The following is a 72,089-nucleotide window of genomic DNA, read 5'->3' on the forward strand; positions in this document are numbered from 1 at the left end:
TTGGTGGCCTGTACACAACTCCAACTAACGCTTTCTGCACATTGGTATTCCGTAGCTCCACCCATACCGATTCCACATCCAAGCTAATGTCCTTCCTTACAATTGCATTGAGTTCCTCTTTAACCAACAATGACAACCCGCCTCCTTCTCCATTCTGTCTATCCTTCCTAAATGTTGAATACGCCTGGATATTGAGTTCCCAGCCTTGGTCACCCTGGAGCCAAGTCTCCGTGATGCCAATCACATCGTATCCATTAACTGCTATCTGCACAGTTAATTCATCCACTTTTTCCGAATACTCCTCGCATTGAGGCACAGAGCCTTTCGGCTTGTCTTTTTAACACACTTTGCCCCTTTAGTCCCCATCTGCCTGGCTGAACCTTTCTCACATTGAACAACTTCTCCTTTAACTCCACTCACTTCCTCCAAATTAAAGGTTTTGATATCGAAATCCGCATGGGTTTTCGTGGAATATTCTTTGTTCCAGTCCTATTCGGGTCCGCTCACTCATCTCTTATTCGTGTACATTGATGAGTGCATCGGTGCCGTTTTCTGCTCTCGCCCTGAACTTGAACATTTCATTCACTTTGCATCCAATTTCCACTCCTCCATCACCTTTGCATGGTCCATCTCTGACTCTTCCCTTCCTTGCCTTATCCATGTCCATCTCTGGGGATAGGCTTTAGACCAGTATCCACTCTAAGCCCACTGACTCCCACAGCTACCTGGACTATACTTCCTCCCACCTCGCATGCTCTAAGGACTCCATTCCATTCTCCCAGTTTCTCCATCTCCATTGCATCTGCTCTGACGCCACCTTTCACACTTTTGCCTCTGACATGTCTTCCTTTTTCCTCAACAGAGAATGCCCCTCCGCTGTGGTTAGCTTGGCCCTCGAAAGTGTCCATTCTATATCCCGCACCGCTGCTCCCATCCCTTCCTCCTCACTCCTGAACCATAAAAGGTCAGAGGGTCTAGTAAGACGGAGGAAATGAGGGAAATCCTTATTAGTCGGGAAATTGTGTTGGGGAAATTGTGGGATTGAAGGCCGATAAATCCCCAGGGCCAGATGGCATGCATCCCAGAGTCTTTAAGCAGGTGGCCTCGGAAATAGCGGATGCATTTACAGTCATTTTCCAACATTCCATAGACTCTGGCTACCCTCCATTCCACAGGAACTGATCCAATGCAACCCCACTTTTTTAAAAAGGAGGGAGAGAGAAAACAGGGAATTATCGACCGGTCAGCCTGACATCAGTAGTGGGTAAAATGATAGAATCAATTATTAAGGATGTCATAGTTGCGCATTTGGAAAGAGATGACATGATAGGTCCAAGTCAGCATGGATTTGTGAAAGGGAAATCATGCTTAACAAATCTTCTGGAATTTTTTGAGGATGTTTCCAGTAGAGTGGACAAGGGAGAACAATTTGGTGTGCTGTATTAGGACTTTCAGAAGGCTTTCGACAAGGTCGCACACAAGAGATTAATGTGCAAAGTTAAAGCACATGGGATTGCGGGTAGTGTGCTGATGTGGATTGAGAACTGCTTGGCAGACAGGAAGCAAAGAGTAGGAGTAAATGGGTACTTTTCAGAATGGCAGGCAGTGACTAGTGGGGTACCGCAAGGTTCTGTGCTGGGGCCCCAGCTGTTTACATTGTACATTAATGATTTAGACGAGGGGATTAAATGTAGTATATCCAAATTTGCTCTAAGTTGGGTGGCAGTGTGAGCTGCAAGGAGGATGCTATGAGGCTGCAGAGTGACTTGGATTGGTTAGGTGAGTGGGCAAATGCATAGCAGATGAAGTATAATGTGGATAAATGTGAGGTTATCCACTTTAGTGGTAAAAACAGAGACAGACAATTATCTGAATGGTGCCAGATTAGGAAAAGGGGAGGTGCAACGAGACCTGGGTGTCATGGTCCATCAGTCATTGAAGGTTGGCATGCAGGTACAGCAGGTGGTTAAGAATGCAAATGGCATGTTGGCCTTCATAGCGAGGGGATTTGAGTACAGGGGCATGGAGGTGTTACTACAGTTGTCCAGGGCCTTGTTGAGGCCACACCTGGAATATTGTGTACAGTTTTGGTCTCTTAACTTGAGGAAGGACATTCTTGCTATTGAGGGAGTGCTGCCAAGGTTCACCAGACTGATTCCCGGGATGGCGGGACTGACAATCAAGAAAGACTGGATCAACTGGGCTTGTATTCACTGGAGTTCAGAAGAATGAGAAGGGATCCCATAGAAACGTTTAAAATTCTGACGGGTTTAGACAGGTTAGATGCAGGAAGAATGTTCGCAATGTTGGGGAAGTCCAGAACCAGGGGTCACAGTCTAAGGATAAGGGGTAAGCCATTTAGGACCAAGATGAGGAGAAATTGCTTCACCCAGAGAGTGGTGAACCTATGGAATTCTCTACCACAGAAAGTTGTTGATGCCAATTCATTAAATATATTCAAAAAGGAGTTTGATGTCGTCCTTACTGCTAGGGCGATCAAGGGGTATGGGGAGAAAGCGGGAATGGGGTACTGAAGTTGTATGTTCAGCCATCAACTCATTGAATGGCGGTGCAGGCTAGAAGGGCCGAATGGCCGCCTCCTGCACCTATTTTCGATGTTTCTATGTCCTCACCTCTCAACCTACCAGCCAGCACATTCAATGGATCATCCTCCAGCATGATCCCACCGCAAATCCTATCTTCTCCTCCCCTCACCTCAGCATTTGGAAGGGACCACTCCATCCATGGCACCTTGGTCCATTCTGCAGTCACCCCGAGCAAAACCCCCTCGTCCCACGGCAACTTTCTGTGCCAGCGCAGGAGATGCAACACCTGCCCTTTACCTTCTCCATTCCCACTATCCAGGGCCCCAAATACTCCTGGAAGGTGAAACAGCGATTTAGTAAAGTGAGTAGGCTGCTCACGATGTGGTGGTCTCTATTTTGGGGAGATCAAGCGTAGATTGGGTGACCACTTTGCTGAACACCTCCATTCAGTCCATAATTTGTGACGGAGGTTCTTATTACTTTAATTCTCCGCTCCACTCCCACTCTGACCTCTCCATCCTCGGTCTCCTAAACTGTTCCAACGAAGTTGAATGCAAGCTCGAGGAACAGCACCTCATCTTTACTTTAGGCACTTTACAATGTTCTGGATTCAACATCGAATTCAACAATTTCAGAGCATAGCCACTGTCAATCTTTGGCTCACTTTCTTCCCCCCAGAATCTGTTTCTTTTTTCTCCTTCATTATCTGGTCATTATCCCGCCATTCACACCCTAACTTAACTAATGATTTTCTAACTTCTCCCCTTATCATTTCAATTTGACCCATCATCCCCTTTCAGTGCTTGTTACGAATCTGTTCTTTGCGAACACACACCTGTTCTGATGAAGCATCATCGTCTGATGAAGGATCATCGACCCGAAACGTTAAATCTGCGTTCTCTCCACAGATGCTGCCTGACCCGCTGAGATTTCCAGTATTTTCTGTTTTTGTTCAACATTGCAGCATCCGAATTATTTTTCTTGTGGTGTGCGGCCTGTAATTGTCCGGTTTATCAAGTCCTCCCTTTTTAAACAATGGTCCAACCTTAGCAATTCGCCTACCCTCCGGCACAACTCCTTTAGTCAGGGATGATTGGAAAATGATGCTCACAGCCTCTGCAATTTCCTTCGTGGCGAGCAGCTCCATGGGTCACTGAATGTAGTGGGACAAGTATTATGTTGGTGTAAAATACAAAAGGTTGTAAATCAGCTGCCCGGGGCTCCTGATTTGAACTCTGGTCCTAAAACACTGAGCCCCTCCCCTGTTGTCTCCGTATTTCAAACGCATCGTATATTGACAAAACGTTAATCTACTTAGTCTCCCTTCATGGTTTCTGTTAACAGAAGGCCCCAAGAATGGCCTGACCTACCCTCCCAATGGAAAACCAGCGTCAACGCTAATTAAACAGTGAGCGCCTGTGAAAATGAAGGATTCCCTGCCACTGTGGCACGTACAAGACACCAAGGCCGCAGACAGAAGCTGACCGATCGGGAGTTACAGGCTTCATTCGCTTCAGGTCATCTGCAGTACCCCCACGGCTGTTTCAGTGATGGACACCTGAAGGCTGATCTTCTGCAGATCACTCTGGATGTTGATGGAATGCAGGAGGACATTCACTTCACAACATGCTGCTGTTTCGGCTCTCCAGTAATTGTACAGCAGGACCTCGGGGTGGTTGTACTGAGAAACCTGTTATACGTCCTTCGAGTATGGAGAGGGCGCTGGGCATTACCAGACAATTCATCCCGTGTGCTGAGAGAGCTTCTGTTGTTTAAATGTTTATCGTGACACCACGGAGTCAGTGAGTTTCCTGAAGAGCGAGGGAGATGAGATTGAAGACCGTTTCTTCTGGAAACGAAAGGCCTGGCTGGAAATCGTGAGTTTTCCCAGGAGCAGAGCATCCAATAATAATAATCTGAATCTTCATCTGAATGTTCATCAATGCTCTGTCGAGGCTGCACCCTTGAATATATCTGTGATCCTAATTGCGAGCTTATCGTCTAGGTTCTATCCAGTAGACTAGCTCTCCAATATCAAATGGTGTTAACTTACCAGTTGCCTGAGGAGGCTGGTAGTAAATTTTTGTCCTCATATATTAAGTCAAAATTACTAATCTCAACTGCAAATTTATAATCGAACTGGATTATGGTGAATCACTGTGCTATAATTGGGACGGCCTAGTGAACTTACGGATTCGTTGGTACTGGAAATACTCAACTAATCTGACCCAATCCATGTAGGACACTTTGGCAAACCAAATAACGATCGATCCCTCCCAGACACTGCCTGTAGTGGGGAACGGGGTTGAACGTGGATGAGGTTAAGGATCCGTCTGTCCTTGATCAATATTCAGGTCAAGTTAACAATCCCACTGTTGTTGTTTGGTGTCTGCTGCCCCTATATATTGCCATTTCAGGTGCCTGGATATATTGCACAGGTGCTATGTTGTAACATGTTTGCCCTTCAATGCAACTGATGGTGGCCTTGACTGAGAAAGCACAACGAACTATCTCTGCCCTTCAATAGTACCACTAGTAGTGGGACCCCCACCCTCAGTAATTTACCAGTATTGTTACTGGACCAGCCACACTAACTCTGGCTAGCAGTGCCGACGCTGGGTACTCTGACGAGTGGCTCACCTACTGACCGATCAAAGTCTCTCCAGGTACAACGCTCACACCAGGAGTGTGATGGAACACCCGCCTGGGTAGAATAAGCTGCGGCTTCAAAAACAATTGTTCAAAACTATCCAGCACAGGTGGGTTTGCTTGACACGCCCTGGGTTACCTATTCACCCCTCCGTGGCTGCAGTGTCCATGGTCTATACAGGGCACTGCAGCAACTCCCCAAGGTAACTTCATCAGCACCTCCCTCCTCTGCGACCTCCATCAGTGAAAGGACAAGTGCAGCAATGTTCCTGGGACACCATTCCCTCCATGTCACACACAGCCCTGAATAAAACACATATAACTGTTCCCTCATTGTCCCTGGGTCAATGTCTTGGAATTTCCTGCTGACCTGCAATACGGCAGCACCATCCCCACAAGGACGGCAGTGGTTCAAGGAGAAGGTCCATCACCCCCACCGTCTCAGGGTAACTAGGGATGGGCAATAAATTCAACTGTATCATCACTCAATGCTGACACCACAACAATCTATAGAGAAACGCAAAGTATTCTGTAACAGGCTCTGTCTGGGCCTTCCTACACGCAGCCTCTCCACAGATACCGATCGCCAAGAAAGACATAGTGCTCTAAATCAATTTTCAAGATCTCAGGTCCTGTAACAGAAGCTGACATCTGTCCCATTCCTCACACAGCGGCCATGATTGAACATAAGAACACAAGAACATAAGAATTAGGAACAGGAGTAGGCCATCTAGCCCCTCGAGCCTGCTCCGCCATTCAACTAGCAGACATCACATAGCTCTAACGCTTATCAAAGTTCACTCGGAGCTGTCACTAAAGCACAGAACCTCAAACTTGTTGTGTTTGTCTTTGCCAGGACTCTACAAGTTTACTATAATTAATAAATCGCCGTCCACCAGCTCAGCAGTGAGGACGAGGCCGAGTGAATTCACTGTTGAGGGTTCTGCACGCACCTGGCGTATCAGTCATCTGTATCCCTTTCTGTGACACCTCACTCCTGACATTGTCTATCCAGCCCTTCCTTGGTCTTCCTCAGCTTCTTGCTCCATGTCCCTCTGTGTGCAGGATTCTTCATTCTTTGTATCCCGGAAACTTCTCGTGATCCAGTACTCTGCTCCCGATAATAATGTGCAGATAACCTTGCTTCATAAGCTCTCGACTTATTTAAATATAGCTATCCTTCCATATCCCTTTAAACATTCCAACAGCAGCTGACTCAAGTCCAATCCTTCTTTGTTGTCATCTTCACAATTCCCAATCACTGACACTAACCCACCGAGGTGTACAAACTGTTCCACCTGTTCAACTGCATCCCCTATACTTGTAATCGCAACATCTTCCTGAGAATTCCCAAATTAAATGACTTTCATCTTTATTATGTTAATTGTTTATCGAAGTTTTCTGCTGTCCAAGCAAAGCTTGTGAGCCTTATGCACTGGTAGAGTACATAAGGGAGAACCAGTAGATGTGGTGCATTTGGACTTTCAAAAGGCTTTTGCGAAGGTCCCGCAAGAGATTAGTGTGCAAAATTAAGGCACATGGTATTGGGGGTAATGTATTGACGTGCATAGAGAAATGGTTGGCAGACAGCAAGAGTGAGTGGGAAAAACGGGTCATTTTCAGAATGGCAGGCAGTGACGAGTGGGGTGTCACAGGGTTCAGTGCTGGGACTGCAGCTATTTACAATATTCATTAATGATTTAGATGAAGGAATTTAAAGTAATATCTCCAAGTTTGCAGATGACACTAAGCTGGGAGGCAGTGCGTGCTGCAAGGAAGATGCTAAGAGGCTGCAAGGGGACTTGGACAGGTTAGGTGAATGGGCAACTGCATGGCAGATGCAATATAATGTGGATAAATGTGAGGTTATCCACTTCGGTGGCAAAAACAGGAAGGCAGCTGATTATCTGATGGTGACAGATTAGTAAATGGGGACGTGCAACGAGACCTGGGTGTCATGGTACATCAGTCATTGAAGTTAGGCATGCAGGTACAGCAAGCAGTAAAGAAAGCAAATGGCATGCTGGCCTTCATAGCGAGCGGGTTTTAGTATAGGAGCAGAGAGGACTTGCTGCAGTTGTACAGGGCCTTGGTGAGACCACACCCTGCGTATTGTGTGCAGTTTTGGTCTCCTAATCTGAGGAAGGACATGCCTTCTATTGAGGGAGTGCAGCGAAGGTTCACCAGACTGATTCCCGGGATGGCAGGACTGACATATGAGGAAAGACTGGCTCGACTCGGCTTATACTCACTGGAATTTAGTAGAATGAGAGGGGAATCTCAGAGAAACGTGTAAAATTCTGACGGGCCTGGACACGTAAGATGCAGTAAGAATGTTCCCAATGTTGGGGAAGTTCAGAACCGGGGACACAGTCCAAGGATAAGGGGTAAGCCATATACGACCGAGATGAGCAGAAACTATTTCACCCAGTGGATTGTGAAACTGTGGAATTCTCTGCCACGGAAAGTTGTTGAGTCCAGTTCGTAAGATTTATTCAAAAGGGAGCTAGATGTGGCCGTTACGGCTAAACAGATCAGCGTGTATGGAGAGAGGGCTGGGGTGGGGTACTGAGGTTGAATGATCAGCCATGATCATATTCAATAGTGGTGCAGGGTCAAAGGGCTGAATGGCCTGCTCTTGCAACTATTTTCGATGTTTCTATGAGCCAGTCAATGGTCAGCGAATTTGAGATTGTTTCAAGCCTGGCCACCTGAGGTGATCCTCCAATATTACCTTTCAGTGCAAGGATCATTACAGCTTCCAGGACTGGATTACATATATCAGGTGACAATGTACATCCTTATCTTAGCCCAACTGTTGGTCTAACCCATTCTATTAGTGTTCTTCCACTCCAGCGCAAACAGCGACATCTGCTGGACGCTTTCTATCAGTTTCACAAGTTTCCCAGGAATACCGAACATCGTCAAGATATTCCAAATGCCTTCTCGCCTGACACTGTCAAAGGCCAGCTATTTGATAGCTTTGTGAAGCGCCTTGCGAGATTTTCGGACAAAAGCGCTATATAACTACAAGTTGTTGTTGTAAAGTGGATGTTGTGTTACATACATTTCTCCGGACCCTGTCTTGCGTCTCAGGGGAAATCATTGAGAATCTCCAGGGCACCAAATGACTGTAAACCATATGAAAGATTATTGGCACTAGGCCCAGGGGCCCAGCCGTGCTGTGTGTGTGTTACAGTGAGCGTGATGGACAGGTTTACAGTCTTACATTTCAGAACGGACAGAGCACCAAACACATTCTGGCCACTGCTGGAATTACAGGGCCCAGGGCTTATTACCTGGCTCGTATTAAAGACATTTTCATTTACTGTTGACTGAGGATGAACCTCTCTGATTATCAGACCCTTTAACAGGAGGAGTTTGAACAGGGATCTGTCCACCACAGGGATCACATGGGAATCATCCCAGGAGATGGGTCTCTGGGGGTAGTTAGATAATATAACAATTCACCACATTCTGGTTATAAGTTGACTGCGGGATTAAAGGGACAGTGTGGAAATTGATTTGGCTCTCAGACAAACAGCAGAGAGTAGCGATGAACGGTTACTTATCGGACCGGAGGGTGGTATACAGTGCTGTCCCCCAGGGATCATTCTTGGAACCACTGCTCTTTTGATATATATCAATGATCTGGCCTTGGGGAGAATGGGCATTATTTCAAAGTGTGCAGATGGTGGCAATCTCAGAAATGCAGTAAACAGTGAGGAGGATAGTAATAGAAATCAGGAGTAGATAATCAGACTGGTGAAATGGGCAGCCACATGGCTGATCACTTTCAATGCAGAATAGTTTGCAGTGATGCATTTTAGAAAGTAAATGTGCAAAAGTGAAGGAAATGGGAGAAATTTAAAGGGACTGCATTAAGAGAGAAAGAGCTGTGGGTTCACGGACACAAATCTTTGAAGTTAAACATTCAAACTGCACCCTTCGCTTTATAACTAATGGAATAGAGAACGAAATCAAGGAAGTTATGGTAAACATTTATAAATCACAGTTGCATATGTACTTGAAAAGGAGCACCTTGCAGACTATGGGGAAATATCACGGGATTGGGATTAATTTGATCTCGTTCATAGAGAGGGCACAGACACAATGGTCCGAATGGCCTTCTGTGCTGTATCATTCGATGATCCCAGGAGATGGGGTCACTGAGAGGGGTTAGGAGTGGTGCTGAATCAATGTTCCCCAATGTGTATGGGATGGAAGCAGCCTCTCTCTGTACAGCAAGTTACCGAGTGTCTCATTGACACAAACAACACTATTATCATTTACAGTTATAGGTTTCTTTAGTTAATGAGACATGATGTCTGAATTATATTAGTGCTGCCTCCATAAGGGGGAAACTTGAGGAGCTGTGCCGTTAAATGCCGGCAATTGCCGATTTAAATTCAAACATCTGCACCGTTTTTAAAGGGGCACAAGCCATCGTAACTTAACAAAAATAAATTATTAGGTACTTAACAAATTAAATTAAAACTCTAAACGCACCCTTCATGGAAGGCGTCGCGCAGAGAGCCCTCCATTCGGCGCTTGTGGAACTGTCTCTCGACACAGAGTCACCTTTATTGGTTTATTAGAAACAGGCCCCATCTCCGTGTGAGCCGTGGGAATGCGGGTTGATGTTCGGGAGCCCGTGGGCCGCGGACTGAGCCTCAGGCTGATTGGGACATTCATTTACTGCGGGTTAAACAGCGCTGGGATAAAAAGGGGAAGTCGGCTTTACAGCCTCACTTACCTGGGAGGGTTCGCTTGTTATAATGGAGGGGCTGTGGGTTCTGGGCTTGTTATTTGTGACAATCTGTTCCTCTCAACCGCCCTCTCTCCTTCTCCCCGCCGATAAATGTTGGTTGTCTCCCAAATTCCGCCAAGACTGCGGCTTTCCGGGAATTGAAGGCAGTGAGTGTGTGGGGAGAGGCTGCTGCTTTGATGCCGGGAGCCGGGATGTGCCGCCGTGTTTCTATTCACTGGACAATCTGCCAGGTGGGTGTGTTCTCGGGCCGTCTATATTGTGGGCCAGTTTTTTCCAGGGCCATCCCCAATCCAGCTGCACTCGGGGATTCCCTGGACAGTATCCTCTCTCTCCCTGTCCTGAAATATCACGTGGTGTTTCAAACCTCTCCACTCCGGGGGTAGAACTGAGGGTGTGTCTGGAACACTCTCCCCTCGGGGGATGGTGGGTTTGGGAGTTGATACATCAGATACTGAGGGCAGCAGTTTGAACCTGGCCCAGTATCTGAACTTCTAACCCTTCTATTGCCGGATGTGACTTGGAAGTCGATGATTGTCCAGGATAGGAGGACAGTGTGAAGGAGCCCAGCTTCCTGCTGCCTCTGACCATTTGCTTTGATTTCTATCGATAAGATCCGGGTCCCTTAAACACAACCAGACCAGTGATGAGCTGGAGCTGGTCAACGGGTTTCCATTAGACGGAGAATGGGAGGGGATGGAAACAAGACGGTGGTCCTGACCTGGGTGGAGTTTCTCGCCCTCCCGGTAATTGTTCCCTTGCCACTCCCCGTGGAGCAACTAACCGCCTGTCATTGACCATCTTGCAGTGTGCACCAAGGATGGGCGGGTCCTGATCGCCATCTCCAAGGATTTGACGCTTCCTCCTGTAAACCTGACCACGGTCCATCTGAAGGATGGACACGGAGCAGAGTGCAGTCCGACCGTGGCCTCTGCAGACACTGTGCTCTTTCAGTTCGCAGTCAGTGAGTGTGGAACTACTCAGCGGGTAGGTATTGTGGGCTGGGAGCCCCACCAATGTCTGTCAGTCCGGTAAGGATATCTGAAGGGTAATGTGATAGACAATAAGGGAATGGCAGACTTTCTCAATGTCTTTGCAATCGGTCTTGAGACGAGGATGTAGTACCAGAGATACTAGAAATAATAAATCAATGAGGAGCTTGCTGGATTTAATACCAGTAGAATACTGAGACGGAACAAGTGTAGGTCTCTGGGACCTGATGGTCTCCATCCCTTGGTATTAAAAGATGTAGGTGACGATATTGCTGCAAGTTGTGTTATGAACTTGCAAAACTCTTAATCCTACAATTGTCTCCTTGGAGTAGCTCATTGAAAATATCAACTTCAGGTTGGAGAAAGTGGAATCTGGAAACCATAATCCGTGGTCTAATGCTGTCGTGGGGAAGTTGCTGGAATATATCGGGGCAGTGACTGAGCATCTGGGTGGATATGAACTGATGGTTTCCGGATCGGTCAGTGAAAGGCCAATCACGTCAATCTAACTGACTTGCATTGGTTTCAGGACGTCACTGGGTGATAAGGGTGTGTTTATGAATCTATATATCTGCAGAAGTTGCTTGAGGTTCCAAAGAATGGCCCAAATGACTTGAAGGCAACTTATTGAAAAGGTTATGGAATTGGATAGTGAGTAAACATCACAAATGATATTGGAAATGTACTTCAAGTGTTAAGATATGACTCGTGGTTTTCCCTTGGGATCTATACTGGGAGGTGGGGCTCGGCTTTACACTATCACTGACTTGGATAAAAGAATAGTGGGCTGTATGATCCATGTTTGAAGTGAGGTGGCAGTGAGTTGTGTAGATGGAGGCTGAGAAGTTGCTAATGGATGGGCCTAGATTAAGTGAGTGATCTCTCATCTGGCAGAGATTTAAACAATGTGGGGCAGTGAGGTCATCCATTTTGGGACTATAGATCGATCAGTAATTTATAAATGGTCAGCTTGGAATTGTGTGGGGATTTGGGGATAGCAATCACTACAAGCCGCTGGGCAGCTGTAAACCATGATTGAATAGACTAATGGAATGTTCAGTATCTCGGTGTCTGGAATACAAAGGGGTTGGATAATGGGAGCTATGAAGTTCTAGTTAGACTGCATCAGTTCAGGACAACACACCTCGGGAAGAAGATATTTGCCTTGGAGGAGATGCAGTGCAGATTGACCAGAATGATCGTGGATCTAAGTGTTAAATTGAGGTCAAGTTCCATAGACTTCGATTGTGTTTTCTCCAGGATAGATTAAGGGGTGATCTAGATGCTTTGATGGGGTAGGCCTGGAAAAGTTTATTTCTAGTGGACAGGCCACAACAAAGGGCATATCAATAAATAGAGCTCGGCCAGTCAGGGTGATGTCAGGAAGCAAGTCACAAGCTGGTGGGAATCTGCAACTGTCTCAGAAATAGCTGAGGTTGGATCCATTAAATTTCTGAACTGTGATTGAGATTTTCTCTGGCAAGGGTATTAAGGGTTACAGAACCAAGGCAATAGGATGGACTTAGTCAGCCATGGTCTAATTGCAAGGTGGAACATTATGGAGGGGCTGCATGGCGTGCTCCTGTCCCTCTGTACTGATGGTCTTCTGTCTCTTGTAGCTGGACGGGGTGAACGCCGTGTATGAAACGGATGTGTTGGGTCAGTTTGAGATCTTGGATGGAGCTTTGGGATCGGTGACCCGGGACAGCCCCTTCAGGTGAGAATGGGAGCACATTGAGCGGGGAGAGAAGGTGAGTAGCTGAATTCTCCAGCCGTGTCCGTTCTCTTGCAGGCTCCATGTCCAGTGCAGTTACAAGGGAAGCCAGGAGTCGGAACTGCAGGTGAAGCCCCGAGTTTACACCCTTTCTCCGCCACTGCCTGCCACTGAGGCCGGGATCCTGGTTCTGGAGCTGAGACTAGCGAGAGGTAGGGAGTGCTGCCGATGGCTCGTGTCCAACTTCAGGCTCTCTGCAAATAGTGCCCGTCCTTCATCTTTCTCTTTTCAGATGGTGGCTACCGGAACTGGTACGTGGCCAGTGACTACCCGATCCTGAGTGTGCTCCGGGACCCCGTGTTTGTGGAGGTTCGTGTCCTGCACCGGAACGATCCGTCCCTTGTGCTGGTGCTCAATGCCTGCTGGGCGACCCCCACCCCCGAGCCGTATTCGGGCTCCGATGGGACCTCCTGGTGGGCAGGTAAGGCAGTGAGTGAGGGAGCTTGGGGCAGGCTGGGGATTGGGGAGGGGGCGACATGGACTGGGTAGGCTCGAACGGGGCGATATTACAAATCTGAGGTCAGGGTTAATTGGTTTAAATGTTCTTTGGAATGTACTCGAGTTTCTTTATCTAGTCTAATCTCAGGACGTTAGTTTGATGTACTCTTAAAACGCCCTCTTTCTCTGTTCCAGGTGACCATTTGTGGGCGACAATTACAAAACCCTCCTCCTCCCGGTAGACGGTGCTTCCCATTTGCGGTTCCCAACTCACCATAACCGGTTTGTAGTCAGCACTTTCGCTTTCTGGGACCAAGTTTCGGGCCGGGCTCTGACCGGGGAGGTGAGCTTCCTTCCGTGTTTCTCTCGGTCACTTGGTCTTGGGGTGTCGCTAACAGTGAGGCAACCCCTGTTGACCCTTTGAATGTAGAAGCATTAATCCCCTGACTGGGAGCTGTGGGACTGACCAGACCGCACTCTCTTTCCAGGTTTACTTCCACTGCAGTGCTGAGGTTTGCTACCCATCCACCCGAGAGAACTGCACGGCTCCCTGCAGCCCCAGTAAGTACCTGGGATCTGACTGGAAACTGAACCCTGATGGAGGGTGGGTGAGGGACCTTTGGACACTGGGTACAGGAGGAGTGTCGCCAATCTGCTGGCTCTGAACTGTTCGCCAGTTAGTTTACAGCAAAATATGAATTTGGCTCAGCGGGTCTGATCACATCGTGCCTTGGTTCTGAATGTAATCCACCCCTGGGGTTCGGCAACATTTATTCTGCTTCCGCGGTGGGAACCGAACCGATATCTGGTGGCGGGAGAGACCTGGGCAATGTGTGGATGTCCAGTGTAATCGTTGGTCAAAATAGTGTTTAAATCTAATCCCCCCCCTTCCCCAGGAGACCAGTCTGGCCATTATACCGTCAGCGACTGCAAATGTTGCTCGGTTGAAAAGGGTCTTTATGTGAATAGGGAGTAAATCTTGGTCTGACAGAGAACTGTATTTAACTACAGTCTAATCTCATCTTTCTTTGGTGCCTGACGATTTTTGCATTCGGCCATCGGTTTGAACACCTGATTTGGGGCTTCAGGCAGCTCAGCAGTAAATCATCCACCTTGAACTCTTGTCTCTTTTCCCTTATTCCCCCAGAGAGGCGAAGAAGTGCCGATGCCCGGCCTGGGGCCTTGGTGACCGCTGAAGGACCCATCATTTTCCTGGAAGATGAGCAGAGACTCTCTGTGGCGATCCCCAGGAAGGTAAAGGAGCACCCTCCAACTGTGTGCAGTGAAGAGTAACTGGTGCCCATCTAACACTGGCTTCTCCCCACAGATGCTGCTGCTGATACCCCCTCCCGTGTCCTTCCTGGAGTAGCGGTTGGGGTAGCACTGCTCTCCATGGCCCTGTTGGTCGGGACTGTCGCCATGTGGAAAATAGACCATCGCCGCAGGCTGGGCTCAGAGTGCAGCTCTATGGAACTGTAGATGTGTCTGTTCGATAATAAACTCCTGTTATAGGTGAGCACTGGTGTCGTGTTAACTTTCAAATACTGGCTGGATTTTACACTCCCTTCCAGTGAGTTAATTTGTTACCTGCTTTGACAATTGCTGGTGCTGCTTTTGTTGATCCACCCGCCCCCCACCCCCCCCCCCCCACCACGCCACCAGCCAAGTTCACGGCAAGCCTAGTGTGGGTTTGTCATGTCGAGTGGGAAGGACTGGCGCGCTTGCATTGAACTCCGTCCCTTGGGATGGGTCCCGGGTCCGTCTCTCTGCCATTGCTGCTTCTATGAGACCATGGAGGCACGATGTGGGCTCTCTCCTTGGGGTGGAGGCAAGAGGCAGAACGTCGGGTGTATTGAAGCCCAGATGCTGTTGCCCTTTGACGGGAGCCGGGCAGAGCTGCAACTCTCCAGATTCCCAGTCTCTCTCTGGTCTGCGTAAAATAACTGGCACCCACAGGAATTATGTGGATTGAGAATAACAATCCAAGTTCCTCAAACTGGGACAGTTGGCAAACTCTTCTGGACCACAGATTGTCTCGGATGATGGGTCACCGGCCCAGGCAGTGTCGGGTGGGATATGGTGACGTATTGCATCTTCAGCGAGTGGTGAGCAGCTCCATTGGTCACAGAATGTGGGGGACAAGTATAATGTTGTAAAATACAAAAGGTTGTAAATCAGCTGGCAGGGCTTACTCACTTGAACTCTGAACCAAAACCTACAGTGGATCCACTGAGGAGGAACTGAAGGATATCCTTATTGGGTGGGAATTTGTGTTAGGGGAAATTGAAGGCCAATAAATCCCTGGGACCTGATTTGTCTGCATCCCAGAGTACCTAAGGATGTGACCCTGGAAATAGTGCATGCATTGATGATTTTCCAACAGTCTATCGACTCTGGATCAGTTCCTTGAAAACCACTTTTTTAAAAAAGGAGGGAGAAAAAATGGGTAATTAATTATAGACCGGTTAGCCTGACATCAGTAGTGGGCGAAGATGATATAGCAGCACATTTGGAAAGCCGTGCCCAGCTCCGACAAAGTCGGCATGGATTTTTGTTAAGGAAGTCACACTCGGCAAATCTTCTGGAATATTGAGGGTGTAACTAGTAGAGTGGACAAGGGAGAACCAGTGGATGTGTATTTGGACTTTCAAAAGGCTTTTGACGGTCCCATGAGATTGGTGTGCAAAATCAAAGCGCATGGTTTTGGGATAATGTAGTGACATGGATCGAGAACTGGTCAGCAGACAGGAAGTCTGGATAAACGGGTCCTTTTCAAATGGCACGCAGTGACTAGTGGAGGGCCTCAGTGCAGGGACCCCAGCTCTTTACAATATACATTAACGATTTACATGAAGGAATTGACTAATATCACCAAGTTTATAGTTGACACTAAACAGTGTGGCAGTGTGAGCTGTGAGGAGAACGGTAAGAGGCTGCAGGGTGACTTGGACCAGTTAGGTGAGTGGGCAAATACATGGCAGCTGAGTATAATGTGGATACATGTGAGGTTATCCACTTTTTGGGGCAGAAACACGAAGGCAGAATATTATCTGAATGGTGGCAGATTAGGAAAAACGGAGGGGCAACGAGAGCTGGGTGTCATGGTTCATCAATCACTGAAAGTGGGCAGGCAGGTACAGCAGGAAGTGAAGAAGGCAAATGGTATGTTGGCCTTCAGAGCTAGGGGATTTGAATAGAGGAGCACAGAGGCCTTACTGCAGCTGTACAGGGCCTTGGTGAGGCTTCACCTGGAATATTGTGTTCAGTTTTGGTCTTCTAATCTGAGGAAGGACATTCTTTCTCTGGACTGAGTCCAGAGATGGCTGGACTGTCATGAGACTGGACCAGCTGGACATTTATTCACTGGAGTTTAGAAGGATGAGAGGGGATCTCACAGCAACGTATAAGATTAGGACAGCACATGTTAAATGTGGGAAGAATGTTCCAGATTTGTGGAAGTCGAGACCCAGGGGACATAGTCTGAGGATAAGGGTTAGGCCACTTAGGACTGAGATAAGGAGAAACCTCTTCACTCAGACTTAATCTATGGAATTCCCAGCCGCAGTGAGTTGTTGCCAGTTCATTGGATGTATTCAAGGGGAGTTAGATATGGCTCTTATGGCTAAGTGGACCAAGCGGTATGGAGAGAAAGCAGGAAATGGGTACTGAGGGAATGATCAGCCATGGTATTGAATGGTGCTGCAGGTGCAAAGGGCTGCAGGGCCTACTCCTGCATCTATTTTGAGTTTCTAACCCTGAGCCCTTCTCCCGGTGTCTCTGTATTTCAAACTCGTCCTATTGACATTTTTATACTTAATCTCCCTTCATGGTTTCAGTAAACAAAAAACCCTGAGAATGGTTTGACCTGCCCTTCCAATGGTAATCCAGCACAAACACAAATTAAACAATGAGGGCCTGTGTAAATGAAGTATTCCTTGCCACTGTGGCAGGTACAATATACCAAGGCCACAGACCGAAGCTGGTCGATCGGGATTTACAGGCTTCATTTGTGTGAGGTCATGTTAAGTACCCCCCACCCCCCCCCCGGATGATTGTGATGGACACATGAAGGCTGGTCTTTGACAGATCATTCTGGTTGTTGATGGATTGGAGGATGGCATTTATTTCAAGCACCAGAGGGGAGGAAGAGTTGTACTAGGAAATGTGTTAGAGTATGGAGAGGGCGCTGGGTATTGGGAGACAATTCGCCCCTTGTACTGCAAGAGCTTCCATTGGTTAAATGTTTATAGTGACATCAGTTAGGTTCAGAGTTGATGAGCTGGAGTCCGAGCTTCAGACCCTGATACAGCAGGGAGTGGGAGAGTTATCTGGCCACTGTGTTCCAGGAGGCAGTCACGCCCCTTCGGTGAAATAACTCAAAATTGGTCCGTGGTCAGTGAGAGTTGGGTGATGGAGGAGCCTCCACGCTTGCTCTTGTCCGACACGTTAAATTTTCTTGCTCCGTGTGGACCAGGGCAGGGACTGCAGGGCGAATGGGCAAATTGACCATAGCACCGTGCTACAGGGGGCTGTTCAAGTGGTGGAAGTAAAATGGAATATTAGTGGTGGAGGGAAGTAAATTTAGGGGGATAGATACTGTTCTCTGCAAGCGAGAGTCCCGAAGGTTCTGTTGCCTGTCTGGTGCCAGGCTTAAGGACATCTCCTCTGGGCTAGAGAGGAATTGGAGTGGAGGGGAAGATCCCGTTTGTCGTGGTCCACGCAGGTAGCAATGATATAGCTGAAGCAAAAAGGAGGTTCTGCTGAGAGTATGAGCTGTTAGGCGCTATCTTAATACACAGAACCACAAACCTAATAATCTCTGGGTTACTACCTGAGCTATCAGCAAATGTGCAGAGGGCAAATGAGATCAGAGAGATGAACGCGTGGCTCAAAGATTGGTGTGGGAGGAATTGGTTTTGTATTCATGGGGCACTGATTCATGGGGTGAGAACGAGCTGTTCTGTTGGGACGGGCTTCACTTGAATCAGGCTGGGACCAGTGGTGAATTGATTAACTAGGGCTGTAGAAAAAGCTTCGAATTAAATAGGTGTAGGAGGTTTCAGGTGATGGGAACATGTTCAAAAGTCAGAGGCAGGAGAAGGCAATAAAGCAGGGTAACAATGGGGGTAATGATAACTGGAGTACAACAGGAAGGGGCAGAATGTATAAAATTGAGAGTGCATCAGAGTGGGGTCAAAGCCGGGAAAAAGTGAAAATTAAACGCTTTTTATCTGAATGCACGCAGCATTCTTAACATGACATGAGTTGACAGCACAAATAGATATAAATGGGTTATGATCTGATAGCCATTACAGAGTCGTGGTTACAAGGTGACCAAGGCTGGGAACTGAATATTCAGAACTATTTGACAATTCGGTCGCATCAACAAAAAGGAAAAGGAGGTGGGGTAGCAGCGTTAATAACGGATGAGATCAATGCAGTAGTGAGAAATGATAATGGATCAGAAGATAAGGATGGGGTGGAGATAAGAGATAAAAAGGGGAATAATTCCCTGGTGGGTGTTGTCTATAGGCCCCTAACGGTAGCTACACTGTTGGACAGAGAATAAATCAACAAATAATGTAAGATCGGTCGTACCCCTTCTCGCCCGACACTGTCAAAGGCCAGCTGGTTGATCACTTTGTGAAGCGCGTTGGGACATGTTAAGTTAAGCCACTATATAAATGTCAGCTGGCCTCTGACAGTGTCGGGCGAGAAGGGGTATGTTATGTTTTACAAGCCTCCATTTGCATTGTTGTAAAATGGATGTTGTGTTATACACATTTCTCCGGATCCTGTCTTGCTGCGCAGGGGAAATCATTTTGTAACTCCGGGCTAACAAATGACTGTAAACCAGATAAAAGGTTTTTGGGACTAGGCCCACGTGCCCAGCTGTGCTCTGTCTTTGTTACATTGACTGCGCTGGACAGGGTTACAGTCTGACATTTCACAATAGTCAGAGCACCATACACATGCTGGCCACTGCTGGAATTACAGGACCTCGGGCTTACAACCTGACTCGTATGCGAGACATTGTCATTTCTGTTATGTTCATAATAAAGTAATGCAACTGAGTACTGTAGACAATGAGTAAGTGTGACCGTAGTTCCTTTTATTCAGGCTCCAGATTGCTGGCATCGCTTAGGAGGCCTGCTTATTTACAGTGCTCCCAAGGGATGATGGTATCCCTTTGGACTCCAACAGATACGCCCTCTGGTGGTGGTTTTATACAGGTTGCATACATATCACTCCCTCCCAAAGTCAATAGTACACTTATTTACATGGTGAGACTTTCTGGGTCTTTTCGGTCCCTTGTCAATCATCTCGATACAAATGCGGGTGTGGGTGAGTTCGTTTGTTCTTCGCTGGGTAACTGGCTTTGCCGGGCTGCTAAGTTCAGTTTCTTGATCAACTGTGATGTCGGTTGCCACTTCTGTATCTTGGAGGGTCGATGTTGGTGGTATCATCGGGATGCTCGTGGCAATTTGGTTTGGTCCAAATGCATTCTGCAAGTTAGTCCATTGGCAATTTGACCTGAAACACCCTCCTCCCTTCTTTGGCCATGAGTGTGCCAGCAAGCCATTTGGGACCATGTCCATAATTTGAGTACAAATACAGGGTCATTGACTTCAATGTCGTGTGACAAGTTGGGCAATCATGCTACATGCTTTGTTGATGCCGGCTTCCCTCGACTTGATCAGGGTGGACAAGAGAGAGCCTTGTTTTGAGCACCCCTTTCATGAGTAGCTCGGCTAGGGGAACCTACGTCAGCGAGTGTGGTCTGGTGTGGTAACTGAGCAGGACTCGGGTCAGTCAGGTGTGCCGGGAGCCTTCCGACACATATTTCAACCTTTGCTTGATGGTTTGAACTGCCCGTTCTGCCTAACCATTGGATGTGGGCTTGAATGGGGAGTTTTGATGTGTTTGATGCCATTGCGGGTCATGAATTCTTTCAATTCAGCACTGGTGAAGGACGGCCCATTGTTGCTGACAAGGACATCGGGCAGGCCACGTGTGGCAAACATGACTCTTAGGCTTTTGATGGTGGCAGTGTGCGTGCTTACAGGCATTATTACACGTTCAATCCATTTTGAATAAGCAATTACAACTATCTAAAACATCTTGCCTAGAAACGGGCCCACAACCTCAATGTGGATTCTCGACCATGGTTTGGAGGGCCATGAGCACAAACTTAGCAGTGCCTCTCTGGGTGCATTGTTCAGTTGCGAGCAACTGTTGCATTGGCACATGCACGACTCTAAGTCTGAGTCGATGCCCGGCCACCACACATGGGATCTGGCTATAGTTTTCACCATTACTATACCTGGGTGGGTACTGTGTAGCTCGTGTATGAAAGTTTCCTTGCCTTTCTTAGGCCAAACTATGCAATTACCTCAGACAGTCCGCTTGTATGGACATTTCATCTTTGCGGCGCTGGAACAGCTGGATCTCTTCATGCATCTCCGCTGGGATGCTGGACCGGCTCCCATGCAGCACACAGTTTTTATTACAAGGGACAGTAAAGGATCCTGGCTGGTCCAGGTCCTGATCTGGCACGCTGTAACGGGTGACTTTTCGTTTTCGAATGCATCCATCACCAAGAGCAAGTCTGCAGGCTGTGCCATTTCCACCCTGGTGGTGGGCAATGGTAGCTGACTGAGAGCATCAGCACAGTTCTCTGTCCCGGTCTGTGGTGGATTACATAGTTGAATGCAGCCACCGTGAGCGCCCATCTTTGGATGCGGGCAGAGGCATTGGTATTCATCCCTTGGCTCTCTGAGAATAGCGATAGTAGGGGCTTATGGCCAGTTTCTAGCTCAAACTTGAGACCAAACAGATACTGGTGAATTTTTTCACCCCATAAACACATGCCAGAGTTTCTTTTTCAAACATGCAATAGGCTATTTCGGCCTTAGACAAACTCCTGGATGCATAGGCGACCGGTTGTAATGTTCTCGATTAGTTAGCTTGTTGTAACACGCACCTGACCCCATATGAAGACGCATCACAAGCTACCACTAAATGTTTACATGGGTTATACAAGAGAAGCAGTTTGTTGGACCATAACAGATTTCTGGCTTTCACAAAAGCAGCCTCTTTTGATTCCCCCATACCCAGTTGTCTCCCTTGCATAGCAGCGCATGTCGGGGTTCCACCAAGGTGTTTCACCCGGGTAGGAAATTACCAAAACATTTGAGTCCCAGAAACGGCCGCAGCTCCATAACATTCTGTGGCCTTGGCGCATTCTTGATGGCCTCCGCCTTGGCGTCAGTGGGTCTGATGCCATCTGCTAAGAATGTTCTTCCTAAGAACTCGACCTCTGGAGCCAGGAAACAAACTTCGAGTATTTCAAGCTGAGTATCACGTGATCTAGCCGACTTAGAACCTCTTCCAGGTACTTCAAGTGTTCGATGCTGTCCTGACCTGTGACCAGTAAGTCGTCTTGGAAAACCACAGTGCCTGGAACCGATGTTAGCAGCCTCTCCATGTCCCTTTGGAAAATTGCCGCGACCGATCAAATCCCAAATGGGCATCTATTGTAGATGAACAGACCTTTGTGCGTGTTGATGCAGGTGAGGCCTTTCGAAGATTCTGCCAGCTCCTGCATCATGGAGGCCGAGGTCAGGTCCAAATTGGTGAACATCTTTCCTCCAGCCTGGCTCGCAAATAGGTCGTCTGCCTTGGGTAGCGGGTACTGGTCCTATAGGGGAAAATGGTTAATCGTTAGAAACATATAAAATTCTGACGGGACTGGACAGGTTGGATGCAGGAAGAATGTTCCCGATGTTGGGGAAATCCAGAACCAGGGGACACAGTCAAAGGATAAGGGGAAAGCCACTTAGGATTGATATGAGAAACTTCTTCACGCAGAGAGTTATGAACCTGTAAATTTCTCTACCGCAGCGAGATGCCAACTCATTGGATATATTCAAGAGGGAGTTAGATATGGCCCTGATTGGCTAAAGGGATCAAGGGGTATGGAGAGAAAGCAGGAAAGAGGCATTGAGGTGAATGATCAGCCATGATCTTATTGAATGGTGGTGCAGGCTCGAAGGGCCGAATGGCCGACTCCTGCACCTTTTTTCTATCTTTCTATGTTACCTTATAGTCCCCACAAATTCTGACCGTGCCGTTGCCTTTGAGCACTGGAAAAATAGGACTGGCCCACTTGTTGAACTGCACCGGCGCGATGATGCCTTCTTGCTGCAGCTCAATTTCCACTTTCTCTTGCATCATATATGGCACTGCCCGTGCCTTGTGGTGGATGTGTCATGTACTGGGAACTAAGTCGATCTGCGGCTTTGCCCCTGAGAAACTTCCGATGCATGGCTCAAACAACGATGGGAACTTGCTCAGAACCTGGGCACATGAGGCATCGTCAACGGATGAGAGTGCTCGGATGTCGTCCCAGTTCCAGACGATTTCTCCGAGCCAGGTTCAGCCGAGCAGTGTGGGACCATCTCCTAGTACAATCCATAGTGGGAGTTCGTGCACTGCTCCCTCATCCGAGACTTTTACTGCTGTGCTGCCAATTACAGGGATTAGCTCTTTAGTGTAAGTTCTCAGCTTGGTTTGAACACGGCTCAGCTTGGGCCTGTGTGCCTTGTGTCACCACAGCCTGTCGCAGGCCTTTATGCTCATGTTTGACTGACTTGCATCCGTGTCCAGTTCCATGGATACTGGAAATCCTTCCAATTCGACTTTTAGCATGATCGGTGGACATTTTGTGGTGAAGGTATGCACCCCGTACACTTCTGTCTCCTTTGTTCGAGTCTCCAGTTCAGCCTGATTCACCATGGATCTGCCCTCTTCTGCAACTGGTGCTTTGCAGGGTTTGCAGCTTGTCTGCACATTCACTGGAGGTGTCACATTGTTCCACAGCCTTTACACACAGTTTAAAGCGGCATTGATGGGCTCGACAGCGTAAACAAGGTGTTAACTGCCTGGCATTAACTATCGATGGCGGACTCTGGGTCATCGGAGGTCGTGCAGTTGCCAGCGTGTTCGTTCTGCCATGTGCATTCCTGCCTGAAAACGACATTACTTTGTGTACAGTACTTGCCAAAACCACTTTATGCTGTGAAATGTGTTTGCTGTTATCGCTGGTGGACATAAGTGCCTGGACTATTGTTATGGCATTGCTCAGATCCGGTGTTTCAACAATTAATAGTTTGCGAAGGATAACCTCGTGGCCAATGCCAAGCACAAAAAAGTCTCTTAGCATTTGCTCAAGGACTCCATCAACTTCGCAATGTCCTGCAAGACGCCTTAGTTGGGCGACGTAGCTCGCCACTTTCTGGCTTTCAGACCGCTGACACGTATAGCATCGATACCTTGCCATCAGAATACTTTCCTTCGTATTTAGGTGCTCCCGGACCAGCGTTCACAATTCCTCATACGATTTGGTTGTTGGTTTCACCAGAGCTCGAAGATTCTTCATCAGGCCATTGGTTGTTGCGCCAGAGACGTTGAGGACGATCGCCCTTCGTTTGGCAGCGTTCTCATCCCCTTCCAGCTCATTGGCCACGAAGTTTTGGTTGAGTCATTCCACAAAGGCTTCCCAATCGTCCCCAACTGAGAATTTCTCCAGGATACCAAGAGTTCTCTACATTTTCACATGGTTGTTCATTATCTCGTCGCCAGTTGTGATGTTCATAATAAAGTAAAGCAACTGAGTACTGTATGCAATGATTAAATTTGACCTTAGCTCCTTTTTTCAGAGTCCAGAGTGCTGCTACAGCGTGGGAGGCCTGCTTATATACAGTGCTCCCAAGGGATGCTGGAATTCCTTGGGACTCCAACAGGTAGGCCCTCTGGTGGCGGTATTATACAGGTTGCCTGGGGTTGCATACATAACAATTTCCAGTTCGACTAAGGATGAATCCCACTGATTCTCAGAGCCTTTAAAAGGAGGAGTTTGAACAGGGATCTGTCCACCACAGGGATCACATGGAGACCATTCCAGGAGATGTGGTCTCTGCGGAGAGTTATAATATAACTCTACATCACATTCAGGTTAGAAGGTGACCACAGGGATTGAAGGGACAGTGTGGAAACTGAATTGGCTCTCAGACAAACAGCAGAGAGTTGTGGTGTGCGGTTATTTATTGGACTGGAGGGAGGTACAGAGTACTGTCCCCAGGGCACGCTATTGGAACCACTGCTCTTTTGATATTTATCAATGGTCTGGCCTTGGGGAGACACGGCATAATTTCAAAGTATGCAGATGGCAGCAATCTCAGAAATGAAGTAAACAGTGAGAAGGATAGTCATAGAAATCAGGAGTACATAAACAGATTGATGAAATGGGCAGACATGGCAGATTAAATTTAATGCAGAATGGTTTGAAGTTTTAGAAGGAAAAATGAGCAGAAGTGAATGTAATAGAACAATTTTAAAGGGTCTGCAGTAAGGGAGAGCGCTGTGGGTTTACGGACACAAACTTTCATATCATCATAGCCAGTTCCTCGGAATCGAGGACGTCATGCTTCCACTCCCAAAGTGAGTTTTTTTGGTGGCTGAACAGTCCAATACGAGAGCCACAGACCCTGTTCCAGCTGGGACAGACATTCGTTGAGGGAAGTGTGGGTGGGGCTGGTTTGCAATGCGCTCCTCCACCAGCCTGTTCCCACCGCACAGCACTGCCCTCCAATCATCAAGATTCACAGCGCATCCCTCGACAATATGGACCATTTCCCATATTTCGGGAGCCTCTTATCAACAAAGGCAGACACTGATGCGGAGATTCAACATCGCCTCCAGTGCACCAGGGCAGCTTTCGGCCGTCTGAGGAAAAGAGTGTTTGAAGACCAGGCCCTCAAATCGTTCATGTTAATATGGCTGTTAAACATTAAAATGCAGCCTTTGCTTTATAACTAATGGAATAGAGAACAAAAGCAAGGAAGTTATGTTAAACCTTTATGAATCATTGGTTGGGCATTAGCTAGCTAAAGTACTGTGACCAATTCTGGGCACCACACTTTAGTAAGGATGTCAAGGCCTGAGAGAGGGTGCAGACAAGATTTACCAGAATGGGACCAGGGATGAAAGATTCATTTATGTTGCGAGACTAGAGAAGCTGGGGTTGTGCTACTTGGAGAAGAGAGGTTTATGGGGAGATTTAATAGTAATGTTCAAAACCATGTGGGGTTTTGATAGAGCAGATCATTAAAAACTGTTCCCATTGCAAGGATGCAAGGAGGGTGGGTAACCAGAGGATACAGATTTCAGATAATTGGAAAAAGAACCAGCGGGGAGAAGAGCTGAATGTATTTTTCTGTGAGTTGTGGTCTGGAATGCACTGCATGAAAGGCTGGTGGATTAAGTTCCAATAATGACTTTCAAAAGGCAATTGCATATGTACTTGAAAAGGAGTAACTTGCAGGGGAATGGGGAAATATCACGGGATTAGGATTAATTTGATCGCTCTTTCATAGAGAAGGCACAGACACGATGGGCCGAATGGCCTTCTGTGCTGTATCATTCGATGATCCCAGGAGATGGGGTCACTGAGAGGGGCTAGGAGTGGTGCTGAATCAATGTTCCCCAATGTGCATGGGATGGAAGCAGCCTCTCTCTGTACAGCAAGTTACCGAGTGTCTCATTGACACAAACAACACTATTATAATTTACAGTTATAGGTTTCTTTAGTTAATGAGACATGATGTCTGAATTATATTAGTGCTGCCTCCATAAGAGGGGAACTTGAGGAGCTGTGCCGTTAAATGCCGGTAATTGCCGATTTAAATCAAACATCTGCACCGTTTTTAAAGGGGCACAAGCAATAAACACTGTAAATTAACAAATACAAATTAAAAGGAAACGTTACAAGTTAAATTAAAATTCTATACCGACCGATCATGGAAGGCTGTGAGTGTACCGGTGGACACCACTTGCTCCATCTCCAACAATACCCAGGAGCGACCGTAGCTGCGGAAGAGAGGCAGGCAGTCGGGCTGAATGCCTGGACCTTTTGATGGCCTCCTTGGCCAGGCCCAGTAGCAGTCCTACGAGGAGGTACTCTGACCTGCTCACTTGCTCCCATACAGGCTGTTCAATGTACAGGAGCGTGGGACTGAAGTTCAGCCAAAGTTCAAGGGGCAGCACCTTCAAATAGTGGAAGAGGGGCTGCAAAATCTCATACGAGACATAAACGTGAAACGCGCAAACCTGGCCACAGAAAATTCAGGTGCCCTGGTAGTCCATTAGCCTACATAAACCATATTGCACGGGACTGCACCATGCAACACCCGCCAGGCCAAGTCCACAATCGATGGGGTACGGTAGCATAGTGGTTATTTTACTAGACTAGTAATCCATAGAAAGTTGTTGAGGCCAGTTCGTTCGATATACTCAAACAGGAGTCAGATGTGGCCCATGCAGCTAAAGGGATCAAGGGGTAGGGAGAGAAAGCAGAAATGGGGTACTGAATTTGCATGATCAGCCATGATCATGTTGAATGGTGTTGCAGGCTCTAAGGGTCAAATGACCTACTCCTGCACATATTTTCCATGTTTCTATGTTTCAGAGACCTGGACTAATAATAGAGACGTGAGTACAAATCCCATCAGGAATTTGAACTCAGTTAATTAAATAAATATGGAATTAAAAAGCGATATCAGTACCAATTTCCATACCTCGGGAATCTACTATCAGCAAGGCACACATTGATGATGAGGTTCAACACCACCTCCAGTGCGCCAGCAGAGATTTTGGCCATCTGCGGATAAGAATGTTCGAAGATCAGGGCCACAAATCTGGCACCAAGCTTATGGTCTACAGGGCAGTGGTGATACCCGCCCTGCTCTATGTCTCAGAGACGTGGACCATGTACAGTAGACACAAAGTGCTGGAGAAATACCACCAAAGATGTATCTGCAAGACCCTGCAAATCCCCTGGGAGGACGTCAGTATTCTCGATCAGTCCAACATCCCCAGCATCGATGCACTGACCACTCTCGACCAGCTCCGTTGGGTGGGGTGCATTGTTCACATGCCCGGCACAAGACACCCAAAGCAAGCACTCTACTCGGAACTCCTTCACGGCAAGCGAACCCCAGGTGGGAAGAGAAATCATTTCAAGCATATGCTCAAAGTCTCCTTGATAAAGTGCAACATCGCCATCAACATCGGGGAAAGACCACCCAAAGTGAAATAAGAGCATCCGGGAGGGCGCAGAGCACCTCGAGTGTCATCGCCGAGAGCATGCAGAAACCAAGCGCAGGCAGCGGAAGGAGCATGCGGCAAACCAGATGTGCCACCGACCCTGTCCTTCAACGACTGTCTGTCCCACCTGTGACAGAGACTGTAATTCCGTATTGGACTGTACAGTCACCTGAGAATTCACTTTGAGAGTGGAGGCAAGTCTTCCTCGATTTCACGGGACTGCCGATGATGATGATCAGTAATGGTGAGCATGGAACTACCATATTGTCGGGAAAAGCCCAAATGGTTCACTAATATCCTTTAGAGAAGGAAACCTGGCGTCCTTACCGGGTCTGGGCCTATATTTGACTCCAGACCCACAGCAATGTGGTTGAATCTTACCTGCCCTCTGAAATGGCCGAGCCAACCACTCAGATGTACCAAACCACTATGCCATAGTCAGCACTGTGGGAGCACCTTCACCACATGGACTGCCGCGGTTCATAAAGCGGCTCCCTTCTCGGGCAATCAGCGACGGGCAATAAATGCTGGCCTGGCCGGTGACGCCCACATATTTGTGATTGAACAAATAAAATAAATAAAGGGAGGACTCCCGCGTAGAGAGCCCACCATTGGGCGCTGGGCGAACTGTCTCTAGACCCAGTGTCACTTTTATTGGTTTATTAGAAACAGTCCCCATTTCCGTGTGAATGCGGGTTGATGTTCGGGAGCCCGTGGGCTGCGGACTGAGCCTTCGGCTGATTGGGACGTTCATTACTTCGGGTTAAACAGCGCTGGGATAAAAAGGGGGAGTCGGCTCTACAGCCACACTTACTTGGGAGGGTTCGCTTGTTATTATGGAGGGGTTGCGGGTTGCGGGTTGCGGTTCTGGTTCTGGGCTTGTTATTTGTGGCAATCTGTTCATTTCAACCGCCCTCTCTCCTTCTCCCCGCCGATAAATGTTGGCTGTCTCCCAAATTCCGCCAAGACTGCGGCTTTCCGGGAATTGAAGGCAGTGAGTGTGTGGGGAGAGGCTGCTGCTTTGATGCCGGGAGCCGGGATGTGCCGCCGTGTTTCTATTCACTGGACAATCTGCCAGGTGGGTGTATTCTCGGGCCGTCTGTATTGTGGGCCAGGGCTTTCCAGGCCCACCCGCAATCCAGCTGCACTCGGGGATTCCCTGGACAGTATCCTCTCTTTCCCCCTGTCTGGATACATCAGGTGGAGTTTCAAACCTCTCCATTCCGGGAGTAGAACTGAGGATGGGTCTGGGACCCTCTCCACTCGGGGGATGGTGGGATTGGGAGTTGGTACATCAGATACTGAGGACAGCAGTTTGACCTTGACCCAGTATCTGAACTTCTAACCATTCTATTGCCGAATGTCACTTGGAAGTCGATGGTTGAATCCCGTCCTATTTAGCTGCACAGGATAGGAGGGCATTGTGAAGGAGCCCAGCTTCCTGCTGCCTCTGACCATTTGCTTTGATTACTTTCTATCGATGAGACCCCAGCCCCTTAAACACAACCAGACCAGTGATGAGCTGGAGCTGGTCAACGGGTTTCCATTAGACGGAGAATGGGAGGGGATGGAAACAAGACGGTGGTCCTGACCTGGGTGGAGTTTCTCGCCCTGCCGGTAACGGTTCCCTTGCCACTCCCCGTGCAGCAACTAACCGCCTGTCGTTGACCATCTTGCAGTGTGCACCAAGGATGGGCGGGTCCTGATCGCCATCTCCAAGGATTTGACGCTGCCTCCTGTAAACCTGACCACGGTCCATCTGAAGGATGGACACGGAGCTGAGTGCAGTCCGACCGTGGCCTCTGCAGACACTCTGCTCTTTCAGTTCGCAGTCACTGAGTGTGGAACTACTCAGCGGGTAGGTATTGTGGGCTGGGAGCCCCACCAATGGCTCAGTCGGGTGAGGTAATCTAAAGGGTAATGTGGGCCTTAAAGTAAATACATGTGATAGACAATACGGGAATGGCAGATTTGCTCAATGTCTTTGCAATCGGTCTTTACAATATAGGAAGATGATACAGTACCAGAGCTACTCGAAATAATAAATCCGAGAAACTTGCTTGATTTAATACCAGTAAGATAATGAGACTGAACAATGGCGGGTCTCCAGGACATGATGGTCTCTATCCCCAGGTATTAAAATATGTAGGTGAGGATATTGCAGGAACTTTAGTCATGATCTTGCAAAACTCTTGATTCAGGACTTGTATCCTTGGTGTGACACATTGAAAATATCACCTTCAGGGTAAGAAAGCGAGATCAGGAAACCATAATCCGTGGCCTAATGCCTGCCGTGGGGAAGCTGCTAGAGTATATCCGGGCAGTGACTGAGCACCTGGGCGGATATGAACAAATGGTGTCCGCATTGGTTAGTGAAGGGCCAGTCACGTCTGTCTAACCGAGTTACATTGGTTTCAGGAAGTCACTGGATGATAAGGAAACGTTTATGAATCTATATCTGCAGAAGGTGTTTGGATTCCAGAGAATGGACCAATTGCCTTGAAGGCGACATATTGACCGTTATGGAATTCATTAGGGGAAAGAGACACATTTCCGATATTGGAGATGTAGGCCAATTGATAGCATGTGACTACTTGTTTTCCACAAGGATCTATACTGGGAGTTGGGAGCCGGCTTTACACTATTTCTTACTGCCTTGGATACAGGAATAGTGAGCTGTATAATCCATGTTTGCTGTCAGCACTAAGTACAGTGCACAGTGTGTTGTGTAGATGGGGGGCTGAAGTTGCAAAGGGACTGCCATAGATTAAGTGAGTGAACTCCTTTGGCCGCAGATTTAAACAATGTGGGGCATTGAGATCGTCCATTTTGGAGCTAAAGATCGTTCAGAGTAATTTATAAATGGTCAGTATGGAATTGTGGGGGAGTTCAGGGTGGCAACTCTTTTAGAATAAACAAAATACATTAAATCACGTGCCCCCCGATCTGGGGGACACTCCAAATATTTCCGCAGCCCCTTTTCTTTTGTTGTTTTTGTTCAGGGTGGCAACTGCAAACCATGATTGAAAAGGCTAACGGAATGGTCAGCATATCACAGGATCTGGAATACAAAGGGGTTGGATAATAGGAGCTATACAGTTCCAGTTAGACTGCATCAGTTCAGGGCACCACACCTCGAAGGCGATATCAACCTTGGAGGCGATGCAGTGCAGATTGACCAGAATGATCGCGGAGCTAAAAGGGTTCAATTGAGGGCACGTTGCATAGACTCTGCTTGTGTACTCTCCAGGATAGAAATTAAGGAGTCATCTAGATGCTTTTATTGGGTAGGCCGAGGAATGTGTTTCTCACTGTATTATAGGAAGGATGTGATTGCACTTTTGGGTGCAGAGCAGATTTACTCGGCTGCTGCCTGGAATGGGGAATCTTAATTATGACAGATTGGATAGGCTGGGTTTGTTCTCATTGGAACAGAGGAGGTTGAGAGAAGACCTTATTGGGATGTACAAAATATTAAGGGGCCTGGACAGTGGATAGTAAGGGCCTATTTCCATTGGTGGAGGTGTCTGTTACGAGTGGACATAGGTTTAACGTGGTTGGTGGAAGGTTGGTTGCGGGGGTGGGTGGTGGGGGGGCTTCTTTACGCAGGGATCTGGAACTTGCTGCCTGGAAGAGTGGTGGATGCAGAAACCCTCTCCACCTGAAGAGATAGTTGGCTGGGCACTTGAGGTGCAGTAACCTGCAGGGTTATGGACCTAGAGCTGGTAATTGACTTAGACTGGATGACCTTTTGTTGGACGGTGTAGATATAATTATTGCAGGGAATAGAATACGGACAGTGATTTCCTGGACTAGTTTCGAATGCCTAGAATTTTCCCAGATATATTCTTCAATTCGCCTGGGTTTTTATGTGGCTTTTGCCTCTCCCAGGCGATCACATGGCTCTGGTTCGGGTGGAGTGTACAATGTTTCATTATAAGGGTTGTCACAGTTGAGGCGGGCTGGGTGCTTTATGCCTTTCTGCAATTGTTCATACGTTTATATGTAACCGTCAGGGCTCTGACCAACAACCGTATGGCTTTGTTGGCCGACATGGACATGATGGGCCGGAATGGCCTCCTTTTGCGATGTAAGCTTCTGTTTCCAGTGCAGAGTCCAGAACAAGGGACATATCAATAAATGGAGCTCGGCCGGTCAGGGTGATGTCAGGAAGCACGTCACATGCTTGGTGGGAATCTGGAACTCTTCTCCGAAATAGCTGAGGCTAGATCCATTAAATTTCCGAACTGTGATTGAGATTTTCTAAGGCAAGGGTATTAACGGTTCAAGTCAGCCATGATCTAATTGGATGGCGGAACAGTGTCGAGGGGCTGCATGGCCTACTCCTGTCCCTCTGTACTGATGGTCTTCTGTCTCTTGTAGCTGGATGGGGTGATCGCTGTGTATGAAACGGATGTGTTGGGTCAGTTTGAGATCTTGGATGCAGCTTTGCGATTGGTGACCCGGGATCAGACCCTTCAGGTGAGAATGGGAGCACATTGAGTGGGGAGAGAAGGTGAGGAGCTGAATTCCCCAGCCGTGTCCGTTCTCTTGCAGGCTCCATGTCCAGTGCAGTTACAAGGGAAGCCAGGAGTCGGAACTGCAGATGAAGCCCCGAGTTTACACCCTTTCTCCACCACTGCCTGCCACTGAGGCCGGGATCCTGGTTCTGGAGCTGAGAATAGCGAGAGGTAGGGAGTGCTGCCGATGGCTCGTGTCCAACTTCAGGCTCTCTCCAAATAGTGCCCGTCCTTCACCTTTCTCTTTTTAGATGGTTGCTACCGGAGCTGGTACGTGGCCAGTGACTACCCGATCCTGAGTGTGCTCCGGGACCCCGTGTTTGTGGAGGTTCGTGTCCTGAACCAGAACGATCCGTCTCTTGTGCTGGTGCTCAATGCCTGCTGGGCGACCCCCACCCCCGAGCCGTATTCTGGGCTCCGATGGGACCTGCTGGTGGGCAGGTAAGGCAGCGAGTGAGGAGCTTGGGGCACGCTGGTGATTGGTGAGGGGGCAACATGGACTGTGTAGGATCGAACGGGGCAATATTACAAATCTGAGGTCTGGGTCAATGATGGGTTTAAATGTACTCTAGTTTCTTTATCTAGTCTAATCTCTGGACTTTGGTTTGATGTAGCGCTATAACCCTGTCGTTCTATTCCCGGTGCCCCCTCCCAATATAACCCCCTCTTTCTCCGTTCCAGGTGCCCATTTGTGGGCGACAATTACAAAATCCTCCTCCTCCTGGTAGACTGCGCTTCCCATTTGCGGTTCCCAACTCACCATAACCGGTTTGTAGTCAGCACTTTCGCTTTCTGGGACCGAGTTTCGGGCCGGGCTCTGACCTGGGAGGTGAGTTTCCTTCAGTGTTTCTTTCGGTCACTTGGTTGAACTTGTTCCCGGGGTCTCGCTAACAGTGAGGAGATCCCTGTTGACCCTTTGAAAGTAGAAGCATTAATCTCCTGACTGGAAGCTGTGGGACTGACTATACCGCACTCTCTCTTTCCAGGTTTACTTCCACTGCAGTGCTGAGGTTTGCTACCCATCCACCCGAGAGAATTGCACGGCTCCCTGCAGCCCCAGTAAGTACATGGGATCTGACTTGGAACTGAACCCTGATGGGGAGGGGTGGGTGAGGGACATTTGGACATTGGGTCATTCAGCAAGGTCCCAACACTAGGCACAGGAGGAGTGTCGCCAAACTGCCGGCTCTGAACTGTTCGCCAGTTACAGTTTACAGCAGAATAGCAATCTGCCTCAGCCGGTCTGATCACATCGTGTCCTGGGTCTGAATGGAATCCAACCCTGGGGTTCAGGAACATTTATCCAGCATCCTGCTTTAACCGGGAGTTCCAGGGTGGGACAGAACCGATATCTGGGGGTGGGAGGGAGACCTGGGCAATGTGTGGATGTCCAGTGAAACCGCTGATCAAACTGGTGCTTAAATCTAGTCTCCTTCACCAGGAGACCAGTCTGGCCATTGTATCTACAACAACTGCAAATTTTACTCGGTTAAAAAGGTTCCTCCTGGGATTGAGGCGGGTATCTTGGTCTGATGGGTAGGTAACTGTATTTAACTACAAGCTAATCTCTGGTGCCCGAGGTTTTGTTCATTGGGTCATCACATTGAACATCTGATTGGGGACTTCAGGCAACTGAACATTGAATGATCCACCTTGAACTCGTGTCTTTCCCTTCTTTCCCCCCCCCCCACCCCCAGGGAGGCGAAGCGCCAATTCCTGGCCTGGGGCCTTGGTGACCGCTGAAGGACCCATCATTTTGCTGGAAGATGAGCAGAGACTGTCTGCGGGGATCCCCCAGGAAGAGAAAGGTAAAGGAGGACCCTCTAACTGTGTGCAGTGATGCAGTAACTGGTGCCCATCTAACCTTGGCTTCTCCCCACAGATACTGCTGCTGATTCCCCCTCCCGTGTCCTTCCTGGAGTAGCGTTGGGGTAGCGCTGCTCTCTGTGGCCCTGTTGGTCGGGACTGTCGCAATGTGGAAAATGGACCATCGCTGCAGGGTGGGCTCCGAGTGCAGCTCTATGGAATTGTAGATGTGTCTGTTGGATAATAAACTCCTGTTATTGATGAGCACTGGTGGAGTGTTATCTTTCAAATACTGGCTGGCTTTTACTGTCCTCGTCGGTGAGTTAATTTGTTATCCGGTTTGGCAATTGTTTGTGCCGCTTCTGTTGGTCCTCACCAGCCAATTTCAGGGCAAGGCTCGTGTGGGTTTGTAATAAAATGGTGTCAGGCAGGAGGAACTGGTGCGCTTGCATTGAACTGTGTTCCTTGGGTGGGTCCCTGATCCGTGTCTCTGCCATTGCTGCTACCATGAGACCCTGGAGACACGGTGTGTGCTCTCGCCTCGGGTGTGTTAAAGCCCAGATGCTGTTGCCCTTTGACGGGAGCCGGGCAGAGCTGCAGGGTCCCAGTGTCTCGCGTCTCGGTAAATGTGACTGGGACCCACAGGAATGATGTGGATTGAGAATTTCAATCCAAGCTGCTGAAGCTGGGATATTTAGCAAACTGGTCCGATCCATGGAGTGTCTCGGCTGATGGGTTAGGGGCCCAGGTGGTGTCGTGTGGGAAATTATGTATTGCATCCTAAAGGAGTGGCGAGCAGCTCTATGGGTCACGGAATGTGGCAGAACAAGTACAATCTTTTTATTTTACAGCAACATTATACATCAGCTGCTTAGACTTCTTCCTCAGTCGAAATGTGACCCTAAATCACTGACCGCCCCGCCCCCCCCCCTCCCCCGCTCTCCTGGTATCTCCGTAGTTCAAACTCGCCTTTTATTGACAAACTAACTCCCAATCTCCCTTCGTGGTTTCTGTAAACACAATGGCCCAAGAATGGCCTGACATGCCCTCCCAATGGAAAACTAGCGTAAAGGCTAATTAAACAGCGAGCCTGTGTAAATGAAGGATTCCTTCCCACTGTGGCAGGTACAAGACACCAAGGCCAGAGCCAGAAGCTGATCAATCGGGATTTACAGGCTTCATTCGCTTGAGGTCATCTGCAGTATCTTCCTCCCACCCCCCACCCCCCGTGCTGTTTCAGTGATGGACACCTGAAGGCTGATCTTTTGCAGATCACTGATTGTTGATGGAAGGGAGCAGGATATTCACTTCACAACATGCACTTTACTCGTTGGAGTTCAGCAGCATGAGGGGTGATCTTATTGAAACATTTAAAATAATGAAAGAGATAGAGGCAGATAGGTTGTTTCCACTGGTCGGGGAGACTAGAACTAGGGGGGCACAGCCTCAAACTCAGCAGAGGAGGACAAAGGGTTTGATTAGGGCAGGGAAAATGGAGTATGAGAAGAAGCTTGCAGGGAACATTAAGACGGATTGCAAAAGTTTCTATAGATATGTAAAGAGAAAAAGGTTAGTAAAGACAAATGTAGGTCCCCTGCAGTCAGAATCAGGGGAAGTCATAACGGGGAACAAAGAAATGGCGGACCAATTGAACAAATACTTTGGTTCGGTATTCACGAAGGAGGACACGAACAACCTTCCGGTTATAAAAGGGGTCGGGGGGTCTAGTAAGGAGGAGGAACTGAGGGAAATCCTTATTAGCCGGGAAATTGTGTTGGGGAAATTGATGGGATTGAAGGCCGATAAATCACCAGGGCCTGATGGACTGCATTCCAGAGTACTTAAGGAGGTGGCCTTGGAAATAGTGGATGCGTTGACAGTCATTTTCCAACATTCCATTGACTCTGGATCAGTTCCTATGGAGTGGAGGGTAGCCAATGTAACCCCACTTTTTAAAAAAGGAGGGAGAGAGAAAACAGGGAATTATAGACCGGTCAGCCTGACATCGGTAGTGGGTAAAATGATGGAATCAATTATTAAGGATGTCATAGCAGTGCATTTGGAAAGAGGTGACATGATAGGTCCAAGTCAGCATAGATTTGTGAAAGGGAAATCATGCTTGACAAATCTTCTGGAATTTTTTGAGGATGTTTCCAGTAGAGTGGATAAGGGAGAACCAGTTGATGTGGTATATTTGGACTTTCAGAAGGCGTTCGACAAGGTCCCACACAAGAGATTGATGTGCAAGGTTAGAGCACATGGGATTGGAGGTAGTGTACTGACATGGATTGAGAACTGGTTGTCAGACAGGAAGCAAAGAGTAGGAGTAAATGGGTACTTTTCAGAATGGCAGGCAGTGACTAGTGGGGTACCGCAAGGTTCTGTGCTGGGGCCCCAGCTGTTTACACTGTACATTAATGATTTAGATGAGGGGATTAAATGTAGTATCTCCAAATTTGCGGATGACACTAAGTTGGGTGGCAGTGTGAGCTGCGAGGAGGATGCTGTGAGGCTGCAGAGCGACTTGGATAGGTTAGGTGAGTGGGCAAATGCATGGCAGATGAAGTATAATGTGGATAAATGTGAGGTTATCCACTTTGGTGGTAAAAACAGAGAGACAGACTATTATCTGAATGGTGACAGATTAGGAAAAGGGGAGGTGCAAAGAGACCTGGGTGTCATGGTACATCAGTCATTGAAGGTTGGCATGCAGGTGCAGCAGGCGGTTAAGAAAGCAAATGGCATGTTGGCCTTCATAGCAAGGGGATTTGAGTACAGGGGCAGGGAGGTGTTGCTACAGTTGTACAGGGCATTGGTGAGGCCACACCTGGAGTATTGTGAACAGTTTTGGTCTCCTAACCTGAGGAAGGACATTCTTGCTATTGAGGGAGTGCAGCGAAGGTTCACCAGACTGATTCCCGGGATGGCGGGACTGACCTATCAAGAAAGACTGGATCAACTGGGCTTGTATTCACTGGAGTTCAGAAGAATGAGAGGGGACCTCATAGAAACATATAAAATTCTGACGGGGTTAGACAGGTTAGATGCAGGAAGAATGTTCCCAATGTTGGGGAAGTCCAGAACCAGGGGTCACAGTCTAAGGATAAGGGGTAAGCCATTTAGGACCGAGATGCGGAGGAACTTCTTCACCCAGAGAGTGGTGAACCTGTGGAATTCTCTACCACAGAAAGTTGTTGAGGCCAATTCACTAAATATATTCAAAAAGGAGTTAGATGAGGTCCTTACTGCTAGGGGGATCAAGGGGTATGGCGAGAAAGCAGGAATGGGGTACTGAAGTTGAATGTTCAGCCATGAACTCATTGAATGGCGGTGCAGGCTAGAAGGGCCGAATGGCCTACTCCTGCACCTATTTTCTATGTTTCTATGTTTCTATGTTTCTAAATACGGGGAACCCAATTTAAAACCGAGTTGAGAAGGAATTTCTTCTTCCATATGGGTGTGAATCTGTGGAATTCTCTGCCCAGGCAAGCAGTTGAGGCTAGCTCATTGAATGTATTCAAATAACAGGTACATAGATTTTTAACCAATAAGGGAATTAAGGGTTATGGGGAGTGGGCGGGTAAGTAGAGCTGAGTCCACGGCCAGATTAGCAATGATCTTGTTGAGTGGCGGAGCAGGCTTGAGGGGCTAGATGGCCTACTCCTGTTCCTAATTCTTATGTATGCTGCTGTTTCGGTTCTCCAGTAATTGTACAGCAGGGGCTCGGGGGGTTTATACTGAAAAATGTGTTCGTCGTCCTTCGAGTATGTAGAGTGGGCTGGGCATTTCCAGACAATTCGCCCATTGTGCTGTGAGAGCTTCCATTGGTTAAATGTTTACAGCGACACCAGTTAGTGAGTCGATGAATTTCCTGAAGAGCGAGCGACGTAAGGTTGAAGAGTTTCCTCTGGAAAAGAACGTCCTTGCTGGAGAAATAGTGAGGTTTCCCAGGAGCAGAGCATCCCATAATAACCAGAGTCTTCATTTGAATGTCTGTCACTGACCTGTCGAGAGTGCACCTTCCTCAGTCTAATTTCCTCAGCCCAAGTGCGAGCTTATAGTCTAGCTTCTATCCAGTAGACCATCTCTCCAATATTAAAGGATGTTAACTTGTCAGCTCCCTGAGGAGCCCAATAGCAAACTAATTTCCCAGTATATTAAGATAAAATTAATAACCTCAACCGTAAATTTAGAATCAACCTGGATTATGATAAATTACGGTGCTGTAATTGGAAAGCGTGGCTAACCTAAGGATTCCTTGCTAGTGGAAATACTCGACTAATCAGACCTTGTTCACGTCGGACACATTGCAAAACCAAATAAGAATGGATATCTCCCAGGCACCGCTTGCACGGAGGAGTAGGCCAGAAAGTTGCTGCGGTTAAGGAACTGTCTGTTCTTGATCAATATTCAGGTCAAATTACCAATCCCACTGTTCTCCATTGGGTCTGCTGCCCCCTACATATTTCCATTTCAGGTGCCTGGACATATTGCAGAGGTGCTATGCTGTAATATGTTTGCCCCTTCAATGCAACTGATGGTCACCTTGACTGAGAAAGCACAACGAACTATCTCTGCCCTTCAATATGTACCACTAACAGTGAGACCCCCACCCTCAGTAATTGACCAGTATTGTTACTGGACCAGCCATACTAACTCTGGCTGGCAGGGCCGACGCTGGGTACTCTGATGAGTCGCTCATCGACTGACCGATCAAACTCTCTCCAGGTACAACGTTCACAGCAGGAGTGTGATGGAACACCCGCCTGGATTGATAAAGCTGCGGCTTCAAAAACAATTATTCAATACTGTCCAGCACAGGTGGGTTTGCTTGACACCCCCTGGGTTACCTATTCACCTCTCCTTTACAGAAACACCGTGGCTGCAGCATCCATGGCCTATACAAGGCACTGCAGCAACTCCCCAACGTAACTTCATTAGCACCTCCCTCCTCTACTACTCCCATCAGTTCAAGGACAAGAGCAGCAATGTTTCTGGAACACCATTCCCTCCATGTCCCACTCCATGTCACATACAGCCCTGAATAAAACACATATAACTGTTCCCTCATTGTCCCTGGGTCAATGTCTTGGAATTTCCTGCTGACCTGCAATAGGGCAGCACCATCACCACAAGGACAGCAGTGGTTCAAGGAGAAGGTCCATCACCCCCAGCGTCTCAGGGCAACTAGGGATAGACAATAAATATAACTGTATTATCACTCAATGCTGACACCACAGCAATCAAAAGAGAAACGCAAGGTATTCTGGAACAGGCTCTATCTGGGACTTCCCACACTCACTCTCTCCACAGATACCGATTGCCAAGAAAAACATATTGCTCGAAATCAACTTTCAAGATCTCAGGTTCTGTAACAGAAGTTGACATCTATCCCATTCCTCACACAGCGGCCATCATTGAGAAACTAGGGGCCATTAAATGGCTCTAAGGCTGAGGAGAGTTCACTGGGAGATGCCACTAAAGCACAGAAGCTCAGCCTTGTTGTGTTTATCATTGCCCGGACTCTACAAGTTTACTATAATTAATAAATCCCCGTCCATCAGCTCAACAGTGAAGACGAGGCCGAGTGAATTCACTGTTATGGGTTCTGAACGTGCCTGGCCGCTTCAGTCATCTGTGTCCCTTTCTGTGACACGTCACTCCTGACGTTGTCTATCCAGCCCTTCCTTGATCTTCCTCAGTTTCTTGTTCCATGTCGCTCTGTGCAGCATTCTTCATTCTTTGTATCCGGGAAACTTCTCATGACCCAACACTCTGCTCCCGATAATAATGTGCGGATAACCTTGCTTCATAAGCTCTCGCCTTATTTAAATATAGTTAGCCTTCCATATCCCTTTAAACATTCCAACAGCCGTTGACCCAAGTCCAATCCTTCTTTGTTGTCATCTTCAAACTCCCAGCCACTGACACTAACCCACTGAGGTTTACAAACTGTTCCACCTGTTCAACTGCATTCCCTATACCTGTAATCCCAACATTTTCCTGGACATTCCCAATGGAATGAAGTTCATCTTTATTATGTTAATAGCTTATCGAACTTTTCTGCTGTCCAAGAACATCTTGTGAGACAGTCAATGGTCAACAAACCTGAGATTGTTTCAAACCTGGTCACCTGAGGAGATCCTCCAATATCACCTTTCAGTGCAAGTATCATTACAGCTTCCAGTACTGGATTACATATATCAGGGGATAATGTGCATCCTTATCTCACCCCAACTGTTGGTCTAAACCATTCCCTTAGTTTTCTTCCACTCCAGCGCGCACAGGGACTTCTGCTAGATGCTTTCCATCAGTCTGACAGGTTTCCCAGCAATACCGAACATTGTCAAGATATTCCATATCCCTTCTCGCCCGGCACTGTCAGAGGTCAGCTGTTTGATACCTTTGTGAAGCACCTTGCGATATTTTTGAACATAAGGCGCTATATAAATACAAGTTGATGTTGTAAAGTGGATGTTGTGTTTATACATTTCTCCGGACCTGTCTTTGCTGCTCAGGGGAAATAATTGCGAATCTCCGGGACACCAAATAACTGTAAACCACACAAAATATTATTGGCACTAGGCCCAGGGGCCCAGCCTTGCTCTCTTTGTTACAGTGACTGCGTGGACAGGGTTACAGTCTTACATTTCAGAACGGACAGAGCATTAAACACATTCTAGCCACTGCTGGAATTTCAGGGGCCAGGGCTTATAACCTGGCTCGTATTAAAGACATTGTCATTTACTATTGGACTGAGGATGAACTCCTCTGATTCTCAGAGCCTTTAACAGGAGGAGTTTGAACAGGGATCTGTCCACCATCGGGATCACATGGAGACGATTGCAGGAGATGGGGTCTCTTGGGGGGAGGGAGGGAGTTAGATAAAATAACTATTCACCACATTCAGGTTATAAGGCGACCGCAGGATTAAAGGGACAGTGTGGAGACATAGAAACATAGAAACATAGAAAATAGGTGCAGGAGTGGGCCATTCGGTCCTTCGAGCCTGCACCACTTATTCAATAGGATCATGGCTGATCCTGCAACTTCAGGACCACATTCCTGCTTTCTCTCCATACCCCTTGATCCCTTTAGCCATAAGGGCCATATCTAACTCAGTTTTGAATATATCTAATGACCTGGCCTCAACAACTTTATGTGGTAGAGAATTCCACAGGTTCACAATTCCCTGAGTGAAGACGTTTCTCCTCATCTCGGTCCTAAATGGCTTACCCCTTATCCTTAGACTGTGATTTCTGGTTCTCGACTTTCCCAACATTGGGAACATTCTTCCTGCATCTAACCTGTCCAATCCCGTCAGAATTTTATACGTTTCTATGAGATCCCCTTTCATTCTTCTAAATTCCAGTGAATATAAGCCCAGTCGATCGAGTGGTTCTTAATATGTCAGTCCTGCCATCTCAGGAATCAGTCTGGTGAACCTTCGCTGCACACCCTCAATAGAAAGAATGTCCTTCCTCACATTAGGAGATCAAAACTATACACAATATTCAAGGTGTGACCGCACCAAAGCCTTGTACAACTGCAGTAAGAACACCCTGTTCCTATTCTCAAATCCTCTCCCTATGAAGGACAGCATGCCATTTGCCTTCTTCAAAGCCTGCTGTACCTGCATGCCAACTTTCAATGACTGATGTACCATGACAGCCAGGTCTCGTTGTCCCCACTGTTTACCGAATCTGTCACCATTCAGATAATATTCTGCCTTCCTGTTTTTGCCACGAAAGTGGATAACCTCACATGTATCTACATTATACTGCATCTGCCATGCATTTGCTCAATCACTTAACCTATCCAAGTCATCCTGCAGCCTCTTAGCATCCTCCTCATAGCTCACACTGTCACCCACCTTAGTGTCATCTGCAAACTTGGAGATATTACATTCCATTCCTTTGTCTAAACGATTAATGCACATTGTAAATAGCTGGGGTCCCAGCACTGAGCCCTGCCGTACTCCACTGGTCACTGCCTGCCATTCTGAAAACGATCCGGTTATTCCACCTCTTTGCTTCCTGTCTGCCAACCAGTTCTCCATCCACATCAATACATTACGCCCAATACCATGTGCTTTAATTTTGCACACTAACCTCTTGTTTGTGACCTTATCAAAAGCCTTTTGAAAGCCCAAATACATCACATCCACTGGTTCTCCCTTGTCCAATCTACTCGTTACATCTTCAAAAATTGTCTCTCAGAAAAACAGCAGAGAGTAATGGTGAACGGTTATTTATCAGACTGGAGGGAGGTATAGAGTGGTGTCCCTCAGGGTTCGCTATTGGAACCACTGCTCTTTTGATATATATCAATGATCTGGCCTTGGGCAGACAGGGCATCATTTCAAAGTATGCAGATGGCAGCACACTCAGAAATGTAGTAAACAATGAGGAGGATAGTAATAGAATTCAGCAGTACATAAGCAGACTGTTGAAATGGGCAGACACATGACAGATCAAATTTAATGCAGAATGGTTTGAAGTGCTGCATTGTAGAAGGAAAATGAGCAACACTGAGGGAATGGGACAAATTTAAAGGGACTGCAGAAAGAGAGAGAGCTGTGGGTTTACGGACCAAAACATTTGATGTTAATCCGGCCGTTAAACATTCAAACTGCATCCTTCACTTTATAACTAATGGAATAGAGAACAAAATCAAGGCAGTTATGGTAAACATTTATAAATCACAGTTGCATATGCACTTGAAAAGGAAAAACTTGCAGGCTATGGGGAAATATCACGAGATTGGGATTAATTTGATCTCTTTCAGAGAGAGGGCACAGACACAATGGTCCGAATGGCCTTCTGTGCTGTATCATTCGATGATCCCAGGAGATGGGGTCACTGAGAGGGGTTAGGAGTGGTGCTGAATCAATGTTCCCCAATGTGCATGGGATGGAAGCAGCCTCTCTCTGCACCGCAAGCTACCCAGTGTCTCATTGACACAAACAACACTATTATCATTTACAGTGATAGGTTTCTTTAGTTAAAAAACATGATGTCTGAATTATATTAGTGCTGCCTCCATAAGAGGGGAACTTGAGGAGCTGTGTCGTTAAATGCCGGTAATTGCCGATTTAAATTCAAACAACTGCACCGTTTTTAAAGGGACACTAGCAATCAAAACCGTAACTTAACAAACACAAATTAAAAGGAAACTGAACAAATTAAATTAAAATTCTAAATGCACCCATCATGGAAGGTCTCGCATAGAGAGCCCTCCATTGGGCGCTGGGGGAACTGTCTCTTGACCCAGTGTGACCTTTTCTGGTTTATTAGAAACAGGCCCCATCTCCGTGTGAGCCGTGGGAATGCGGGTTGATGTTCGGGATCCCGTGGGCCGCGGACTGAGCCTGAGGCTGATTGGGACATTCATTTACTGCGGGTTAAACAGCGCTGGGATAAAAAGGGGGAGTCGGCTTTACAGCCTCACTTACCTGGGAGGGTTCGCTTGTTATAATGGAGGGATTGTGGGTTCTGGGCTTGTTATTTGTGGCAATCTGTTCATCTCAACCACCCTCTCTCCTTCTCCCTGCCGATAAATGTTGGCTGTCTCCCAAATTTCGCCAAGACTGCGGTTTTCCGGGAATTGAAGGCAGTGAGTGTGTGGGGAGAGGCTGCTGCTTTGATGCCGGGAGCCGGGATGTGCCGCCGTGTTTCTATTCACTGGACAATCTGCCAGGTGGGTGTATTCTCGGGCCGTCTGTATTGTGGGCCAGCGCTTTCCAGAACTACCCACAATCCAGCTGCACTCGGGGAATCCCTGGACAGTATCCTCTCTTTCCCCCTGTCTGGAAACATCACGTGGCGTTTCAAACCTCTCCACTCTGCGAGTAGAACTGGGACCGTCTCCTCTGGGGATGGTGGGTTTGGGAGCTGGTACATCAGATACTGAGGGCAGCAGTTTGAATTTGACCCATAATCTCAACTTCTAACCATTCTGTTGCCGGGTGTGACTTGGAAGTCGATGGTTGAATTCCACCCTATGTCGTTGTCCAGGATAGGAGAGTAGTGTGACGGAGCCCAGCTTCCTACTGCTTCTAATCATTTTCTTTGATTTCTATCGATGAGATCCGGGCCCTTAAACACAACCAGACCAGTGATGAGCTGGAGCTGGTCAACGGGTTTCCATTAGACGGAGAATGGGAGGGGATGGAAACAAGACGGTGGTCCTGATCTGGGTGGAGTTTCTTGCCCTCCCGATAACGGTTCCCTTGCCACTCCCCGTGCAGCCACTAACCGCCTGTCATTGATCATCTTGCAGTGTGCACCAAGGATGGGCGGGTCCTGATCGCCATCTCCAAGGATTTGACGCTGCCTCCTGTAAACCTGACCACGGTCCATCTGAAGGATGGACACGGAGCTGAGTGCAGTCCGACCGTGGCCTCTGCAGACACTGTGCTCTTTCAGTTCGCAGTCACTGAGTGTGGAACTACTCAGCGGGTAGGTATTGTGGGCTGGAAGCCCCACCAATGGCTGTCAGTCGGGTGAGGGTATCTAAAGGGTAATGTGGGCCTTAAAGGCAATACATGTGATAGACAATAAGGGAATGGCAGACTTGCTCAATATCTTTACAACCTGAAAATGGAACAAAGGGGAACTAAAGTTCTATAACTTAAGGAACAGGAGTAGGCCCTACTGCCCCTCGAGCCTGCTCTGTCATTTAATATGATCATGGCTAATCTGATAATGGTCTCTGGTGCACTTCCCTGCCCGCTCCCCATAAACCCCTTCTTGCCTTATCGGTGAAGAAACTGTACTTCTGCCTGTGAATGAATTCAATGTTCCAGCTTCCACAGATCTGAGGCAGCGAATTCCATAGATTCACAACCCTCAGAAGAAATTCCTCCTCATCTCAGTTTTAAATTGGTGTCTTCTAAGAGTATGCCCCAGGTTTTCATATCCCCTCAGTGGAAGCATCCACCTTTTCAAGCTCCCTCATAATCTTACACGGTTTGACAAGATTACCTCATTCATCTGCATTCTCATGAGCAGAGGCCCAACCTACTCCACCTGTCATAATTCAACTCCCTCAACTCTGAAATCAACCGAGTGAACCTTCTCTGAAATGCCTCCAAAGCATGTCCTTTTCTGAATATGGAAAAACAAAACTGTATGCAGTATTCCAGGTGTGACCTCACTAATACCCTGTCTCACTAGAAAGAATTCCATGCTTTTATACTCTATTCCCTTTGCAATAAAGGCCAATATTCCATTGGCCTTCCTGATCATTTGCTGTACCTGCATACTATTCTGTGTTTCATGCACGAGTACACCCAGGTCCTGCTGTACTGCAACACTTTGCAATTTTTCATTTTAAACAACTTGATATTGGATTTGTTTCTGATCAAGTGCATGACCTCACACTTTCCAACATTATACTCCATCTGCCCAATGTTTGCCTACTCTAAGCCTGTGTTTCTTTTTGCATATTTTTGTCCTGCACATGTGTTCCTGCCATCTTTGTATCGTCAGCAAACTTGGCTGTTCCATTTGGTCCCTTTCAAGTTAATATAGATTGTAAATAGTTGGGGTCCTGGCACTGATTCCTGTGGCACCTCACTAGTTAATGATTGCCAACTTGATGATGATCCATTTATCCCGACTCTGTCTTCTGTTCGTTTGCCAATCCTCTATCCATGCTAATATGGTATTGCCAACCCTGTGAACTTTTATCTTGTGCACTAACTATGTGGTACCTTGTCAAATACCTTCTGCAAGTCCAAATACACCACATCCACTGGCTCCCCTTTATCCACCCTGTTCGTTACATCAAAGAATTCGAGAAAATTTGTCAAACATGACTGTCCCTTCAGAAATCCATGCTGACTCTGCCTGACAGAATTATTTTTTTCCCAATGTCCTGCTGCTTCTTTAATAATGGGGAAAATGTTGGAGCCCAATCACATGTTAGGCTAACTGCTCTATTTTCCTACTTTTTGTCTGCCTCCTCTAAAATAAGAGTATTACATTTGCAGCTTTCCAAACTACTGGGACTGCCCCAGAATCCAGGGAATTTTGGTAAATTACAAACAATGCATTCACTATCTCAGCCACTAATTCTCAAGATGGTATGATGCAAGCCGTCAGGTTCAGGTGATTTATCTGCCTTTAGTCCCATTATTTCAGAGTACCACCTTTTGTGATCTGTTTCCCCACCCTCTACCACATAGCACCTTGACTATTCACTCTTGGGATATTTTTAGTGTCCTCGACTGTAAAGACTGATACAGAATATTCAGTTTCTGCTATCTCCATGTTTCCCCATCACCATTAATTCCCTGGTCTCTTCCTCCCTAAGGGACCAACATTTACTTTAGCCACCCTTTTCCTTTTTATATACCTAAAGAAACTCTTTTTCTCTTTGTATACTTCATGCTAGTTAACTTTCATAGTCTATCTTCCCTTTCTCTGTTGTTTTTTTGCTGGCTTTTTAAAAGCTTCCCAGTCTTCTCACCCACTAGTTTTGGCCAGTGTACCTTTTATTGTAATTGAATACCATCCTTTTAGTTGGCCACGGATGGCTATCTTTTCTCATACCTTTCCGTCTCACTGGAATATATTCTGTTAAGAAATCTGCTTAAATGTATGCCACTGTTCATCAACCATCCTACACATTAATCTATTTTCCCAGTCCACTTTAGCCAACTCTGCCCTTGTACCTTCATAGTCTCCTTTTTTTATTTAAGCTTGGTATGCTGGATACAGATCCCACTTTCTCTCCCTCCATCTGAATTACAAATTCACATCATGCTATGATCACTCATTTCAAGGAGGTCCTTTACTAGGAGATTTCGTTAAATCTGTCTAATTACAAAAGGACCAGATCTAAGATAGCCTGCCCCCTGGTTGGTTTTGTTACATACTGCTCAAGGAACCTGTCCCTTATGCATTCTATGAACTTTCCTTAAGGCTACCCTGATGTAGTTGCATTGATGGGTTAGGATGAGGAAAGTTTCTCTCCGGTGGAGTCCTGATCCAGGGGGCATAACAAAAATAGAGCTCGGTCGGTCAGTGATGTCAGGAAGCACGTCACAAGCTTGGTGGGAATCTGGAACTCGGCTCCGAAATCGCTGAGGCTTGGTCCATTAAATTTCCTAACTGTGATTTGAGAATTTCTTGGGCTTGGGTATTAAGGGCTACAGAACCAAGCTAATTGGATAGTTAGTCAGCCATGATGTAACTGGGAGGTGGAACACTGTCAAGTGGTTGAATGGCCTACTACTGGCCCTCTGTACTGATGGTCTTCTGTTTCTTGTAGCTAGACGGGGTGAACGCCATGTATGAAACGGATGTGTTGGGTCAGTTTGAGATCTTGGATGGAGCTTTGGGATCGGTGACCCGGGACAGCCCCTTCAGGTGAGAATGGGAGCACATTGAGTGGGGAGAGAAGGTGAGGAGCTGAATTCTCCAGCTGTGTCCGTTCTCTTACAGGCTCCATGTCCAGTGCAGTTACAAGGGAAGCCAGGAGTCGGAACTGCAGGTGAAGCCCCGCGTTTACACCCTTTCTCCACCACTGCCTGCCACTGAGGCCGGGATCCTGGTTCTGGAGCTGAGAATAGCACGAGGTAGCGAGTGCTGCTGATGGCTCGTGTCCAACTTCAGGCTCTCTGCAAATAGTGCCGGTCTTAATTTTTCTCTTTTCAGATGGTGGCTACCGGAGCTGGTACGTGGCCAGTGACTACCCGATCCTGAGTGTGCTCCGGGACCCCGTGTTTGTGGAGGTTCGTGTCCTGAACCGGAACGATCCGTCCCTTGTGCTGGTGCTCAATTCTTGCTGGGCAACCCCCACCCTCGAGCCGTATTCCGGGCTCCGATGGGAACTCTTGGTGGGCAGGTAAGGCAGTGAGTGAGGGAGCTTGGGGCAGGCTGGGGATTGGGGAGAGGGCGACATGGACTGTGTAGGATCGAACGGGGCAATATTACAAATCTGAAGTCGGGGTTAATTGGTTTAAATGTTCTTTAGTTTCTTTATCTAGTCTAATCTCGGGACTATCGATTGATGTACCGCTATAAGCCTCGCTCTCTCCCAGGTGCCCCCCTCCCCATGTAACCCCCTCTTTCTCTGTTCCAGGTGCCCATTTGTGGGCGACAATTACAAAACCCTCCACCTCCCGGTAGATGCCGCTTCCAATTTGCGGTTCCCAACTCACCATAACCGGTTTGTCGTCAGCACTTTCGCTTTCTGGGACCGAGTTTCAGGCCGGGCTCTGACCGGGGAGGTAAGTGTTCTTCAGTGTCTCTCTGTCACTTAGTTGAACTTGTTCCTGGGGTCTCGCTAACAGTGAGGCAACCCCTGTTGACCCTTTGAATGTAGAAGCATTAATCTCCTGACTGGGAGCTGTGGGACTGACCAGACCGCACTCTCTTTCCAGGTTTATTTCCACTGCAGTGCTGAGGTTTGCTACCCATCCACCCGAGAGAACTGCACGGCTCCCTGCAGCCCCAGTAAGTACCTGGGATCTGACTGGAAACTGAACCCTGATGGGGAGTGCTGGGCGAGGGTCATTTGGACACAGTCCTTCAGCAAGGGCCCGACAGTGGGCACAGGAGGAGTGTCGTCAATCTGCCGCCTCTGAACTGTTCACCAGTTAGTTTACTGCAGAATAGCAATCTGGCTCAGTGGGTCTGATCACATCGTGCCCTGGGTCTGAGTGGAATCCACCACTGGGGTTGGGAACAGAGAAACAAAAGAAAAATAGGTGCAGGTGTAGGCCATTCGGCCCTTCGAGCCTGCACCTCGATTCAATAAGATCATGGCTGATCATTCACCTCTACCACTTTCCTGCTTTCTCTCCATACCCCTTGATCCCTTTAGCTGTAAGGGCTACATCTAACTCCCTCTTGAATATAAGCAATGAACTGGCATCAACTCTCTGTGGTAGGGAATTCCACAGGTTAACAACTGAGTGAAGTTTTGCTTCATCTCAATCCTAAAATGGCTTGCCGCTTATCCTTCGACTGTCCCCTGGTTCTGGACTTCCCCAACATCGGCAACATTATTCCTGCATCTAATCTGTCCAGTCCCATAAGAATTTTGTTTGAGATCCCTTAATCCTTGTAAACTCCAGTGAATACAGGCCCAGTCGATCCAATCTCTTCAGTGCTGCCATCCTGGGAATCAGTCTGGTGAACCTTTGCTGCACTCTCTCAATAGCAGACTAGGAGACCAAAACTGAACACAATATTCCAGGTGAGGCCTCACCAAGGCCCTGTACAACTGCAGTAAGACCTCCCTGCTGCTATACTCAACCCCCTAGCTATGAAGGCCAACATAGCATTTGCTGCCTTGACTGCCTGCTGTACATGCATGCCAACTTTCAATGACTGATGTACCATGACACCCAGGTCTTGCACCTCCCCTTTCCCTAATCTGCTGCCATTCAGATAATTTGTTTTCATGTTTTTGCCCCCAAAGTGGATAAACTCACATTTATCATTATCCTGCATTTGCCCACTCAACCTGTCCAAGTCACCTGCAACATTTTAGCGTCCTTCTCCCAGCTCACACCGCCACCCAGCTTAGTGTCATCTGCAAACTTGGAGATATTACTCAATTCCCTCATCCAAATCATTAATGTATATTGGAAAGAGCTCGGGTCCCAGCACTGAGCCCTGTGGCACCCAACCAATCACTGCCTGCCATTCTGAAAAGGACCTGTTTATCCCGACTCTCTGCTTCCTGTCTGCCAACCAGTCCTCTATCCACCTCATTACATTACCCCCAATACCATGTGCTTTAATTTTGCACCAATCTCGTGTGGGACCTTGTCAAAAGCCTTTTGAAAGTCCAAGTACAACACATCCACTGGTTCTCCCTTGTCCACTCTACTAGTTACATCCTCAATATTCCAGAAGATTTGTGAAGCATGATTTCTTTCATAAATCTATGCTGACTTGGACCAATCCATCACTGCTTTCCAAGTGTGCTGTTTCATTTTTAATAATTGATTCCAACATTTTCCCCACTAATGTCAGGTTAACTGTCTATAATTCTGTTTTCTATCCCTCAGTGATGTTACATTAGCTACCTTACAGTCCGTAGGAACTGATCCAGAGTCGATAGACTGTTGGAAAATGATCACCGGTGCATCCACTATTTCTAGGGCTACTTCAATAAATACTGAGATGCAGACTCAGGCCCTGGGGGTTTATCTGCTTCAATCCCATCAATTTTTTGCCAAATAAGTACTTCCTTCTGTTCCTCCTCACTACACCCTCAGTCCCCTAGTATTTCCAGAAGATTATTTTCTTTGGTTCTGTTTTCACAAAGGATTTGTTTAACTGGTCTGCTATTTCTTTGTTCCACATTATAAATTCCTGAATCTGACTGCAAGGGACCTATGTCACTATTCTCTTTCTCTTCACATCTATAGAAGCTTTTGCAGTCAATTATGTTCCCAGCAAGCTTCTGCTCATACACTCTTTCCCCCTTCTAATTAAACCCTCTGCTGCATTACAAAATTCTCCAGTCCTCGGGTTTGCTGCTTTTCTCGCCAATGTATGCCTTTAATTTGGATTTAACACTATCTTTAATTGCCCTTGTTAGTGATGGTTGAGCCACCTTCCCTATTTTATCTTTACTCAACAGGGATGTACAATTGAAGTTCATCCATGTGATCTTTGTTTGCCATTGCCTATCCGCCATCAACCCTTTAAGTATCGCTCGCCAGTCTATTCTAGCCAATTCACATCTCATACCATCGAAGTTACCGTTCCTTAAGTTCAAGACCCTCGTCTCTGTATTAACTGTCACTCCATCTTAATGAAATCTACCATATGCTCACTCTTTTCCAAGGGACCTCACCAAGATTGCTAATTAGTCCTTTCTCATTACACATCACCCAGTCTTGGATGGGCAGCCGTCTAGTTGGTTTCTCAACATATTGGTCGAGAAAACCATCCCTAATACACTCCAGAAATCTTCCACCACCGCCTTGCTACCAGTTTGGTTATCCCAATCTATATGTAGATTTTTATTGCACATCCCTAATTTCTTTGTTGCTCCCAACCCCTCTACGACTGTTTGGTGGTCTGTACACAACCCCACTCATTTTCTGCCATATTCTGTAGCTCCACCCATACTGATTCCACATCATCCAAGCTAATGTTCTTCCATACTATTGCATTAATTTCCTCTTTAACCAGCAATGCCACCCCACCTCCTTTTCCTTTGTCTATCCTTCCTGGATGTTGAGTTCCTGACCAGCATCCTGCTGCAACCAGGAGTTCCAGGGTGGGACTGAACCGATATCTGGGGGTGGGAGAGACCCGCCCCATGTGTGGATATCCTGTAACAGCTGGTCAAATTAGTGCTTAAATCTAATCCTTCCCCAGGATATCTGGCCATTACACGGTCAGTGACTGCAAACTTTGCTCGGTTGAAAATGGTCTTTCTTGGAATAGGGACTGAATCTTAGTCAGCGTGAACTGTATTTAATTAAAGTCTAATCTCGAGGTTTTTTCGCATTTGGCCATTGGTTCGAATATTTGATTGGGGGCTTCAGGCAGCTGAACATTGAACTATCCACCTTGAGACCTTGTCTCTTTCCCTTGTTACCCAGAGAGGCGAAGAAGTGCTGATTCCCGGCCTGGGGACTTGGTGACCGCTGAAGGACCCATCATTTTCCTGGAAGATGAGCAGAGACTGGCTGCGGGGATCTCCCAGGAAGAGAAAGGTAAAGGAGGACCCTCTAACTGTGTGCAGTGATGCAGTAACTGGTGCCCATCTAACCCTGGCTTCTCCCCACAGATACTGCTGCTGATTCCCCCTCCCGTGTCCTTCCTGGAGTAGCGGTTGGGGTAGCGCTGCTCTCCATGGCCCTGTTGGTCGGGACTGTCGCCATGTGGAAAATGGACCACCGCCGCAGGGTGGGCTCCGAGTGCAGCTCTATGGAACTGTAGATGTGTCTGTTGGATAATAAAACTCCTGTTATAGATGAGCCCTGGTGTCGTGTTATCTTTCAAATCCTGGCTGGATTTTACTGTCCTCGGTGAGTTAATTTGTTTTGTTTGTGCTGCTTCTGTTGGGTCCCCACCAGCCAAGTTCAGGGCCAGGCTGGTGTGGGTTTGTAATAAATGTAGCGGGCGGGAGGGACCGGCACGGTTGCGGTGAACTCTGTTCCTTGCGAAGGGGCCCGGGCCCGTGTCTCTGCCATTGCCGCTTCAATGGGGCCATAGAGACACGGTTTGACAAGCCTGGCGAGTGGTGTTGGGCTGTCGCCTCCCGCACACCCTGAACATTAGTGTCTGTCTCCGGCTATTGAACCTTCAGTTATCACTGAGCTGCCGGCTGCTGCGTGCTGCCGGAGTAACGCCTGTCCAGAGCTTGTTCCCGCTGTGACTGGGTTGCTGAAGATAAATGCTTGGAGATCCCTGCCCTGTCTAGGACCGCATCTGTGAGCTGGTCTGCAGGGAGCGGGAGGTATCTTCCACGAGGAGCATCAGCTCCAACACGCACTGGGCTGTGCTCTCCTTGGTGGAGGCATGTCAGATGTTCAGAGATTGCGTGATCTGTAATAGGAGCTGGGCAGAGCTGCAGTTCTCCAGGGTCCCCGTGTCTCGCCGATTGGTTAAATGTGACTGGGACCCACAGGAATGATGTGCATTGAGGATTTCAATCCAAGATCCCTGTACTGGGCAAAATTATCCAGACGGAGTGTGCTGGATAATGGGTAAAATGGGTCAGGGTGGGAATGGTGACGTAATGCAGAATTTGTAATCGTAGAATAAGACACGAGGCCATTCTGTCCGTATGTGCCGATTGTTATCTGGTCTAATTCCAGCTCTCGGTCCGTAGCACTAGGTTTCGGCTGAGTGCATATCCAAGTACTTTTTAAATGTGATGAGTGTTTCTGAAATCATTCATGTATTCCACAAAGCAAAGGAGCGAGAACTGGGCCCTGTAGAACCCCACTGGAAGCAGCCATCCAGTCTCCAACTCTCCTCCATTACCCTTTGCTTCCTTCCACTTAGACAATTTTAGATCCAATTTGCCGCACTCCAATGGATCCCATCGGATTTTACTTTGTCCATTTGGGACATTTCCGCACACCTTGCTTAAAATCCATGCATCAAACGTACACATTAACCATCCCTGTTACCTCAAAGAACTCCAACGTAGTCAAACATTACCTTCCCTTCTCAAATCCATGCTGACATTGCTTGATTAGTATTTCAAACTGAAGGTTTATAAAGTCCCGCAGAATTGATTCCAGTCATTTGGCCACAACCGAGATTAAACTGGCCTGTAACTGCCAGCACCCGCAGTATTTTGCTTTTGTATTAGTGTTTCATTCACTGCCACTTCTCTTCCAGGTATGCCCACCTTGAAGTTCTGCTCTTCGACAGGATTTCTGTTTCATCTTTACAATCTGTTTTCCTTATGTTTGATCAAGTATCTGCCAAGACTTTCTTTCACAGCTACATCTCTTCTCATTAACTGTCTGTCTCAGACTGAAAAACAAGGATATACAATTTGGCCAAAATTAGACCTGGAGTTTTTAAAAGGCAGCAGAGAATGATTAAGGGAAAAGAGTCTATGAATGTAAACTAGCACAATATGCAAAAACAGCAAGTGTTTCTATAGGTATATAAAAAGAAGCGTGGTTGAAGTAAATGTTCGTCCCTTGAGGACGAGACTGGGGCATTAGTAAGGGGTAACATGGAGATGGCAGAACCTCTATACAGGTATTTTGTATCCGTTTTTACAGTAGAGGACACTAACAATATTTCGACAGTGGATATTCAAGGGGGGGGGGGTAGACTAACATAATCACTAAGTAAGTGGTACTCAGCAAGATAATGGGACGAAAGGCAGATAAATCCCTTCAATCTGATGGCTTGCATCCTAGTGTCGTAAGAGAAGTAGCGGCAGGGATTGTGGCTGCGTTGGTTGTAATTTACCAAAATTCCCTGGATTCTGGGGAGGTTGCAGCAGATTAGAAATCTGCAAATGTAAAACTTTTTTTTTTTAAAAGGGAGGCAGACAAAAAGCAGGACACGATAAACCAGTTATCCTCCTCTTGGTTGGGAAAATGGTCGAGTCCATTTATTAAAGTAGCAGGACATTTGGAAAAGCAAAATTCGGGCAGTCAGCATGAATTTATGAAGGGGAAGTCATGTTTGGAAAAAAATTGCTTGAGTTCTCTTTGAGGATGTAACGAACAGGGTGGATAAAGGGCAACCAGTGGATGTGGTGTATTTGGACTTCCAGAAGGCATTTGTCAAGGTGCCACAAGAGGTTACTGCACAAGATAAAAGTTCACGGGGTTGCGTGTAATATATTAGCATGGATAGAGGATTGGCTAATTGATTTGGGATAAATGGTTCATTCTCTGGTTGGCAACCATTAACTAGTGGGGTGCTGCAGGATCAGTGCTGGGAGCCCAAATATTTACATTCTATTAATGACTAAAGAATGGACTGAGTGTAATGAAGCCAAGTGTGCTGACGATACAAAGATGGGAGGAAAAGCAAATGAGGAGGACACATCTGCAAAAGGACCGAGACAGGCGAAGAAAGTGGGCAGGTGGTTAATAATTGTGAGGTCATGCACTTGGGCAGAAAAAAAATCAAAGAGCAAGTTAATTAAATGAAGATTGCAAAGTGCCACAGTACAGCAGGACCTGTGGGTTCATTGTGCATGAAACACAAGGATAGTATGCAGGTACAGCAAGTGATCAGGAAGACCAATGGTTACTTGATCTTTATTCCAAAGGGGATGGAATATAAAAGCAGGGAAGTCTTGCTTTAGTTATATAGGGTATTGGTGAGACCACACCTGGAATACTGCATGCAGTTTTAGTTTCCATATTTACGAAGTTATATACTTGCTTTTGGCAGCAGTTCAGAGAAGGTTCACTAGGTTGATTTGCGTGGGTGGATTATGAGGAAAGGTTGAATAGGTTGGGCTTCTACTGATTGGGATTCAGAAGAATGAGGTGATCTTATCGAAACGTTTCAGATTGAGCTGGCTTGGCAAGGTGGATGCAACGAGGATGCTTCCACTGATAGGAAAGACTAGAACTGGAGGGCATGATCTTAAAATCAGGGACTGCCCATTTAAAACAGATGAGGAAAAATTTCTTCTGAGGGTTGTAAATCTGTAGAATTCGCTGCCTCGGAGCTGAAAGCTAGGACATTGTCTATTTCTGTCTTAAATATATTCAGTTTCTTAAATGATAAGGGAATAAGAGGTTACAGGGAGTGGGTGGGAAAGTAGAGCTGAGTCCATAAACTGATCAGCCATGTTCTCATTGAATGCTGGAAAAGGCTCCAGGAGCTGTATGTCCTATACTGTTCCTATCCATGTGCATTCCACCCTTCATGTTTTGGATCCACCCAGGATTACAAACATTTGATATTCAACATTTCTCCAACCACTGTTCTTGCCGGATCCTAGGATCCATGCCACATGCGCACACTCCCTCTCTTCAGCAGCACTGACTCACTATCTGTAAGCTATCCTGGTCCACAGTTCCACTTCATCCTTTGCCTCGTCCAACGCTTTAACTAAATAACATGTTTCCTTCCTTTCAGGTGTCAAGGATTGTAAACTTCAACAACTCATGAACATGAACACCAACGCCACCCCCACCCCCGAAAACGTCTTTCTCTCTCTCCCCGCCCCCCCACCTCCACACTTCCCTCTGATCCTTTCCCTTCTGCTGTACTTTCATTATCCCCTCTGTCCTTCCCCTCTCTGACCCCGAACGATAAGTCCTCAGCAAAGGCTTGAGCTTCATGCCCTTACACCCCAACATCAATGAATTATGAGCTCGGCACGATGCTGAGCTCTTTTTCCGCCAACTTTGCCTCCATGCCCACTTCTTTGACCAGGAGTCTTCCCCCACACAGCTGATCCTTTCTCCAGTGTTCAGAATTATGTCTATCCGGCCTCTTACCCTCTGTAGACCTCTTCATTGCAAACTGCGGACGGGCCATCTCAATTTCTCTGCTCCCCTCACTCACTCGAAACTACCTCCCTCTGAACTTGCAGTATTCCGCTCGCTCGGATCTAACCCCAACATTGTCATCAAACCTGTTGACAAGAGTGGCGCTGTTGTTTGGCGAACTGACATCTACTTTACAGAGGCTGATCGCCAACTCTGACATCTCCTCCGACCTCTTCCCTGGACCATGACCCCACCACTGAACCTCAAGCTGCCATTTCATTGACTGTCACTGACCTTATCTCCTAGAGATCTACCCTCATAATTCCCCAACCCTGTGCTTCTTCCTCCTTCCCAACATCCACAAGGGCTGCCTTGGTCGACCCATTGTTTCAGCCTGTTCTTGCCCCACAGAATTATATCTTATCGACTGTTTTTATTCTCCTTGTCCACGCTTTTTCCACCTACATGGGTGACTCCTCCGAAACCCTCCATCACCAAGTTTCCTGGTCCCAACCGTCTCCTTTCCACCATGGACATCCAATCCCTCTACATTTCCATCCCTCACCAGGATGGCCTGAGGGCACTCCGCTTCTTCGAGCAGAGGCCCAATATAGAAAATAGGTGCAGGAGTGGCCATTCGGCCCCAGGGCCTGCACTGCAATTCAATAAGATCATGGCTGATCAGTCCTTCAGTACCCCTCCTGCTTTCTCTCCATACCCCTTGATCCCTTTAGCCGTAAGGGCCATATCGAACCCCCTCTTAAATATATCTAATTAACTGGCATCAACAACTCTCTGCGGCAGGGAATTCCACATGTTAACAGCTCTGAAGAAGTTTCTCAGTGCTAAATGGCCTACCCGTTATCTTAAAACTTTGTCCCCTGGCTCTGGACTTCCTCAACATTGGGAACATTCTACCCACATCGAACCTGTCCCGTCCCATCAGAATCTTATACGTTTCTGAGATCCCCTCTCAGTCTTCTAAACTTCAGTGAATAAAGGCCCAGAGGATCCAGTCTCTCCTCATGACAGTCCAGCCATCCCTGGAATCAGTCTGGTGAACCTTCACTGCACTCCCTCAATAGCAAGAACGTCCTTCCTCAGATTAGGAGACCCAAACTGAACACAATATTCCAGGTGAGGCCGCACTAAGGCCCTGTACAACTGCAGTAAGACCTCCCTGCTCCTATACTCATCCCCTAGCTATGAAGGCTAACATACCATTTGACTGCTTTACCGCATGCTGTACCTGCATGCACAATTTCAGTGACTGATGAACCATGACACCCAGGTCTCGTTGCACCTCCCCTTTTTTCTAATCTGCTGGCAATTCAGATAATCTGCCTTCATGTTTTTCGCCCCAAAATTGCTAACCTCAAGTATCCACATTATGCTGCATCTGCCATGCATTTGCCCACTCAGATAACCTGTCCAATTCACCCTGCAGCCTTTAGCATTCTCCTCACAGCTCACACCGCCACCCACTTTAGTGTCCACAAACTGGGAGATATTACACTCAATTTCTTCATCTAAATCGTTAATGTATATTGAAAGAGCTGGAGTCCCAGCACTGAGACCTGTGGCACCCCACTCATCACTGCCTGCCGTTCTGAAAAGGACCTGTTTATCCCGATTCTCTGCTTCCTGTCTGCCAACCAGTTCTCTATCCATGTCGGTACATTACCCCCAATACCATGTGCTTTAATTTTGCACACCAATCCTTGTGCGGGACCTTAGCAAAAGCCTTTTGAATGTCCAAGTACACCACATCCACTGGTTCTCCCTTGTTCACTCTGCTAGTTACATCCTCACAAAATTCCAGAAGATTTGTCAAGCATGATTTCCCTTTCATAAATCCATGCTGACTTGGTCCGATCCTGTCACTGCTTTCCAAATGCGCTGCTATTTCATCATCATTGATTCCAACATTTTCCCCATTACTGATATCAGGCTCACCAGTCTATAATTACCTGTTTTCGCTCTCCCTCTTAAAAATGGTGTTACATTAGCTGCCCTCCAGTCCATTGGAACTGATCGAGTCGATGGACTGTTGGAAAATGATCACCAATGCATACACTATTTCTAGGGCCACTTAGTCTGCATCACAGAGTAATTATCAGGCCCCGGGGATTTATCAGCCTTCAATCCCATCAATTTCCCGAACACAATTTCCTGCCTAATAAGGATATCCTTCAGTTCCTCCTCACGAGACCTACTGTCCCTTAGTACATTCGGAAGGTTATTTGTGTCTTCCTTCGTGAAGACAGAACTGAAGTATTGGTTCAATTGGTCTGCCATTTCTTTGTTCCCCATTATAAATTCACCTGAATCTGACAGCAAGGAACATACGTTTGTCTTCACTAATCTTTTTCTCTTCACATATTTATAGAAGCTTTTGCAGTCAGTATGTTCCCTGCAAGCTTCCTCTCGTACTCTATTTTCCCCCTCTTAATTAAACCCTTAATCCTCCTCTGTTGAATTCTAAGTTTCTCCCAGTCCTCAAGTTTGTTTTTTCTAGACAATTTATATGCCTCTTCCTTGGCTTTAACACTATCCTTAATTTCCCTTGTTATAGAAACATAGAAACATAGAAAATAGGTGCAGGAGTAGGCCCTTTGGCCATCCTCCAGCATGATCCCACCGCAAATCCTATCTTCTCCTCCCCTCACCACAGCATTTGGAAGGGACCACTCCCTCCGTGACAGCCTGGTCCATTCTGCAGTCACACCCAGCAACACCCCCTCGTCCCACGGCAACTTTCTGTGCCACCTGCCCTTTTACCTTCTCCATTCCCACTATCCAGGGCCCCAAATACTCCTGGAAGATGAAACAGCGATTTACTTAGTACCATCAATTTAGTAAACTGAGTAGGCTGCTCACGATGTGGTGGTCTCTATTTTGGGGAGATCAAGCGTAGATTGGATGACCACTTTGCTGAACACCTCCATTCAGTCCATAATTTGTGATGGAGGTTCTTATTACTTTAATTGTCTGCTCCACTCCCACTCTGACCTCTCCGGCCTCGGTCTCCTAAACTGTTCCAACAAAGTTGAATGCAAGCTCGAGGAACAGCACCTCATCTTTTGTTTATGCACTTTGCAATGTTCTGGACACAAGATCAATTTCAGAGCATAGCCACTGTCAATCGTTGGCTCACATTCTTCCCCCTTCCCCCCCACCCCCCGAAATATTTTTTTTCTCCTTGTCTCTAATGGCCGTTGGTCGTTATCCCGCCATTCACACCGTAACTTAACGAATGATTTTCTAACTTCTCCCATTACCATTTCAATTTGACCCATCATCCCCTTTCTCATCTCTCCTGTCTTTCACCCTATAACAGACCTTCCCTTTTGTTCTTTATTCCCCTCCACCTTTCAGTGCTTAAGAATCTGTTCTTTGCGAACACACTCCAGTTCTGACGAAAGATCATTGTCTGATGAAGGATCATCGACCCGAAACGTTAAATCTGCGTTCTCTCCACAGACGCTGCTTGACCCGCTGAGATTTCCAGTATTTTCTGTTTCTATTCAACATTGCAGCATCCGCATTTTTCTTGTGGTGTGCGGTCTCTAATTATCCGATTTATCAAGTCCTCCCTTTTTAAACAATTGTCCAACCTTAGCAATTCGCCTACCCTCCGGCACAATTCCTTTAGTCAGGGATGATTGGAAAATGATGCTCACAGCCTCTGCAATTTCCTTCGTGGCGAGCAGCTCCATGGGTCACTGAATGTGACGGGACAAGTATTATGTTGGTGGAAAATACAAAAGGTTGTAAATCAGCTGCCCGGGGCTCCTGACTTGAACTCTGGTCCTAAAACACTGAGCCCCTCCCCTGTTGTCTCCGTATTTCAAACTCATCCTATTATTGACAAAACGTTACTCTACTTAATCTCCTTTCGTGGTTTCTATAAACAAAATGCCCCAAGAGTGGCCTGACCTACCCTCCCAATGGAAAACCTGCGTCAACGCTAATTAAACAGTGAGCGCCTGTGTAAATGAAGGAGTCCCTGCCATTGTGTAGGGTACAAGACACCAAGGCCGCAGATAGAAGCTGACCGATCGGGATTTACAGGCTTCATTCGCTTGAGGTCATCTGTAGTACCCTCGGGGCTGTTTCAGTTTCTGCAGATCACTCTGGATGTTGATGGAATGGAGGAGGACATTCATTTCACAACATGCTGCTGTTTTGGCTCTCCAGCAATTGTACAGCAGGAGCCCGGTGGGGTTGTACTGAGAAACCTGTTATACGTCCTTCGAGTATGTAGAGGGCGCTTGGCATTTCCAGACAATTCACCCCGTGTGCTGAGAGAGCTTCTGTTGTTTAAATGTTTATAGTGACACCAGGGAGTCAGTGAGTTTCCTGAAGAGCGAGGGAGATGAGGTTGAAGACCGTTTCCTCTGGAAAAGAAAGGTCTGGCTGGAAATCGTGAGTTTTCCCAGGAGCAGAGCATTCAATAATAATACTCAGAATCTTCATCTGAATGTTCATCAATGTTCTGTCGAGGCTGCACCCTTGAATATATCTGTGATCCTAATTGTGAGCTTATAGCCTCGGTTCTATCCAGCAGACTGGGTGTTAACTTATCAGTTACCTGAGGAGGCTGATAGTAAATTTTTGTCCTAATATATTAAGTCAAAATTACTAATCTCAACTGCAAATTTATAATCGAATTGGATTATGGTGAATCACTGTGCTATAATTGGACGGCCGAGCGAACTTGGAGATTCGTTGGTACTAGAAATACTCAACTAATCTGACCCAATCCATGTAGGACACTTTGGCAAACCAAATAACGATCGATCCCTCCCAGACACTGCCTGTAGTGGGGAACGGGGTTGAACGTGGATGAGGTTGAGGATCCGTCTGTCCTTGATCAATATTCAGCTCAAGTTACCAATCCCAGCGTTGTCGTTTGGTGTCTGCTGTCCCTATATATTGCCATTTCAGGTGCCTGGATATATTGCAGAGGTGCTATGTTCTAACATGTTTTCCCCTTCAATGAAACTGATGGTGGCCTTGACTGAGAAAGCACAACGAACTATCTCTGCCCTTCATTAGTGCCACTAGTAGTGGGACCCCCACCCTCAGTAATTGACCAGTATTGTTACTCGACCAACCACACTAACTCTGGCTAGCAGGGCCGACGCTGGATAATCTGACGAGTCTTTCACCCACTGACCGATCAAAGTCTCTTCAGGTACAACGCTCACACCAGGAGTGTGATGGAACACCCGCCTGGGTAGAATAAGCTGTGGCTTCAAAAACAATTGTTCAAAACTATCCAGCACAGGTGGGTTTGCTTGACACGCCCTGGGTTACCTATTCACTCCTCCATTACAGAAACACCGTGGCTGCAGTATCCATGGTCTATACAGGGCACTGCAGCAACTCCCCAAGGTAACTTCTTCAGCACTTCCCTCCTCTGCTACCTCCATCAGTGAAAGGACAAGTGCAGCAATGTTCCTGGGACACCAGTCCCTCCATGTCACACACAGCCCTGAATAAAACACATATAGCTGTTCCCTCATTGTCCCTGGGTCAATGTCTTGGAATTTCCTGCTGACCTGCAATACTGCAACACCATCACCACAAGGACTGCAGTGGTTCAAGGAGAAGGCCCATCACCCCCACCGGTCTCAGGGCAACTAGGGATGGGCAATAAATACAGCTGTATCATCACTCAATGCTGACACCACAACAATCTATAGAGAAACGCAAGGTATTCTGTAACAGGCTTTATCTGGGCCTTCCTACACGCAGCCTCTCCACCGATACCAGTTGTCAAGAAAGATATATTGCTCTAAATCAATTTCCAAGATCTCAGGTCCTATAACAGAAGCTGACATCTGTCCCATTCCTCACACAGCGGCCATGATTGAGAAACTAGGGGACATCATATGGCTCTAACGCTTATGAGAGTTCACTCGGAGTTGTCACTAAAGCACAGAACCTCAACTTTGTTGTGTTTGTCTTTGCCCGGACTCTACAAGTTTACTATAATTAATAAATCGCCATCCACCAACTCAGCAGTGAGGACGAGGCCGAGTTAATTCACTGTTGAGGGTTCTGCACGCGCCTGGCGCATCAGTCATCTGTTTCCCTTTCTGTGACACCTCACTCCTGACATTGTCTATCCAGCCCTTCCTTGGTCTTCCTCAGCTTCTTGTTCCATGTCGCTCTGTGTGCAGCATTCTTCATTCTTTGTATCCCGGAAACTTCTCGTGACCCAGCACTCTTCTCCCGATAATAATGTGCGGATAACTTTGCTTCATAAGCTCTCGACTTATTTAAATATAGCTATCCTTCCATATCCCTTTAAACATTCCAACAGCAGCTGACCCAAGTCCAATCCTTCTTTGTTGTCATCTTCACAACTCACAGTCACTGACACTAACCCACCGAGGTGTACAAACTGTTCCACCTGTTCAACTGCATCTCCTCTACTTGTAATCGCAACATCTTCCTGAGAATTCCCTAATTAAATGACTTTCATCTTTATTATGTTAATTGTTTATCGAACTTTTCTGCTGTCCAAGCAAAGCTTGTGAGCCTTATGCACTGGTAGAGTGCATGAGGGAGAACCAGTAGATGTGGTGCATTTGGACTTTCAAAAGGCTTTTGCCAAGGTCGCGCAAGGGATTAGTGTGCAAAGTTAAGGCACATGCTATTGGGGGTAATGTATTGACGTGCATAGAGAAAAGGTTGGCAGACAGCATGAGTGGGAAAAACGGGTCATTTTCAGAATGGCAGGTAGTGACGCGTGGGGTGTCCACAGGGTTCAGTGCTGGGACCGCAGCTATTTACAATATTCATTAATGATTTAGACGAAGGAATTTAATGTAATATCTCCAAGTTTGCAGATGACACTAAGCTGGGAGGCAGTGCGAGCTGCAAGGAAGATGCTCAGGGGCTGCAGGGGGACTTGAACAAGTTAGGTGAATGGGCAACTCATGGCAGATGCAATATAATGTGGATAAATGTGAGGTTATCCACTTCGGTGGCAAAAACAGGAAGGCAGCTGATTATCTGAGTGGTGACAGGTTAGTAAATGGGGGGGTGCAACGAGACCTGGGTGTCATGGAACATCAGTCATTGAAGTTAGGTATGCAGGTACAGCAAGCAGTAAAGAAAGCAAATGGCATGCTGGCCTTCATAGCGAGCGGGTTTGAGTATAGGAGCAGGGAGGACTTGCTGCAGTTATACAGGGCCTTGGTGAGACCACACCCTGAGTATTGTGTGCAGTTTTGGTCTCCTAATCTGAGGAAGGACATGCCTTCTATTGAGGGAGTGCAGCGAAGGTTCACCCGACTAATTTCCGGGATTGCAGGACTGACATATGAGGAAAGACTGGCTCGACTCGGCATATACTCACTGGAATTTAGTAGAATGAGAGGGGAATCTCATAGAAACGTGCAAAATTCTAATGGGCCTGGACACGTAAGATACACGAAGAATGTTCCCAATGTTGGGTAAGTTCAGAACCGGGGACTCAGTCCACGGATAAGGGGTAAGCCATTTTCGACCGAGATGAGGAGAAACTTTTTCACCCAGAGGACTGTGAAACTGTGGAATTCTCCTGCCACAGAGAGTTGTTGAGTCCAGTTCGTTAGATATATTCAAAAGGGAGTTAGATGTGGCCCTTACGGCTAAGGGGATCGGGGGTATGGAGAGAAGGCTGGGGTGGGGTACTGAGGTTGAATGATCAGCCATGATCATATTCAATGATGGTGCAGGATCGAAGGGCTGAATGGCCTGCTTTTGCACCTATTTTCTATGTTTCTATGAGCCAGTCAATGGTCAGCGAACTTGAGATTGTTTCAAACCTGGTCACCTGAGGTGATCCTCCAATATCACCTTTCAGTGCAAGGATCATTACAGCTTCCAGTACTGGATTACATATACCAGGTGAAAATGTGCATCCTTATCTCAGCCCAACTGTTGGTCGAACCCATTCTATTTGTGTCCTTCCACTCCAGCGCAAACAGCGACATCTGCTGGACGCTTTCTATCAGTTTCACAAGTTTCCCAGGAATACCGAACATCGTCAAGATATTCCAAATGCTTTCTCGCCTGACACTGTCAAAGGCCAGCTATTTGATAGTTTTGTGAAGCGCCTTGCGACATTTTCGGACATAAGCGCTATATAAATACAAGTTGATACTGTAAAGTGGATGTTGTGTTATATACATTTCACCGGAACCTGTCTTGCTACTCAGGGGAAATCATTGAGAATCTCCGGGGCACCAAATGACTGTAAACCATATAAAAGATTATTGGCACTAGGCCCAGGGGCCCCTCCGTGCTCTGTGTGTGTTACAGTGACCGGGCTGGACAGGGTTACAGTCTTACATTTCAGAACGGACAGAGCACCAAACACATTCTGGCCACTGTTGGAATTCCAGGGCCCAGGGCTTACAACCTGGCGAGTATTAAAGACATTGTCATTTCCTGTTGACTGAGGATGAACCCCTCTGATTCTCAGAGCCTTTAACAGGAAGAGTTTGAACAGGGATCTGTCCACCACAGGGATCACATGGGAAACATCCCAGGAGATGGGTCTCTGGGGGTAGTTAGATAATATAACTATTCACCACATTCAGGTTATAAGTTGACTGCGGGATTAAAGGGAGGTGTGGAAACTGAATTGGCTCTCAGACAAACAGCAGAGAGTAGCGGTGAACGGATATTTATCGGACGGGAGGGTGGTATACAGTGCTGTCCTCCAGGTATCAGTATTGGAACCACTGCTCTTTTGATATATATCAATGATCTGGCCTTGGGGCGACTGGGCATCATTTCAAAGTATGCAGATGGCAGCAAACTTAGAAATGCAGTAAACAGTGAGGAGGATAGTAATAGAAATCAGGAGTAGATAATCAGTCTAGTGAAATGGGCAGACACATGGCAGATCACATTTACTGCAGAATAGTTTGCAGTGATGCATTTTAGAAGTAAAATGAGCAAAAATGAAGGAAATGGGAGAAGTTTAAAGGGACTGCAGGAAGAGAGAGAGCTGCGGGTTCATGGACACAAATCTTTCTCGTTAATCCGATCGTTAAACATTCAAACTGCACCCTTCGCTTTGTAACTAATGGAATAGAGAACGAAATCAAGGCAGTTATGGTAAACATTTATAAATCACGGATGCATATGTACTTGAAAAGGAGCACCTTGCAGGCTATGGGGAAATATCACGGGATTGGGATTAATTTGATCGCTCCTTCATAGAGAGGGCACAGACACAATGGTCCGAATGGCCTTCTGTGCTGTATCATTCGATGATCCCAGGAGATGGGGTCACTGAGAGGGGTTAGGAGTGGTGCTGAATCAATGTTCCCCAATGTGCATGGGATGGAAGCAGCCTCTCTCTGCACCGCAAGGTACCGAGTGTCTCATTGACACAAACAACACTATTATCATTTACAGTTATAGGTTTCTTTAGTTAATGAGACATGGTGTCTGAATTATATTAGTGCTGCCTCCATAAGAGGGGAACTTGAGGATCTGTGCCGTTAAATGTCGATAATTGTCGATTTAAATTCAAACATCTGCACCGTTTTTAAAGGGGCACAAACAATAAACACCGTAACTTGACAAAAACAAATTAAAAAGAAACGAAACTAATTAAATTAAAATTTTAAACGCATCCTTCATGGAAGGACTCGCGGAGGGAGCTCTCCATTGGGCGCTTGGGGAACTGTCTCTCGACCCAGGGTCACATTTATTCGTTTATTGGAAACAGGCCCCATCTCCGTGTGAGCCGTGGGAATGCGGGTTGATGTTCGGGAGCCCGTGGGCCGCGGACTGAGCCTCAGGCTGATTGGGACATTCATTTACTGCGGGTTAAACAGCGCTGGGATAAAAAGGGGAAGTCGGCTTTACAGCCTCACTTACCTGGGAGGGTTCGCTTGTTATAATGGAGGGGCTGTGGATTCTGGGTTTGTTGTTTGTGGCAATCTGTTCATCTCAACTGCCCTCTCTCCTTCTCCCAGCCGATAAATGTTGGCTGTCTCCCAAATTCCGCCAAGACTGCGGTTTTCCGGGAATTGAAGGCAGTGAGTGTTTGGGGAGAGGCTGTTGCTTTGATGCCGGGAGCTGGGATGTGCCGCCGTGTTTCTATTCACTGGACAATCTGCCAGGTGGGTGTATTCTCGGGCCGTCTGTATTGTGGGCCAGCGCTTTCCAGAACCACCCGCAGTCCAGCTGCACTCGGGGATTCCCTGGACAGTATCCACTTCACCCTGTCCTGAAACATTAGGTTGAGTTTCAAACCTTTCCACTCCGGGAATAGAACTGAGGGTGGGACTGGGACCCTCTCCACTCGGGGGATGGTGGGTTTGGGAGCTAGTACATCAGATACTGAGGGCAGCAGTTTGACCCTGGCCCAGTATCTGAACTTCTAACCATTCTGTTGCCGGATGTGACTTGAAAGTCGATGGTTAAATCCCGCCCTATGTAGTTGTCCATGATAGGAGGGCAGTGCGAAGGAGCCCAGCTTCCTACTGCCTCTGACCATTTACATTGCTTTCTATCGATGAGATCCGGGCCCCTTAAACACAACCAGACCAGTGCTGAGCTGGAGCTGGTCAACGGGTTTCCATTAGACGGAGAATGGGACGGGATGGAAACCAGACGGTGGTCCTGACCTGGGTGGAGTTTCTCGCCCTCCCGGTAACCGTTCCCTTGCCACTCCCCGTGCAGCCACTAACCGCCTGTCATTGACCATCTTGCAGTGTGCACCAAGGATGGGCGGGTCCTGATCGCCATCTCCAAGGATTTGACGCTGCCTCCTGTAAACCTGACCACGGTCCATCTGAAGGATGGACACGGAGCTGAGTGCAGTCCGACCGTGGCCTCTGCAGACACTGTGCTCTTTCAGTTCGCAGTCACTGAGTGTGGAACTACTCAGCGGGTAGGTATTGTGGGCTGGAAGCCCCACCAATGCCTGTTAGTCGGGTGAGACGGTGTCTAAAGGGTAATGTGGGCCTTAAAGGCAATACATGTGATAGATAATAAGGAAATGGCAGACTTGCTCAATGTCTTTGCAATCGGTCTTCACAGTAGAGGAAGAGGAGACAGTACCAGAGATACTAGAAATAATAAATCAATGAGGAGCTTGCTGGATTTAATACCAGTCGAATACTGAGACGGAACAAATGTAGGTCTCTGGGACATGGTCTCCATCCCTTGGTATTAAAAGATGTAGGTGACGATATTGCTGGAAGTTTAGTTATGAACTTGCAAAACTCTTAATTTTGCAATTGTCTCCTTGGAGTAGCACATTGAAAATATAAACTTCAGGTTGGGGAAAGTGGAATCCGGAAACCAAAATCCGTGGTCTAATGCCTGTCGTGGGGAAGTTGCTGGAATATATCGGGGCAGTGACTGAGCATCTGGGTGGATATGAACTGATGGTTTCTGGATCGGTCAGTGAAAGGCCAATCACATCTATCGCACCGACTTGCATTGGTTTCAGGACGCCACTGGCTGATACGGGCGTGTTTATGAATCTATGTATCTGCAGAAGTTGTTTGAGGTTCCAGAGAATTGACCAAGTGCCTTGAAGGCAACTTATTGACGAGGTTATGGAATTGGATAGCGGGTAAACATCACAAATGATATTGGAGATGTACTTCAAGTGTTAAGATATGACTCGTGGTTTTCCCTTGGGATCTATACTTGGAGGTGGGACTCTGCTTTACACTATCACTGACTTGGATAAAAGAATAGTGGGCTGTATAATCCATGTTTGCTGTCAGCACTAAGTGAGGTGGCAGTGAGTTGTGTAGATGGGGGGGCTGAAGTTGCAGAGGGATGGGCATAGGTTAAGTAAGTGATCTCCCCTCTGGAAGAGATTTAAACAATGTGGGGCAGTGAGGTCATCCATTTTTGGGGCTAATGATCGATCAGTAATTTATAATGGTCAGCTTGGAATTGTGTGGGGATTTGGGATAGCAATCACTACAAGCCGCTGGGCAGCTGCAAACCATGATTGAATAGACTAATGGAATGTTCAGTATCTCCGGGTATGGAATACAAAGTGGTTGGATAATGGGAGCTATAAAGTTCTAGTTAGACTGCATCAGTTCGGGGCAGCACACCTCGAAGGAGATATTGGCCTTGGAGGCGATGCAGTGCAGATTGACCAGAATGATCGCGGAGCTAAAAGGGTTAAATTGAGGACAAGTTCCATAGACTCGGCTTGTGTTCTCTCCAGGATAGAAGATTAAGGGGTGATCTAGGTGCTTTGATCGTGTAGGCCTGGAAAAGTTTATCTCCAGTGCACAGGCCACTACAAGGGGCATATCAATAAATAGAGCACGGCCGGTCGGTGATGTCAGGACGCACGTCACAAGCTTGGTGGGAATCTGGAACTGTCTCAAATAGCTGAGGCTAGGGCCATTCAATTTCCGAACTGAGATTTCCTTCTTTGGGAAGGGTATTAACGCTAACAGAACCAAGGCAATAGGATGGAGTTAGTCAGCCATGGTCTAATTGGAAGGCGGAACATTCTGGACGGACTGCATGGCTTACTCCTGTCCCTCTGTACTGATGGTCTTCTGTCTCTTGTAGCTGGACGGGGTGAACGCTGTGTATGAAACGGATGTATTGGGTCAGTTTGAGATCTTGGATGGAGCTTTGGGATCGGTGACCCGGGACAGCCCCTTCAGGTGAGAATGGGAGCACATTGAGCAGGGAGAGAAGGTGAGGAGCTGAATTCTCCAGCCGTGTCCGTTCTCTTGCAGGCTCCATGTCCAGTGCAGTTACAAGGGAAGCCAGGAGTCGGAACTGCAGGTGAAGCCCCGAGTTTACACCCTTTCTCCACCACTGCCTGCCACTGAGGCCGGGATCCTGGTTCTGGAGCTGAGAATAGCGAGAGGTAGGGAGTGCTGCTGATGGCTAGTGTCCAACTTCAGGCTCTCTGCAAATAGTGCCCGTCCTTCATCTTTCTCTTTTCAGATGGTGGCTACCGGAGCTGGTACGTGGCCAGTGACTACCCGATCCTGAGTGTGCTCCGGGACCCCGTGTTTGTGGAGGTTCGTGTCCTGAATCGGAACGATCCGTCCCTTGTGCTGGTGCTCAATGCCTGCTGGGCGACCCCCACCCCCGAGCCATATTCGGGGCTCCGATGGGACATCCTGGTGGGCAGGTAAGGCAGTGAGTGAGGGAGCTTGGGACAGGCTGGGGATTGGGGAGGATCGAACGGGGCAATATTACAAATCTGAGGTAATGATTAATTGGTTTAAATGTTCTTTGGGATGTACTCCAGTTTCTTTATCTAGTCGAATCTCAGGAGTTTGGTTTGATGTAGCGCTATAACCCTGTCGTTCTATTCCAGGTGCCCGCTCCCCATATAACCCCCCCCCTCTTTCTCTGTTCCAGGTGCCCATTTGTGGGCGACAATTACAAAACCCACCTCCTCCCGGTAGACGCCGCTTCCCATTTGCGGTTCCCAACTCACCATAACCGGTTTGTAGTCAGCACTTTCGCTTTCTGGGACCGAGTTTCGGGCCGGGCTCTGACCGGGGAGGTGAGTTTCCTTCAGTGTTTCTCTCGGTCACTTGATTGAACTTGTTCCTGGGGTCTCACTAACAGTGAGGCAACCCCTGTTGACCCTTTGAATGTAGAAGCATTAATCTCCTGACTGGGAGCTGTGGGACTGACCAGACCGCACTGTCTCTTTCCAGGTTTACTTCCACTGCAGTGCTGAGGTTTGTTACCCATCCACCCGAGAGAACTGCACGGCTCCCTGCAGCCCCAGTAAGTACATGGGATCTGACTGGAAACTGAACCCTGATGGGGAAGGGTGGGTGAGGGACATTTGGACACTGTCATTCAGCAAGGTCCCAACACTAGGCACAGGAGGAGTGTCGCCAATCTGGCGGCTCTGAACTGTTCGCCAGTTACAGTTTGCAGCAGAATAGCAATCTGGCTCAGCCGGTCTGATCACATCATGTCCTGGGTCTGAATGGAATCCACCCCTGGGGTTCAGGAACATTTATCCAGCATCCTGCTTTAACCGGGAGTTCCAGAGTGTGACAGACCCGATATCTGGGGGCGGGGGGGGGACCTGGGCAATGTGTGGATGTCCAGTGAAACCGCTGATCAAACTGGTGCTTAAATCTAGTCTCCTTCACCAGGAGACCAGTCTGGCCATTGTATCGACGACAACAACTGCAAATTTTGCTCGGTTTAAAAAGGTTCCTCCTGGGATTGGGGCGGGTATCTTGCTGTGACGAGTAGGGAACTGTATTTAACTACAAGCTAATCTCTGGTGCCTGAGGTTTTATTAATTGGTCCATCGCATTGAACATCTGATTGGGGACTTCTTGCAACTGAACATTGAATGATCCACCTTGAACTGTGTCTTTCCCTTTCCGCCCAACCCCCAGGGAGGCGAAGAAGCTCCGATTCCAGGCCTGGGGCCTTGGTGACTGCTGAAGGACCCATTATTTTCCTGGAAGATCAGCAGAGATTGTCTGCAGGGATCCCCCAGGAAGAGAAAGGTAAAGGAGAACTCTCTAACTATGTGCAGTGATGCAGTAACTGGTGCCCATCTAACCCTGGCTTCTCCCCACAGATACTGCTGCTGATTCCCCCTCCCGTGTCCTTCCTGGAGTAGCGGTTGGGGTAGCGCTGCTCTCCATGACCCTGTTGGTCGGGACTGTCGCCATGTGGAAAATGGACCATCGCCGCAGGGTGAGCTCCGAGTGCAGCTCTATGGAACTGTAGATGTGTCTGTTGGATAATAAACTGTTATAGATGAGCACTGGTGGCGTGTTATCTTTCAAATACTGGCTGGCTTTTACTGTCCTCGTCGGTGAGTTAATTTGTTATCCGGTTTGGCAATCGGTTGTGCCGTTTCTGTTGTTCCTCACCAGCCAATTTCAGGGCAAGGCTCGTGTGGGTTTGTAATAAATAGTGTCAGGCGGGAGGGACCGGTGCGCTTGCATTGAACTCTGTTCCTTGGGTGGGTCCCGGGTCTGCCTCTGCCATTGCTGCTACCATGAGACCCTGGAGACGAGGTGTGTGCTCTCGCCTCTGGTGTGTTAAAGCCCCGATGCAGTAGCCCTTTGATGGGAGCCGGGCAGAGCTGCAGGTCTCCAGGGTCCCAGTGTCTCACCTGTCTCGGTAAATGTGACTGGGACCCACAGGAATGATGTGGATTGAGAATTTCAATTCGAGCTGCTGAAGCTGTGTATTTGGCAAACTGCTCCGGACCACGGAGTGTCCCGGCTGATGGGTTAGGTGCCCAGGTGGTGTAGTGTGGGAAATTATGTATTACATCTTAAAGGAGTGGCGAGCAGCTCTATGGGTCACTTAATGTGGCAGGACAAGTACAATCTTTTTATTTATACATCAGCTGCTTGGACCTCCTCAGTCGCAATTTGACCCTAAAACACTAACCCCTCCCCATCTCCCCCCCCCCCTCTCCTGGTATCTCCGTAGTTCAAACTCGCCCTATTATTGACAAACTGTAACTCTCAATTTCCCTTCGTGGTTTCTGTAAATACAATGCCCCGAGAATGTCCTGACATGCCCTCCCAATGGAAAACCAGCGTAAAGGCTAATTAAACAGAGCCTGTGTAAATGAAGGATTCCTTGCCACTGTGGAAGGTACAAGACACCAAGGCCAGAGCTAGAAGCTGATCAATCGGGATTTACAGGCTTCATTCGCTTGAGGTCATCTGCAGTACTCCCCGGGCTCTTTCAATGATGGACACCTGAAGGCTGATCTTCTGCAGATCATTCTGTTTGTTGATGGAATGGAGGAGGATAATCATTTCACAACAAACACTTTACTCGTTGGAGTTCAGCAGCATGAGAGGTGATCTTATAGAAACATTTAAAATAATGAAAGAGGGAGAGAGGTTGTTTCCACTTGTCGGGGAGACTAAAACTAGGGGGGCACAGCCTCAAAATACGGGGCAGTCAATTTAAAACCTAGTTGAGATGGAATTTCTTCTCCCATAGCGTTGTGAATCTGTGCCATTCTCTGCCCAGGGGAGCAGTTGAGGTTAGCTCATTGACTGTATTCAAATCACGGATAGATTTTTACCCACCCGCTCCCCATGACCCTTAATGGTTAAGTGGAGCTGAGTCCACAGCCAGATCAGCCATGATCTTATTGAGTGGTGGAGCGGGCTAGATGGCCTACTCCTGTTCCTAATTCTTATGTATGCTGCTGTTTCGGCTCTCCAGTAATTGTACAGCAGGAGCTCGGGGGGTTTGTACTGAAACTTATTAGACGTCCTTCAAGTATGTGGAGTGGGCTGGGCATTTCCAGACAATTCGCCCATTGTGCTGTGAGAGCTTCCATTGGTTAAATGTTTATAGTGACATCAGTTGGAGTCAGTGAATTTCCTAAAGAGAGAGCGACGTAAGGTTGAAGAGTTTCCTCTGTAAAAGAACGTCCTTGCTGGAGAAATATTGGGGTTTCCCAGAAGCAGAGCATCCCATAATAACCAGAGTCTTCATTTGAATGCCCATCACTGACCTGTCGAGGGCGCACC

The sequence above is a fragment of the Pristiophorus japonicus genome, chromosome 5 (genome assembly GCF_044704955.1).
Source record: "Pristiophorus japonicus isolate sPriJap1 chromosome 5, sPriJap1.hap1, whole genome shotgun sequence".
NCBI lineage: Eukaryota > Metazoa > Chordata > Chondrichthyes > Pristiophoridae > Pristiophorus > Pristiophorus japonicus.